Source organism: Cervus elaphus, chromosome 18 (assembly GCF_910594005.1).
Source record: "Cervus elaphus chromosome 18, mCerEla1.1, whole genome shotgun sequence".
In the NCBI taxonomy this organism is placed as follows: Eukaryota; Metazoa; Chordata; class Mammalia; order Artiodactyla; family Cervidae; genus Cervus; species Cervus elaphus.
The window spans coordinates 57,081,326-57,142,273 of NC_057832.1; the positions used below are offsets into that span (position 1 = coordinate 57,081,326).

Sequence of the window (60,948 nt, forward strand, 5' to 3'; positions counted from 1 at the left end):
AGACAAAATACTGAGGAGATAGGATAGATTCCTACTCCCCACTCTCACCCTTCTAGTCTTGATTCTTGTTTACTTCTGTGTATTCCCCCCTTCACAGTTCAGACCAATGAGAAGAAAGATACAAGAACCAAAGGGTCAGTCAAGTAAAAAAGGGGGCCACCTGGGCACTTGATTTTGATTGTGAAGTGAAACACACATAAGCACAGAAAAGTTCGTATCTAAGCTTTATGAATAAATTACTGAACTGTCTATAACCACCACTCACTGGGCACTTCCAAAGAAAGACCTTCCAGAAATCCAAAGCCTTATTAAATGCAAAACTGGCCACTGCTCCTTTCCTCCTCCCCACTTGATTTGAGAGCTGTGTGCCAGATCGTGGAGCTTCCGGATTCATACAGCCTAGGAGTCAAGGCCAGCGCTCCTCGCAGTCACTGACCTCTTCTTCCACGCTGGGCTCTGGTCTCTTGTAACAAGCTCTCCAGGGCCTGCTCCGCCCCTGGCCTCGAGGCCCACGTTAGTAATTGAGGGGCGGTGGATTTGGGTGGCCCTTGGGTGAGAGCCAGTAAGATTCTCAGCCTTCCTGTTTCGGGAAAGGGAAAGAATTAGGGAGGGGTAGATTTTTTTTTTTTTTTTTTTCCTGGTAGGATAGGTGGGGAAAGACCGCTGCCTGTGTGTCCCTTTTTTGGACTAAGGTGTCTCTGTTGCTCCGTAAATAAAACGTCTCACTGCCTTCTGAGAGCGCTATAAAGGCTGCGGAACGGCTGTCCCGGGGGCATTCCAGGCTGATCGTGAGTCGAAGCAGGTGAGATCGTCGCTGAAGATGCAACGCACGCCACGCCGCCCTGCCTTAACTCCTGGGGAGGCATCGCTGGTTGGGGATGGGACTAGTGGAGGTGGCGGGGGGGAGGCGGGGTGCGGGGAGGAGGACATGCTACGGAGCTGCCCGGCAGGGGACAGTACAGTCTTTCTGAGAAGCTGAGAGCAAGAAGGAAGCTAGGAAACAGGCCGAGGTGTGAGACTTACTCCATTCCCCAAAGTTCTGTCTCCGGGAGAGCGCGCCCGGCTGCTGGAATTTTCCTGCAGCGTGCGCGCAGCCTTGGGACCCGGGGAACTTGGCCTGAAGGCCCCACGTCCGGCGCGGGGGCTGGCCTTCTCTCCCAGGGCTCTCGTGACTCTGCGCGCTGCTTCGGGTTTAGGGAGATGGGGACGATCACAGGGGCCCTTTCCTGCCCTCCGCGCGCGCGTCGCGGGCCCCAGCCCGGGTTTGGGGAGATTTCAGGACGCGGACAGCGCCCTGGCTGCTCATCCAAGGGGACTGGGTCTGGCTCCGGCAGCCCCCCAGCGCAGGACTCACTCACGTAAGAGTCTGGGAATCCCGGGCAGCAGAAGTAGGCTCGAGACCCGAGGTCCTCAGGGCCTCTTGCAGGCTGGAGATGCGCGCCCAGCCGAGGCGGGCCTGGGCGGAGAGTGTGGCAGAGCGCGGACCCCTCTCTCGGGGATCGACTGCAGCAGGTGGGGCCGGGAGGCAGCTAACTAGCTGTCTTCACCTCCTTTTCTCCTCCCTCACCCCATCTCCTCCCTGCTCGTCGCCCTCCGCCTCGCAGGTCATGGCAGCCCCGGGCGACAGATTGGAGCCGCCGCCGCTCCCCGAGTACAGCTGCAGCTATGTGGTGTCGCGGCCGGTCTACAACGAGCTCTCCTTCCAGCAGCAGTACGAGCAGCGCCCGAAAGAGCGCAAGACGCTGAGAGAGAACCTGGCCCAGGGCTGCAGGTAGCGCCCGCGGCGGACGGGGCGAGGGGCGCAGTGAATCCGGGAATGTGGGCGCGCAGACCCGCCGGCATGCCCAGCGGCGGAGAGTGGGATGCCGCGCCCGCCCTGCAAGGGACGGCTTCGGTCAGGTCACGGACTCTGGCCTCCCTGGTGGGAAGGTCGCTCCATCACTCTCGGCCCGAATCGACCCTAGTCTCGGAAACTCAACTTTGGAGAGGGTGTGTTCGGGGAGCGCCGTCTCTTTGTGCTGCTCGCTTGAGGGCACCTGGAGTGCGCCTTGGGGTACAGCGGGTCCCTACGGTCTTCTTGTGAAGGCTAGGCTGAGGAGAGTGGGAGAACAAGGGACTTTATTACAAAGAGGTAGTGGGTAACTCGTCACCTGAGCAAGAGGCCTTGAACGCCCTAAGCTCATCCGGGAAGAATGGCACTCAGAGGCACGGAATGAAGGCGAGAGCGCAGGAGAGCACGGCGTGCTCCGAGGTGTCCACTGTCCAGGAAGTAGGGCTCTCCAAGAAGAACCTCCATCAGTCTAAACCCACTCGGGCCACCCGTAAGTAGATATCGCAAGCAGAAGGAATTGTCAGCTGCTGCTAGATTTTTTTTTTTTTCTTTTCTTAAAACATTTCAAACCGTTTAAAAAACATTTCAAATACATTCAAAAGCAGGCACAGTAGTGCAATGAACCCTCTCCCATGTTTTTACCCATCACATGGCTTCAAGGATGATTAACTCAAAGTTAATCTTGTCTTACCACATACTTGCCCCACTCCACTTTTCTTTTTGAAGCAAATTCCATATAGTGGTTTTTTTTTCCTTTGGACTGTATTTATTTCAGTATTTATCTTTAGGGACTCTTTAAAAAATGCAACCCACAATTCCATTATCACACACAAAAATGAAGCAATTCTTTAATATTAAAAAATTAAGTCAACAAAATTTCAAATTGTCTCGTAAATATAATTTTTAAAATAATTTATTTGAATCGAGTCAAATAGTGTTTGAAAAACTGAAAATGTTAATCGCTCTGTCATGTCCAGCTGTTTGCGACTCCATGGACTGTAGCCCTCCAGGCTCCCTCCTCTGTCCTTGGAATTCTCCAGGCAAGAATACTGGGGTAGCCATTCCCTTCTCCAAGGGATCTTCCCTACTCAGAGACCAAACCTGGGTCTCCTGCATTGCAGGCAGATTGTCTAGCATCTGAACAACCAGGGAAGCCCCAAATATGTTTTTTCTCTTACCTATAGGTTGTTGAATTTTAAAAACTAGGTAGTAAGGTACAAGATATGTATTCATCATGTTAAGAGTTTTGTAAAAACTGGCTCCAAGCTCCTATTGCCAGAATATACAGAGTTTGTTTCTTGAAAGAAAAAGAAGACGCCTAGGTTAGAAGGCCAAGTGTAATCTCCATTTAAAGACTCCACATTGATCAATCTGTGGCTGAACCAGAAAATGGGTTCTTGTTTGGGGGTATATTCTTAGAGGATTAAGGGTGGGGGGGGGGTTGGTTAACACTTAATCCCGTGTTTTCTAGTACAGTGCATTTAAAAGGGTAAATAGAGTTCTTGGCAAAGACATGGGAAGCCCTTCACTGTTAGTATTTTTTTCATGCAATTCCTATGCTTTTTTCTAAATAGTTAGAGACATTAGCAGACTTCGGTTCAAAACTGTGATTTGCAGTGGGTTGTGACCAAGATTGGATTGGAAGTCTCCTTTTCTCGCCTTTTGACAGTTGTTCAAGAAAGAGAACCCTTCGCATAGTGAAGACTCTCCTGCCCATCTTGGACTGGCTTCCCAAATACCGGATCAAGGAATGGCTACTTAGTGATATCATTTCAGGAGTTAGTACTGGTCTAGTGGGAACACTTCAAGGTAAGATGATGGTGGTCCCCGAAGTGATGGAGAATCACAGCCTCCAGCAGCCATTCCTAACTCCACCCTCCCTCCCATGGGTCTGCACCAAAGGCTTGCTCACCCATCATAGCCTGCATCTTTCCTCCAGAGCCTGCCCCTTAGTGGTGAGATTCTCTTCTTCCTCATCTTCCTTACACTTCTCTTCTTAGGAAACCCTGTTGCTTCTCTATCTGCTTGGCTCCAACTAGATCCCTGTCACCTAAGCAGCTGCTTCCCAGTTTTCATTGGTCACAGCTCACAGTAAGAAATCTCTATGACATCATGATATGTACAAATGCATCCCAAGTTTTGTGAAATAATACTTATTCTCACTACAAGTAATACTCTCTAATATTTTCTATTCTGTCCTATTCTATTCTGCTTAGATTTTTAAAATGATGATTGCAGTTCATTAAATTATTTTACATTTCATACATGGTCTTGACATGCCATTTGAAACTCTCTTAAAGGAAAGGGAAGGAAGTATGTTAGCCTAGACTACATGCAAATGGTTTTTTCTGCTCTTGCCTCTCCCTCCCCATTTTAAATCCATCCCTGTATTTTAATCTTCTGGCAGAATGTCGCAACACAGGACATTTTTTAAACTGCCTTTAAGCCTTATTTCCATGAACATCTTGGAACTCCATTGCAGAGCTGGTGAATAGCGTTATGGGCATTTTCCTTTGTACCCTATCCTCATCATCTTGCTTTTGCCCTCACCTCAACTTCACAAAACCTCTGGACTATGAAAACAAAAATCTAGTTTACTTATTATTTTTTCATGGCATATCTAGTAGGTGCCAGGCTCTAGGTATTCTCACATGAGTAAGATGCACCACTTGCTTTTAAGGAACTCATAGTCCAATGAAGAAATAGAAAACAATTCAATGGAAGGACCGACTGTAGGGGCAGGGGTAATACTGCTTGGGAAGGGAGTGCACACAGGGGCTCTCAACCTGGCCTTAGGGAACTGGGAATGGCTTCCTGGAGGAAGAGGCGTCAGAGCTGTTTCCCTGAAGGTTAAGTCTCACATTGCGATGTGACGGGAATTACGATGGGGTAGGAATGTGGGTAGAAAGATGACTTGAAATGGACTATTTGAGAAGTTAGTAACAGTGGTTGAGCAATGTCCTGAGCCAAAATTTGCCTATAGAACTCTCAGGATTACTCAGAGCAAGCCAGGGAGAGTCCCACAGAGAAGGAGGATGTCCTGTGGCCCCGTGTGGAGCAGCACCTGTGTTCTCACTCACAGAAGTGGATGGGAGAGCTGGACAGGATGGTACGGTTCATACAGTAAGTGGTGCCACGTGTACACAGGAGACTCTCAAGAACTGTGGCATGGCAACCTCCTCCGGCTTCTGGGGGATGGGAACTGTCTAATTCATGTTTAGCCAGTGTTGGAGAAGACTCTTGAGAGTCCCTTGGACTGCAAGGAGATCCAACCAGTCCATCTTAAAGGAGATCAGTCCTGGGTGGTCACTGGAAGGACTGACGCTAAAGCTGAAACTCCAATACTTTGGCCACCTCATGTGAAGAGTTGACTCATTGGAAAAGACCCTGATGCTGGGAGGGATTGGGGGCAGGAGGAGAAAGGGACGACAGAGGATGAGATGGCTGGATGGCATCACCGACTCGATGGCCGTGAGTTTGAGTAAGCTCTGGGAGTTAGTGATGGACAGGGAGGCCTGGCATGCTGCAATTCATAGGGTCGCAAAGCGTCAGACACGACTGAGCGACTGAACTGAACTGAACTGAGCATGATTCTGGCACCAAGTAGGTGGCCCGCTAAACATTTAGTGAAGAGGACTGAATGATGAATCATCCTTATATATGAAAAATGGTATTTCAAGCTGTGTCCTGCAAGTGTTCCTAGACAAGTATCTTATACAAATTAATTTTACCTTTAGTTTTGTTTAAGACAAATGTCAGACACTATGCTAAGGGCTTTGGCAAGTTATCTCCTTAATCCTCACAACAACTCTTAATAGCTCTTTTTCCAATAGTCAAAAAATCTATTAAATTCTGCTCAAGATCATGGAGCTGGTAAATGGTGGAGCTGGGATTTGAACCCAGAATCTAATTCCTAGGGTCTTAATTTATAAAGGACCCAGTTCCTCACTTTATGAGTGATAACGTTTTCCAGAAGCATGATCTCTAAGAAGTTATCTTTGTATGGTGAATATCTGGGAGGTTAATGTGGTCCATTCATAAATCCATTCATCTAATATTTGTAGGCTGGGCTTTCCTCATGGTTCAGTAGGTAAAGAATCTGCCTGTGATACAGGAGACCTGGGTTCGATTCCTGTGTTGGGAAGATCCCCTGGAGAAGAAAATGGCAACCCACTTCAGTATTCTTGGCTGGAGAACCCCATGGACAGAGGAGCCTGGCGAGCTACAGTCCATGGGGTTGCAAGAGTTGGATACGACTTAGCAACTAAACCACCACCGATATTTATAGGCCAGCCATGGGGATTCAGTGGTTTACTAACAGGCATGGATACTGAGCTCATGGTACTCATTTCAAGCGGGAGACTTCAGGAATTAAATAAGCAGGTAAATAGGAAAATAATTACAGATTGTGATATCTATTATGGTTGATCAAATAGGCTTTGAGTGAGTGAAGTCACTCAGTCATGTCTGACTCTTTGCGACCCTGTGGACTGTAGCCTAACCAGGCTTCCCTCTCCATGGGATTCTCCAGGCAAGAATACTGGAGTGGGTTGCCATTTAATAGGGGTTAATTTGGGGAGGGAGTGTTTGCCTTAGATAGAATGGTCAAAGAAGGCCTTTCTGAGGGGGTGAAATTAAATCAGGGTTGGGAGGATGGGAAGGAGATAGCCATGTAAGAAACAGAAAGCAGGGTGTACCAGGCAAAGATGCAAAGTCCCTGAGGTCAAATAGAGCATAGTATTTTCAAGGGAGGAAGAATTCCAGTATGGGTGGAGGAGAGAGCAGTTTAGGGGAGTGAACAGGAGGAGAAAGGTTTAGGCAGGGCCAGGATTAAAATTAGGTAAGTGAGTCCTCCAGGGACCTTCTAAATAATCGCCCCAGGCACCTCACTTGCCTCTCCCTAGTCCCGGCCCTGAGGACAGACATTTCAGCTTGAAGCTAATCAAGTAAGAGGTAGAGTTTCACAAGTCTGAAATATATTTTGGAGCAGGAATCACAGGTAACATACTGATGGATAGGGACTGGCTAACAAGCAGAATTGGGATGGAAAACCAAGTGTTTCCTTTTGCACGTGCCACATTTGAGATGCCAGATATGGAGTTGGAGCTACTAGAAGCAGGAAGGTCATTGGAGAGGTTTGGACTAGACATAAGTCAGGAAAGCATCACTCTAGAGATGATGTTCAAAGGAGTGGGAATCCCTGAGACTACCTAGGCAGAAAGGTAGATGGGGAGAAGAACCTGGTTGGAGTACTTAAAGTCAGGGGGGAGAAGGAGGGGCCACAAAGAAACATGATCTTGGGCTCAGGAAGATAGAGAAGAAGAACAATCTGAAGGATGTGGGTTCCAAAACCAAGAGAGGAATTGTTTTCTGCTCTATTTTAAAGGATGGGGTGAAAGTGGGGTGTCTGCAGTGTGGAATACTCTTGGTGATGGAACACAGGCAATACTTTTAAGAAGGTTTGCCATGAAGCAGAGTAGAGAAACGGCTCCAGAGGCATAAAAGACAATGGTAAAGTGATGGGAGGATTTATTTTTCTTATAATATAGGAGGTACTAGAACATAGATGTAACCCAGTGGGAATGACCTAGCTGATAGAAAAATCTGTGGTCCACAAGGAGGAGAAGCAACTTCTCCTGATAGAAAAATCTGGGGTCCAAAAGGAAGAGAAGTGACAAGAAGGGACAAGCATAGGTGGGTACAAGGACAGAAGTGAGGAGGCTACTCCTTAAAGATACATGGGATATTTCCTCCATTTCCAAAGGAGAAAAGACAGACAAGCACTGCATTGTAAAAAAAAAAAAAACAATGGGCGTCGCATAGATTCCAGGTTTTGGATGAAGTCTAAGGTCATCTCTGAACCACGTCTGAGAAGGGGGATGGAGAGTTTGAGGAAAGGAGGGGAAGTCTGGGTAGCTGTCTTGAGGAGAGGAAAAGCACACTTGCTGGGGAAATGTAATTGGATGGCCATCCATCCAATGGATGTGTGGCAGTGTGGCATTCCATCTGGGGCTTGCGATCATGAAATTTGCATGAAATTAGCCAGCCCAAATGTAGAGGTCTTTAGTTCAGTTATTCAGCTGTTTGAATGCTGGCATGGAAAAGGGTGATGCTTGAGTTTGGCCAGACTGGAGATTTACCAGAGGAGACAGGAGAAAAAGAGAAAGAATGAAGCAAAGAAATTCAGAATATTTGAGAAAATTCCAGGGACCGGGAGGCAAATGAAGATGGGAGGGTGCTAAGGATAGTGGCTCAGTTCATGGGTTAGAAGCCTCGTGAGGAGAAAGAAATTGTTGCACTAAGGATTCTGGATAGGTGAGCGGAAAGGCTACATGGCTGTAGGTGGAGAAAAGGAGGCTCAATGTTGAGATTTCAGAGCTGCAGTTTCTAGGGATGGCAAAGGCCGTGATATATCCAGTGGCTGGGCAGCTAAGGGGTAGGGAAAAAAACTCATCAATAATGTTACTGAGAAGCCAGAAATGATAAGGATCATGGGTTTTGTTTTGCTTTTTTCTAAGAAGTGGATTTATTTAGAGAGAAACACACTCCACAGATGGAGTGTGGTCCATCTCAGAAGGTATGTGCTGCCATGGGATCTTTTTCACTTTTATTATTAACAAAAAATTCCCTCCAGGCAGCAAGAAATCAACGCAGCACTTTCATTGCTATTTTTTGTTCATAGATACGGGGGACCTGCTCTCTTACTTCCTACTTATGCCTTCTAGATGCTTCTGAATGTTTGTTAGCACCACTTTTATCAATACATGCCACCATCCTACATAGGAGGAGCACAAACACAGAGATTCCATAGTTTAAATCAATGACAAATTTCTTTACAAATTATGTATAATTTCAAAATTGTTCTACCAAATTCCCTTACAATATGATTACAGTATACTTGAGTAGCAGTTGTCCTGAAATAGGATATTATGTGAAAACTGAAAAAGCCCCCATTCTCCAGGCCTGTGAGGACTGCAGAGCCAGGTTTAGGGAAGTGGAAATTTGAGAAGGACTTGGAAAATGTACATAGGAAATAGGCTGTTCTCATTCCTTGCTCCTTCTTTTCTTTTCTAATATTTTTTAATTTGGATTTTTTTTTTTTTTGCTTTTGTTTTTGCTCCTTCTTTTCTTGTCTTCCCTTTGTGACCTCACCTTTCTACTCTATGTCCGTGGGATGATTGCTTGTTGTAATTTTATATGAAAATAATTGCATCAGTAATACAGACTTTTCTAGAATGCACACTCTCTAAGGGCAGAGACTTTGTTTTGTCTACTCCCATATTCCCCCAAGCCTAGAACAGTGCCTGACACATGAAGGGTACATAATCAACAGTTGTTGAATGAATGAATGCTTATTGTGGGAAACTAGAAAACACATTATAGGGAACATGAAAAATACCTCTTCAGAAGTCTCCTTTGATTCTGCCATGTAGATAGTCCACTAAACCTAAATTTTAATAAATATCCTACCAGACACATAAATAAGTATCTATTTAAAAGTATAAAAAAATGTCTGAGAATGATAAACACTAGATTCAAAAGGGTGTTGCCTCCTGAGGGTGGAGGGAGGAAAAGGGATGTGATTGAGAAAGAGTACATAGAAAGTTTCAGCTATACGGCAATGGTCTAGTTCTTAAACTAGATGTTGGATACTTGGGTGTTTATTATATTATGCTTTTAACATATCTAAATTGTATGAAATCTTCCCACATTTTTAAATTCAGACAACAAACATGTTTACTTTAACAAAAGTGGAGGCATGCATACTGATTACTGTTTTGTGTTGTTGTTTTTTTGGCCATGTTGCTTGGCCTGTGGGATCTCAGTTCCCTGATCAGGGGTTGAATCTGGACCATAGCAGTGAAAGCACTGAATCCTAGCCACTGGACTTCCAGGGCACTCCCTGATCACTATTTTGAATTCTGCCTTTTCTCACTTATTTCCTATATGTCCTATATTGTTCTGGAGAGAGGTAGATTACTATTAGTAGTAAATTATTTCTATACAGCACATCAATTTCATTTCATAGATTACAGTATATGAAATATAGTGTAGTTAACCACTTCCCTGATTTGAGATAGGGATAAATACATCATTTGGGGCACCAATTTAAGTTGCTGCCACCTTTTTTAAAAAAAATCTATTTTTAATTGGAGGATACTTGCTTTACAATGTTGTGTTGGTTTTTGTCATACAACAGTGTGAATCACCCATAAGTATACATATATCTCCTCCCTCTCAAACCTTCGTCTTATCCTACCAGCACCCCCAACCCACCCCTCTGGGTTGCCACAGAGGATGGGGATGAACTCTTTGTGTTATATACCAACTTCCTGCTAGCTATCTATTTTACAAATGGCAATGTATATGTTTCAGTGCTACTGTCTCAGTTTGTCCCACCCTCTCCTTCCCCTGCCGTGTGCACAAATCTCTGCCTGCATCTCTATTCCTGCCCTGCAAATAGATTATCAGCACTGTTTTTCTAGATTCCATATATATGCATTAATATACAATATTTTTCTCCCTCTGACTTACTTTACCTTGTATATCCACCTAGGTTCATCCACCTCAATTCAACTGACTCAAATTCATTCCTTTTTGTGGCTGAATAATATTCTATGGCATATATATACCACAACTTTTTTACTCATTCATCTGTTGATGGACATCTAAGCTGCTTCCATCACTTTTTTTCAAACTGTTATACATATAACCCTTTATTAATGACCCAAAGGTCAAAGAACTTGATGTTCTGTCATTGTGAGTGAGTGAAATGTGGGGAGATAGAAGATGTGCTGACTCCCTATGAAGTATTTAAAAAAACAATCCACAGGAGAAGGAAAGTACTATGGACTGAACGTTGCATCCCTCCAAAATTTATCTCTTGAAGACTTAATCCCCAGTATGATAGTATTTGGATGGCAGAGCCTTTGGGAGGTAGGGCTTCACATGCGGCTCAGTGGTAAAAGAATCCGCCTGCAATGCAGGAGACTCTAGTTCAATCCTTGTGTCAGAAAGATACCCTGGAGAAGGAAATGGCAACCCATTCCAGTATCCTTGCCTGGGAAGTCCCATGGACAGAGGAGCCTGGCAGGCTACATTCCATGGGGTTGCGAAGAGTTGGGCACTACTTTAGCAACTAAGAGCACAGACACGCCTTTGGAAGGCAGTCAGGTAGAGTCTTCATGGTGGGCTTAGCGACCTTAGGAAACCTGTGCCTTGTGAGGTTACAGCAAGAAAGCAGCCATTTGCAAACCAGAAAAGGGTGCTCACCGGACACTGAATCTACTGGTACTTTGATCTTGAACTTCTTAGCTTTCAGAACTCTAAGAAATAAATGTTCATTGCTTAAGGCCCAAAACAAAACTCCCAACCCCCAACACATTGTTGCCTTCCAACCGCCATGTACAAGGGAAGGCTGAGATTCTCCATACAGTGTGACATTCATGGACCTAGAAACCACTTGGGGAAGCCTAGCGAAGGTGTTGATCTCCTAGTGCTATGTACAAAGGTCAGATTATTTTTCTTTGTTTGGATCTAACTTTTGTTCCCCAACAAGAAAGGAGAAAGTACATATGTTCCTCATGACGCAGAGAAACACTGAATTCAGACAAAGCCAGGCTAAACCTTTGAACAGAATTGATCAAGTTTTTAATCAACAGCTTTCCCGCCCACTCACCCGAGTAGATGGTTGAATTACTGATCAATTGTGTCAGTTCTTTTGAGTAGGTGATCTGAATCACGTTCTGCATCCTAGCATAGCCACAGACCATGTGCAAAATAAGATCACTCAAGATGAGCTGCAAATGAAAGAGACTTATGAAAAGGCTTTTCTCTGTACAGTAGACACGAAGCATAGCTTTTGTTTCTGAACGTGATTGTTTTGGATGTATTTCCAGGCATGGCGTATGCTCTACTAGCTGCTGTTCCTGTCGGATATGGTCTCTACTCTGCTTTTTTCCCTATCCTGACGTACTTTATTTTTGGAACGTCAAGACACATCTCAGTTGGTAATTATAAGCATATACAATTCTGTTTGTTCACATTGAACGTGTTTGGGCTATATTATGTGTGTTCTGCTTCCATATCTTTGTTACTGTTTTCTAGCAAGATAGGGCTTTTCCTATTCAGTGATGCAAAGGTTTCTTCTTAGCTTTCAAAATACTATGCTGTCAGATAGCTTTATACCTAACGTTTTTTGTAATGAAGAGGAGAAAATTGAAAGATGGTTAAAAAAGTATAGACTACCTTCAAATCTTAGCATGTTTGGCTTTTCAAAAATGTTAATACATTTGACTCTACTTAGAAAGTGTTCTAAAATGAAACATGATAAGGGAAAATAATCTTCAAGAGGTCTTTGAATCTGTTTTACTAGATTAAATTAGTTTTACTAAATTATGTTCATCAAATACATATTCATTGTCTTATTAAAGAACGTAGTTATTTTAAGTCACTAATATTTGAAGACTGGGAAAATTGTGCCAAAACAATTTAGAAACTAAGCTTGGCTTTCCTTCTTGATATAGCTCCAAATAGATTTATTTCCTGATGTTCCTAAAATTTGAATTTTCTTCTGCTAGAATGTTCTAGTAAATGAATGTTTTAATGCTATTTTGCAACGTTGACATTTATACTTGAGATAAGTTTTCGCCTACATCCATCTGCTGGCTAGACATGTCTACCTGGGCAATCCTCTTAAAACAAATAGAGCCATCTACTGCTCTATCTCCAACCCTTATCCTTATCCTTAGTTGTATAATATTTCGCCCAGTGTCTGGAGTATTTCCTTGTCTATAAAGAGAGATCAGGAGGAGATTATTGATTAAAGAACTTCCTTACCTGGGAGAGTTTATTAGTACAAAATGCATGACAAGGTAAGGAACATGGGAGTTGATTTTTTTTCTCTCTGGTATTCTATACATTTATACACTTCAGGTTATTGGATTTTGGTACTGAGTCCTTCTAACTGGTAAAGCCTTCCATGATCAAAGGGTAGGATCCTCATCATCACAGATAAAAATATCAGTAGTGATAGAGCAGCTGCTGAAAGAAAAGTACTTTTGAAACATAGACTCTACTATAGAGTGATATTTGATATGAAAAAATAATTTGTTTTGGAAAAAGAAAAAGAGAAACTCTACACTACCTTTGCTATTTTTTTAATTTGTTTTTTACTTTAGCTATTTCTTTAACCAAATTTTGGCCTTGTGATATTGATCAAGGTCCTCAGCTCCACAGAGATCAGGACACTGGATGCTCTAGGAAATGAACTTACATGGAATAAAAATAAGATGGAACAAGTAAGGATTCAGCTAATATGACATTTCTGCCAAGAAGCCTTTCTTGACAACTCCCCCTTCCATCCCCCTGTTCCCACCCATACACAAGAAGATCATACACAGTTTAGACAGCCTTCCTGTGTACTTATAAAGTGCCTGAAAACTGTGTTATAGTGACCCACCTGCACATCTCTCTCGCTCATTACTGGGTCATGAATGCCTTGAAACAACTGCTTTTTAGCTTCTTTTGTGAACAAACAGTATTTTTCCAATCACAGCTAATTACTTCAGATGGATCTTTGTGTAGACATGTTGAACCTAAACATTTGCAATTAATAATAATTATTATTTTTTAGTTTTTTTATGGAAGTATAAAGTTTTTTATGGAAGTGCTTAATAATTATTAATTGATAATGGCTTTTTCCCCCAGGACCTTTCCCAGTGGTCAGTTTAATGGTGGGCTCTGTTGTTCTGAGCATGGCCCCCGATGAACACTTTCTCGTATCCAGCAGTAACGGAACTGCACTGAATACCACCGTGATAGACTTTGCAGCTAGAGATGCAGCAAGAGTATTGATTGCGAGCACCCTTACTCTTTTGGTTGGAATCATACAGGTAATGGGCTTACAAGCGATATACAGGTTGACAGAATTTGTATCTGAAAGAACTGTTAAGCATGTGGACTTAAAGATTCATTTAAAAGCAAAACAAATCACTTTAAGACTCTCAAAGCTTATTTTTTAAGTTATACTGTTTTAGGTCAGATGCTAAAATAGTCAGTAAGCCGCCACTTATTAAAGCTCACTTAATCATCAAAGTCAGAGACAGAAAAAACAAGACAGAGGAACATGTGTGATTAGAATGAGAATAGGAAAAGGGAGTTGTGCCAGAACCCATAAAGAGACAAAAAATATTCTGGTCACTGGAGCCATGAAACCTAAAGTTACAGGAAAAAACCTACATGAATTTTTCTTATTATATATCTAGAAATACTTTAAGGTTCATACTACACATGATTTTCAAATTTTAGAATGGTGGATGGGAGAGATAGGGCCAGCATTTTAGTTGGTATTAAGTTTAATTCATTAATAGTTCAAAAGTGTTGGTCCTTCTCCCAGGCAAGCGTTTAATTTTCCCTTCTTTCTTGTTCTAGTTGATATTTGGAGGTTTGCAGGTTGGATTCATAGTGAGGTATCTGGCAGATCCTTTGGTTGGTGGATTCACAACAGCTGCTGCCTTCCAAGTGTTGGTCTCACAGCTAAAGATCGTCCTCAATGTTTCAACCAAAAACTATAACGGAATTCTCTCCATCGTCTATGTAAGTGTTGCTTCTCTGCAGGGATGGCTCACTTTTCCTACTGAACCTGAGTCTGGAGAGTATAAGCTCCTCCATGCCATGCTTTGGGAGCCATTGAAAACATTCTTCTCTGAAAGAAGCAGTAGCATCAGGAGTTACATTGAAGAAGGCAGAGTTTGCAAATCATTGTTTTCAGTGGGTCAGTATGGTTTCAGAAGTGTCATCAATCTTCAAAATATTAATAAAAGCAAAGTTTTATACTGAAGACTGGTTTGGGAGGCAGCACACTTGAGCTGCATTCTCAACCTTGCCTCTCACAAGCTAAGTGACCTTGGACACAGGGTGTAGGATAGTGGCTGAAAACTCAGTTTGGATGACCAAGATTAACATATACCCTGACTCTATTATTTATTATTTGCTCTATTGCATGAGCAAATTGCTATGCCTCAACTTCCTTCCCTGCAAAATGGAGTTGGTAATAATATATACAAATTAAATTAAATAAGGCTGTATGAGAAGCCCATGGTCTAGGGGCTGGCAAATAACAAAGTACTCAAAAAAAGAGTGTTACTTTGAGGGGCTTTCCTGGTGGTCCGTAGGTTAAGACTCTGTGCCTATACTGCAGGGGAGGTGGGTACAATCTCTGGTTGGGGAACTAAGCTGAAATTATTTATTATTTCACATCTCAGGACTTCTTTTCTTTTTTATTTATAAAGTGAAATGATTGGAGATGTATCTCTAAAGCCTTTTTTAACTCTGAGAGTCCATAAAATGCATAATGTAAATGTCCCAGCAATTATAGATGAAAAGGAATGTTAGATTCGGAGATGATTCAACATGCAAAAGAGATGCAAAAGAAGGATGTATTCCACACTAATTAGATTTGAAAAAGTTCTTGGATCTAAATATGTGTTCTATATAGAGCATATTATCGATGCTTGAAAAATGGTGATAATAGTAACATGATGTCACCCTAGCTTAGGGAGAATGATACCAAATACAATGTGCTAGCATTAAGAATGGAGTCCTTTAATGACCCGTCTATTCTAATGACCTTTAATTTCTTTAATAATCCATGTAGCTTTTAAAATGAGGTAAGGCTGTGCATACCTATCTTAAAATTAGTGAGGTGGTCAAGGGTTTGCTGAAGCTTGCAGCATTGCCGTAGTTCCATTCAACATTAGCATTACTTTATCCATTCAACAAATGTTACCTAGTGTCTATTATGAGCCAGATATCATGCTGAGCAGTGGGACTAGATGCATACTTGCTCAATAGCTCAGTTATCCCTGACTCTTTGCAACCCTTTGAACTGTAGCTTACCAGGCTCCTCAGTTCATGGGATTTCCTAGGCAAGAATACTGCAGTGGGTTGCCATTTCCTCCTCCAGAGGATTGTCCCAATCCAGGGATCAAGCCTGCATCTCCTGTGTCTCCTGCATTGCAGGTGGATTCTTTACCTGCTGAGCCACTGGAGAAGCCCGAGGTAGAGGCTAGGCTACCTAGCCCTAGGACTAGGTAGAGGAGGCAGTTTAACATAGTGATTAAGACTATGGACTTTGGAGTCTTGGTTCTACCACTTATGATCCTATGATTAAATATGATGTGATTCTGGGCATGTCATATTTGACTTCTTTTTCCCTGCCAAGTCCTAGGTTTGCTTTGAGATCATCTGACTGCCTTTTTCTGACAGGTTATCTCACTTTTGCAGTCTCTATGCGCTGTGGTTTTTGTTGTTATTGTTTGTTTTTTGCTTTCTTACTTTCTCTGTCAACTGTTTGTTCATTTATCCCTTATTGTCATCCATTCATCTTTTCAATAAGTATTTATTGAAACCTACCATGTGCCAGGGACTTTTCAGTCCTTGTACAAACTCACTGACTCCTGAATCCACCAAGACACCCCTGACTGAGTGTGCTCACCTCCTTGTTTGAACATTGCTAGGCCTGCGTCCTCACAGATTACAGGAGGCCTAGTCTGATAGGTAATCTGGGTCCTTGGTCACTGTTGGACTTCTGAAGATGGGGGAAATGAAATTTCACAGTTTTTCTGGTCTCTTAGGACATGTTTAAGATAAAGCTTGCTGCAAATAACCCCACTTTCAACAGAGACCAAAGTAAACTGGGAAACACTAGATAGAACAAGGTCAAAAGTAGTTATTAAACTATTATGTGCCTTATGTTGTGTTGAACATTATTCTTGAAGCTTCACGTTAGAATGTGTTAGAGAATTCTGCAAGCCATTCCTTCCAGGTCAGCCAAGTTGGATAAAGATACTTCAATCATCCTTGTGTGAGGGTGAATATAAGCTTGCTTTTCTGAAAAAAGAAGAAACAGCAGGTCTGGAAATAATTGCTAAAGGATTGAATGAGCCTCTCAGTACCTGAACAGAGAATTCTGCTTATGATATTACTGGTTGTGACTATTCATGAAAGAATCCTTCAACAAATGCAGGGCATTTGTGGATTCCTCCAGGAAAGACTGTAAGATTGTTGTAAGATGGATTTCCCTGGAATGGAGTTAACATCCCTTTTGTTGTAAACTTATGCTTTGGATCATCTGCCTGCTCCTCTCTCAAAAAAAAAAAGAAAAAGGAAATAATGAATATAAATAATTGGAGAAGGACATAATGGAAAAGAAAGAAAAACAGAAACTTCAGTTTACAAATGCCAGAGATGCTGGGTATAGGATGCAGAAGGGAGGGGCTTCCCTAGTGGTCCAGTGGTTAAGATTCCATGTCCCCAGTTCAGAGGGCACAGGTTCTATCCCTGGTTGGGAAACTAAGATCCCACATGCTGTGTGGCCAAAAAAAAAAAAGAGAGAGGCTACAAAAGGAAAATTACAAGGTGCTGGCAGAATTCAGAATTAGTAATACTCAAGCTACTGTGTAGCTACTCAATTATGTAAGTAAATCATGCAGTCCATTTCAAAGTGGTTATGTTTTCCTACCATTCACTCTGAATGGTTTGTCTTGATAGACAAGGGAAGTCTTTCTGCTTGCTGACTAAATTGGCTCTGTGTCCCCATTTCTTCCCTAACGAGAAGGAAGACCACATTGAAAAGTTCTGCCCAGATGGTGAGAGTTTTGAAAGCTACCCCTAAGCTTGATCAGATTCGTTATTTAGAACCTATTTCCGTATGTAAAAATGAAGCCATTATAAAACAAAAGTAACACTTTAAGGGTTGATCTTATATATGCACAGAAGTTCTGGTGGGAGGAAATTCCTGACAGCAAGGGGTTTGTTATATTGGTAGAGACAAGATGAATTAAAATAAATTTGGCACCAAAAGTTAACTAATGATTTTCCTCATATGTAATACAGGTATAATTTTTAACTTATGGCTTCATATACCCAGTAGGAAGAAATTCTTTAAATGAAATGGTTCTAAAATTCTCCAAGCATAGTAGGAAATATAATAAAATATCCATTTCCGAAAAGTTTTATTATCTTGATTTGCCTGGTCAGAATACTAGGCTGAAATATGGAATTGTAAGTGTATCCATATTTTAAACATATTTTAGTTAGTATTTTAATTTATTAAAATATTAATAAGTTAGAGTTACTTTTCAGTGCTTTCTTGTCTCATTTCTGTATCTTGGAGTATTAATACAATCTGACTACTTCAGTTTATATGGGTTGGTTTTATTTCCACATATATTAAGCTTTCTTTTGTATAACTTTTCATAAGAGATTCTGAATAAATATTCAATATAGGCAACTGATATATTCATAAGCTTGTTTGATGTTATTGTGTAATGTAAACTGATCTTGGCTTTTGCAACTCACATTACATTTATTTTATTTTTTTCATATTACATTTTTAATACAGTCACAGATGCTTTTTATTCAAAGGTCTAAGTGAGTCTCATAGATTACATGAGAATCCTATAGTGATCATTTTTGTAAGGTGAAAATTTTTAGGATTGGGATAGTTGTTCATATTGTTCTTAAGTTTGAATTTTTCCATCTTGTGTTGAAAGTAAACCTTTATTGTGTAGACAGTTAATTGAAGTATTATGTTTAGCTCATGAATTAATGAGGGTCATCATCAGGAAATTTGATTATATAAAGAACTGGATAGCAATACCTTGAAGACTATGTTATTTAGGGCTGTGTACTACTATGGTGTGCACACGTGTGCTAAGTTGCTTTAGTCGTGTCTGACTCTTTTTGACCTGATGGACGATAGCTGGCCAGGCTCCTCTGACCATGGGATTCTCCAGGCAAGAATACTGGAGTGGGTGGCCATTTCCTCCTCCAGTGGATCTTCCTGACCAGGGAACTGAACCCATGTCTCTTATTCTCCTGCATTGGCAGGAGGGTTCTTTACTACTAGCACCACCTGGGAAGCCTGTGCTGCTCTGGTAGATGCCTTAAATTCTTGAGTTGTTGTGTCTGCTTGTATAGTTTCTGATTTATTTTCTTTTTCACCTTGCTATCACTGGCTTCATCTTGTTACTATCAATGTATCTGCCTCTAGCAATTTTTACTGACTCTGGAAAGTGTTCAAAGTAAACATGCTAGTATTGGGTTTAAAGCAAGGACAAAAATACTCTGAAAATCCAGGAGGCTTCCCACAAATCAGATTCTTGAACTCTAGTTCAAGCACTTGGTGGAATGTATTTTGCTTACACAATGGCTTGTTCTCTGATTCCCTTACTCTTGAACGTTTCCCAAAGAATGAGGTTGCTGGCAAGATGACTCCTACGTTAGCTGTTGATCACTATACATAATTGTTACCAGATTGTTGTTATAATTATTTGAAGTAATATTTTATCTTCATTTAAAATATATATCTATCAAAGGACTCATTCAAAGGAAAGTAACCTTCACTGGGAGATTACTTGTCTGGAAGAACCTTCTAAAGTCATGCCTTCTATGGAAGTTCCTATAACAAAGGTATTAGTGTTCTCCCTTGAGATTCTTCCTTGCTAATCTCCTTTGATTCCCAGAAACCACCTATTTACAAAACAAAGCTATTTTTTCTTGAGCTGGATTGTATGTCCACTTGGAAAGAGTTCAGTTCAGTTCAGTTCAGTTGCTCAGTCGTGTCCGACTCTTTGCAACCCCATGGACTGCAGCACACCAGGCTTCCCTGTCCATCACCAACTCCCGGAGCTTACCCAAACTCATGTCCATTGAGTCAGTGATGCCATCCAACCATCTCATCCTCTGTTGTCCCCTTCTCCTCCTACCTTCAATCTTTCCCAGCATCAGGATCTTTTCCAATGAGTCAGTTCTTTGCATCAGGTGGCCAAAGTATTGGAGTTTCAGCTTCAACATCAGTCCTTCCAATGAACACCCAGGACTGATCTCCTTTAGGATAGACTGGTTGGATCTCCTTGCAGTCCAAGGGACTCTCAAGAGTCTTCTCCAACACCACAGTTCAAAAGCATGAATTCTTTGGTGCTCAGCTTTCTTTATAGTCCAACTCTCACATCCATACATGACTATTGGAGAAACCATAGCCTTGACTAGACAGGCCTTTGTTGACAAAGTAATGTCTCTGCTTTTTAATATGCTCTCTAGTTTGGTGATAACTTTCCTTCCAAGGAGCAAGCCTCTTTCAATTTCATGGCTGCAATCACCATCTGCAGTGATTTTGAAGGTCCAAAAAATGAAGTCAGCCACTGTTTCCACTGTTTCCCCATCTATTTGCCATGAAGTGATGGGACTGGATGCCATGATCTTAGTTTTCTGAATGTTGAGCTTTAAGTCAACTTTTTCACTCTCCTTTTTCACTTTCATCAAGAGGCTCTTTAGTTCTTCTTCACTTTCTGCCATGAGGTGGTGTCATCTGCACATCTGAGGTTATTGATATTTCTCCCGGCAATCTTGATTCCAGCTTGAGCTTCTTCCAGCCCAGTGTTTCTCAAGATGTACTCTGCATATAAGTTAAATAAGCAGGGTGACAATATACACAGCCTTGACATACTCCTTTTCCTATTTGGAACCAGTCTGTTGTTCCATGTCCAGTTCTAACTGTTGCTTCCTGACCTGTATACAGGTTTCTCAAGAGTCAGGTCAGGTGGTCTGGTATTCCCATCTCTTGAAGAATTTTCCACAGCAGTTTATTGTGATCCACCACAGTCAAAGGCTTTGGCATAGTCAATAAAGCAGAAATAGATGTTTTTCTGGAACTCTCTTGCTTTTTTTTTTTTGAAAGAGTTAGTTTTATTTAAATGATCATAGTTCAAGTTTGAACTAAGTACCAAATTAATTTCCAAAAATTTCTATTTGACCTATATATCAATTCAATAGCTTTTCTTTGTCATAAAGAATGGACGAGTCCATATGTATCTACATATGAAGAATTTTAGGAATTTTTATTAACATCTGTATCATTCATGTTTAGTGAAGAGTTTTACCTAAAATATTGATTAACCAGGACTTTTGATTTCGGTTTTTAATTTCAGTAATACATATCAACATGATGAAAATTAGGTAACTTAGAAGCACCTGTAAAGCTACTTAAGGTATAAACTTTTAAAGCTTTTCTGCAAGCAAAAGACAGTATATAATGATATATTTTCTTTTAAAAGATCTCATTTTTATTGTAAAAAATACAGATAAGCTAAAATAAGAAAGCAGAAATCACCCATACTTTTGCCACTCCAAGTTAACCATCATTAGTAACTTGGTATTTATATTACAAGGGTTAGACATTAATGGTGTCTGTATTAACAAACACAAATTAAAATTTTTTTAATTTTACATGAAATTCTTAAGTGCTCTTTGATGATGATATGATTTTTCATACAGGAGGTATATGAAATTATTTTTTTTACAGACACTGGTTGAGATTTTTCAAAATATTGGTAACACTAATCTTGCTGATTTCATTGCTGGCTTACTCACCATTATCATCTGTATGGCGGTTAAGGAATTAAATGATCGATTTAAACACAAAATCCCAGTCCCTATTCCTATAGAAGTGATTGTGGTAAGTAGAATGTGTAATTAGAAAATTCAGCATTAATTAGCTTTGTAAGAAAGGAACTGTTCAAACAAATGAACTCTTTTAAAACCTCTTTTGTTTTATTTCAGACAATAGCAGCTACTGCCATTTCGTATGGAGTTGACCTGCAAAAAAATTATAATGCTGGCATTGTTAAATCCATCCCAAGTGGGTGAGTATGGAGTTCCTCTTAGGCATTAATAATAAATTGTCAGTACCTCCTTTTTAAATGAAACAAGCTTCATTTCACTGGTGGTCCTTCAATAGTCTCATGTGTGTTATCTTAAAGAAATATCCCATTTGTGCAAACTATCAGCTAAAGATCAAGTCATTTGTTTAAAAGCAGTGCTATATGCTCTGTCTTTTTCTTTACACTCTTAAAACATGGCAGGACATGCACAGTTAACTCCAGACTCCTGATTTAAACTCATATATACAATTACAGTATAAGCAGAATCATGGTGTGTAACGCTTATTGTACTGAGAACAATCTGCTTAAAGAAAAAGGGAGATCTGGCCTAAATTCTCTTCCATATAATCAGCTTAAGATAATAATTATATCATTTGTTCCTATAAATAAAATGGATGATCTTTAAGGAAGGTTTGATATTTTGGTAGTTTGGTGAATTAAGAGAGTAAGGAACTAAGAGTCTTTGTCCATCTAGTTCTGTGGCGCTAGGGTGGAGGGGGGTTCTCCTATAGTGTAAGTATTAGCTGTTCAGTTGTGTCTGACTCTTTGTGACCCCGTGATTGTAGTCCACCAGGCTTCTCTGTCCATAGAGGTCTCCAGGCAAGAATACTGGAGTGGGTTGCCATTCCCTTCTCCAGGGGATCTTCCTGATCTGGGGATCAAACCCAGGTCTCCTGCATTGCAGGCTGATTCTTTATCATGTGAGCCAGCAACACAAAGATGGTGACAAACCACTGAAATCTCAACCTCAGCTTCTTGTAAAACACCAGTGAGATCCCTCATAAAGTGCAGAGTGAACCAAGGGCCCTACAGCATAATTTGATCCTATGACAGTGAAAAAGAAACACAAATGTTTATTAGATTTGTAACATTAACTTACAGCATTCATGACTAGACTTGCTATTAGATGACAAGTGAGTACTGGTTTCCCTTCCATTAAGTACTAGCTGAGGGACCTGTAACAACACTCTGTGTTTTTCATGCCCTTAATAGAAATTCCTCAGGCCAGGCCAGCCCCCGGGCTTATTCCACAGGGAACTGCTGCCTTGACATTAGATTAATTGTATGATTTCTTCTAATCTATTTAAAAAAAGGAAAGAAAAGTTACAACTGGCTACATGGGGCTTAATTTATGTATCATCCATTCCAGTGTTTCACAAACTCACTTTTTTCTAAGAATTACATAAGGCCTTAACACAAATTCCTTCCTGGTTCTCATCCTAAACCTAATTAATATTTTTCAAAGGGGCTTCACATGATTCTAATGATTAGTAAGTTTGGGAAACTTTACATTAGAGGATCAACATTTTGATAGTGAATCCTAATGCTGGTATAAATATAGTAATAAAAAGATGCAGTGTGGCTACTTGAGTTACAGTGTTTTCACCCTAACAACTAGATTATTTGAGTAGTTTCAAATAGCTACATTAAAAATATATTTTATAGATCCACGTTGTTAGGTTTCCTAGGTGTAACTCTTAGAGGAGGTCCATGGCAAATGCCCTGTCCCCGAAGTCCTTGTTCTATTACTAGATTTTGGGCACTCCCTTTTGCTGCCACAAGTGATTCTTTCTGGCCCTATCAAGAGATTTCCTGGATGCTCTCCTGCTGAAAATGGATCTCTAGCCTCTTGCTGTTGGGTTAGTCAAGTTGAATGCTCTGACAGACCGCTTGTTGTGATTGGTCAGTCTGCCTCACCTGCCTGGCCCCTGGGATATATGTAAGCTCTTCCCCAAGGGTAGTGATCTCACTTGTCTTGTTCAGCTTTTTGATACCCCAGAAATAAGTATAATAACATTAACAAACACTGGAAAAGAAAGCATGATATGGAGATTGGAAAAGGGCAAGGAAAGGAGCGTGGGATGAGTAGGATGAAATGAAGAGGAACAAAAGAATGATTGTGGAACTTCCCTGACAGTCCAATGGTTAAGACCCCTCACTTTCAATGCAGGGGGCGTGGGTTCTATGCCTGGTCAGGAAACTAAGATGCCACATGCTGTGTGGCGCAGCCGAAACAAAACAAAAAAAATATAGATTGTGCCTGCCCACTTCTTCATCTCCTCTCCATGTCAATCCCCCAATAAGGGAGTAAAAGCACAGCCATTACTGGCAGTTTTCCTTAATCCCGTTGAGAGTCAGTGCCATATGTCAGTATTGCTCAGTGTCCAAGGACACCGTCCCCCAAACCATAACCACTTGCCCTATTCCCCTACTGCCTTTCTTGGTCAAATATACAATTTCTCCAAGTGTGGTCAACTTCTGAGCATCTCACTGGGATTCACCCAAACCAGGGCCCCCTATTCTCTCACTAACTCTTTTTCTTAACCAGCAGGCTCTAAGAGGGCAAATCAGATCTGTCTACTTAGGAAATGTCTAACATTCACACTCGGACCCACTAAATACTTCACTTTTCTGGGTCTCAGTTCCCTAATCAACAAAAAGAGAAAGGTAGATTCAACAATTTCAAGGATATTAGATTTAGGATAATACTTTGGATAATATTAAGATATTAGCAGGTTCTAGATTTCTATGGCTTTCTATAAGAACCTTATTTCTACATTACCACTTCCAGTGGTAGTTTCCTATGAAAGGAGCTTCAGGCATGAGGTAGGTCAGGGATTTTTTTTTTTTTTTTTTGCCAGAGAACTGGCCATACGGATAATCATCAAGATGCAGGCACAAGAAAGGAATCCTTTCTGATGTTCATACTTGGGGATGATTGCATACTTATAAACTTGTAGATTTATTTCTTTATATGGTTGGTGAGTAGCTTTGGTTTTGTCAAATAGTAACTGCTTGATCCCACAACTATAGTGACTGTGGAGCATTCTGATAACCATATACATTTAATCTTTTGTGGGTACTCAAGAAGATTTTAAGTATCATGGCTCTTCGATAAGGATTTTCCACTTCACTGTTTCAGCATCTTACATTCTTTGTCTCTGTAACTGACCTGACCACTTCTTGTACAGGGTAAATCTCATTTAATGGCTAGGATATCTTTTAAAGTTATCCTAGATATCAAAGACCTTTGATATTAAAGATATCAAAGACCTCTGAGATGAAATTGTAAGGAGAAACACTTATGAGATGGTGCAGCATAGAATTATGTGGTATTAAAAAATCAGTAATGACAGGTTTCTTCTTGTCAGAGTGTAGATAAGGCAGCATCCATAATCTCTCAAATAGGCGACAAAGGAATCAGCCAGTGAGATAGCACCAGCTTCTGACTGAAAATTGTAAAAGCAGGTGCTACTACTTATCCATCTTATGTACCTCTTGTTCTCTTGGATTAAATTCTTTCATGTCTGACTGTGGCTGGGTTGATGTAGCATTTGGTGAGGTGGGGGAAGAGCATTGTAGTCAAATTGTCACAACATTTTTCATTTAAAAACTAGGTTTTTGCCTCCAGCAATGCCATCTGTGAGTCTGTTTTCTGAGATGCTGACTGCATCATTTTCCATCTCTGTGGTCGCTTATGCCATTGCAGTGTCTGTAGGAAAAGTATACGCCATCAAGCATGATTACACCATCGATGGGAATCAGGTATGGTCACCATTTTGCTGAACTGGTTTCTAGGACTGAAACTAAGAAGAAAATATGGGAAAGACTTTGTTGTCTGTTAAAGAAGGGATTGGTTTCTCCCATCCATCTTTACTGAGTTGGTTTCTCTCCTGCATGTGCTAATTTGAAGTTATTTTCAAATATGCTTGCTGTATCACTTCATTTAAAAAATATATTGTTGTTTATATATCCATATTTTATTAAATATCTGAAAGATAAGAATGTAAAAAAAAATAAGCATGATATACCATTATATTTTTAAAAATACTAGCTATAATTCCATAATATCATCTAATATCAAGTCAGTTTTTAGGTAGATAACCACAATATCATTATCACAACTAAAAAGATGAATAATAATTCTTTAATAACATTAACTATCTAGTCAGTTTTTAGGTTGTCTTAAGTTTTTTGAACAGTTGATTTGTTTGGCTAAATATCCAAAAAAGCTCCACGTGTTATATTAGCTAGATATATCTCTTTTTTATTTTACATTTTTCAAAGATTTATTTTTTTAATTGAGGTATAGTTGATGTACTATATTATATAAGTTTCAGGTATGCAACATAGCAATTCACAAGCTTTAAAGGTTATACTCCATTTATGGTTCTTAGAAAATAATTGGCTATATTCCCTGTGCTGTATGCATCACTTTACCTTTTAAGAAAAAAGTCAAAGTAATCCTAATTTTTAAAAAGTTAATTCAGTTAGATCATAAATAACATTTAAGCTTAACATATTAGGAGCAAGTTGGAAAACGAATTCTTCATGTAATCTAGTATCTCCTGGTAATTAAAAACAATTTTTTTCTTGGTAATTTTTTTTAAAGGCAGCTATAATATGGCAAAAGATTACCACAAACATCAATGATAATAGTTGTGACCACTTTAAACTGAGGTAGTTCATTGTGCAATTAATTGCAGGTTTCCCCCATATCCAAAAGTAGAGAGTTCCTATGAAAATCTTCTTAAGCTGAAATGGCAGTAAAGTGAAGAAGCAGTTACCTTAAGACACATCTTGCAAACAGATGCACAAAATACACTGAGATGAACAGGTGCTCACAAACACAGTTCAGAGCAATGACGGCTCCATGCTGAGATGCTGAGATGCTGAGACGCTGAGATGCTGAGATGCTGAGTGTAGTTTCCCAGGAAGGAGCGTGGTGCTGCCACTCTCTCTGCTTGGGGAGCATGCTGCCTCTATTAGGGGTTGCTGCAAAAACAAACATTTTTCGCCCTTTTTCATAATAGCAAAAATTCTCTTGAGATTTCTTTGAGTTAGCAAAAACAGGTAACTAACTTAGATGGGTCTTTTATAAAAGCCAAGTGGTGTAAAGCAAACTTTTGAAAAGCAGGGGATACCAGTAACAGATACAAGATGGGTTTTGTAGCATCTGATCCATTACCACGCTGATTTTCCACTGCTTGCAAATCTGCAAGTCTGGTTTGTGTCTCTAAACACAGCATAGCAATTACAGTAATTAAATGATTAGCCATCAGAATAATCATTCTCCAAGTCATAATATACTTCCTAGCAAATATCCAACCTCAGAAAAAATATTTTATGTGAGAGTTACAGATAGGCCACTCACCAGGAAGTAAGATAAAGCATTTCAGCAAAAGATAAGTCAATCTTCAGAACAGTTGAGAGCAGTGAAGCCTCTCTTAGGCTTTATGGAGCCCAGATTCCATGTGTGTTTCAAGGTCTCCAAGCACCTTTAATGGTAAGAATTAAACTGGGACTCCCAGGCAGGCTGGGCTTGGGAGTTTGCTTTCTTAATGCTCTTTGCTTGACCAGAGTCTTCCAAAGATTTGATTTGTGGCATCACTACCATTCATTCTCTCTCTCTCTTAGGAATTCATCGCCTTTGGAATCAGCAACATCTTCTCTGGATTATTCTCTTGCTTTGTGGCTACCACTGCCCTGTCCCGCACCGCTGTCCAGGAGAGTACTGGGGGAAAGACACAGGTATGGGGTGGCGGTGTGGTCATATCCATCTAGAATGATGTAAAGAATGAATCAGGGGAATGGTGGCTCAGAAAGGCTTGCACAAGAACTCAGTACGATTAGCCTTTGAGAAAAGTAAAACTTGCACATCCCATTCTGATTCCATCTGGGACCTCTCCATCCCTGTGACTATGATCTACTCCCTCCCTGTAAACCTCTCTTTATAGTTTTATGATGCAGTGAGTCTCAAACATTTTTGTGTCATTGCCCAGCTGGCAGATAGTGCCACTTACTTGCTTTTGCAGGGATGATAACAGCTGATAATGAAGGTGCTGATTTTTTTCTATTTGTTATATGGGAATAGAGAAGGCCTAGTAAGATCTCTTTGTGGCTTAGTGAGTTATTCTGTTTTCAGGAAAATGAAAAGCTGTCCATTTACATTTCCTTTACCAAGGATCAGGAGCTTCCTCCAGAGGCCTTGCGTCCGACAGAACCACAGTTTGCTAGCTAAGCATATTTCTGTTAAACACTTTGTCATTTCTTCCTGAGAAAGACTTTTGTTCTTGAAGTTCTGAATGTGGGTTTGATCTTGCCTTTAGCTGTGATTTTAAGTTGTGGCCTTCCCCCAAACCAGCATCCCAGTTAATCTCTGGAAAACTCCTCCTTCACTAGGCCAGGTCGCTCAGGATCTGTACTCAGGCCATCCTTTTCAGCAGGACATGAGTCAGCTATGCCAAACCAAATGGATGGGGGTGAGGGGCAGGCCCAGGGATTGTGTTTCTGTTATGCCTGGGGAGTTTTCTCCTCCCAACACAGAAAGAACTATTATTTAAGAGTAAATAGTATTTTGAGACTATAAGGAGCAACAATTCAAAGTAAATAGTTTAACACGCACAGTCTTCAAACAGGATTTTTTTCCAGGTGGAGATGCAAATAAATATAAAAAAGAGAGTAACTGAGAAAATGAATGACTCCAACGGTGAGTGGCTGAGGGCGTTTGAATTGTCTCCCAGATGCTCATGATGCTCCTTTCCCATTCATAACAGATCTTTGTGACAGTCAGAGGGCTTGGCCTTCTCCAATTTCTTGGCTCCCGATGAACAAACATTTACTTTTAATTTTCAGAATTACTCTATTTAAGACTGAGTTTCCTTCTCCATTTTTCTGAAAACATTTCTAGCTCTGAGAGAGCAAATAAAACAATACAGCCTCAAGCAGGAAGCATAACCGGAGATCTGTGGTAAGGGGAAGAGGTTGGAGGTGATTGCCAAAGCTGCTCCTGTGTTCAGGGGCAGCTGTTAGCAGTGAAGTTTTCTGCAGCTTCCACTGGACATGGAGACTTGACAAGCTCCCCAAGGCACATGGCTATAAGTGGGTGCAGGCAGATCCCCAAGAGCTGATGTTCACTGTCTGCTAACTCCAGGCTCAAATGGGGACAGCCCTCTCCCCTCTCCCTTCCCCCCAAGAATGCCCATGCAAAGTGATCCCTTGGCAGAAGGTTTGGGGATAATGGTGTTCTGGTAAGCTAATACCCCCTGCCACACACTGGCATGTATTATATTTAGGAATGAAGGATGCCAGGATTTTAGTACTGAAGAATGAAACAAGCACAGAAGTCACTTGGTATTTAATTACTGAAATGTATACTAAGTTCTGGGGTTAAAAGTCTAAGTGTCTGGACTAAAATCCAGGAACTAATGACCAACTAAACTGGCAAGTCTTTGCTTGTTGTTTGACTTTTCCTGGATTTTTGATGTTGGAGCCTCAGTTTCAGAATCTATGCAATGGGGGGTAATCATTGTATCCACCTCACAGGGACACCATATAGATTAAATAAGCAAATGTTTGTAAAATTCTGGCACATATATGTTGACTGTTGATTGTTCCGGTCATTAAGTTCTCAAGGTAAGAATAATGCCTTAGTACCTATGACACATACATTGTACCTGACACATAAGAAACATATATTTGCTGAATGAATGGATGGAATCATGAGTGTCAGTGGATACTATCAACTGTTTTCAGCACATCTATAGATGCTCAACATTGGCAACCTGTCCTTTCTCTCATCCCCATCTGGCTCCTAATGATTCATGAAAAAGTAATTCTGATGACAAACTATTCTCTAGCCTGGTTATCCTCTCAGTTAACAGAAGAATTGTCTAGCAACTGAATCTGCTCATAGATACAAAATATATAGCATTTCCTGCCAAATAAGTAATTTTCCCTTATAAATTAAGTACAGGTAGTGGGCCCCCCTGCAGATTTCAAAAATAGTAACCAAAATTAGTCTTGGTCCCCATAATTGAGGGCTAATTATTCCCTATCCTTGGTGAGTAGGTGGCCACCCTCCTGGCATGAGTTGGGCAGCTGGCTTTGGTCCCTGTTCCCAAATCTCCATCTCTTTCTCCAATCCACAGAGCCCGACATCCACAGTGAAATGCAAGCGGCTCATGATAGACAATAAATATTGGTTAAGTAATTCCACAGAACGAAAGGAAGGAAAGAAAGGAGGGAAGGATGAAGGAAGGATACCGGATTCTCTGCTTAGATAGAAGAGGGGGGAAATCTCACTAAGATACTGGGAACCTGGATGTGTGGTGTTGCAAGATACAGATTACCTAGAAGTGGGGATCTGGATGGACAGAACAGACTTTTCAGTATATCATATACATAATATGGCCTCAGGCGAGCCTAGCTATCCTCTGATCAATTTGCCAGATGGAGTGGATGAGTGTGGCTAATGCATTTCCTTACATTTTTGGATTTTTGTTTGTATTGGCTTTATGTGTCTCCTTGAATGCAAACATCTTGCATTAGGCAGTACCAGGGCCCAATGCAACCTTCTCTACTGCTTCCTCTCTGCTCGTTTGGCTTCTGGCTCCCTCTCTCCTCTCCTTCGTTTTAGTTTCTAGGCTTCACCTTGGCCAGGCCCCAGCTGTCTCAGCAGAGAATCCATTGGTCATCTAATCACACCACAGCATAGTCCCCACACCCTCAGCTTCTGTCCTAGCTATTTGTGAATCCTGGGAGAGCTTTTCTGCCAGTGAAGGTAAAGCTTTTGAAGCTTCCGTTACTCCTGCTACTGGCCCCGTCACACGGGCTGCTGTAGGAGGATGCTGGAGACGTGGTCCTACCTCTCAACAGGCTCCTGTGGTGCTTTTTAATCTGCAGGACTGGTCAATTTATTTTCTCAGAGATTATCATGGCAACCGTGCCTGCAAAGTGTTATTAGAGTCGTTATCAGGTTGCCAATTCCATAATGCAGAAGAATCAATTATGTGCTATAAGAAGTTATTTCCCAAGAATGCTTCAAGGATCTGTTGTCCAGGAACAAGGATGGGCTGGGTCTCCTGGAATGACAAATGACTGGAAGATTGACCTCTTAAATTGACACCAGAAAAATAGAGGTCTGTCATGTATCCAAGTGCAATCAAGCCAAACTGGCTGTACTCTAGCAGACCTCGCCCCCACATTTTCTTTTAGTTTCTCTGTCATAGCTACTAAATGTATTTAGTAGAGTAAATAATTCTTGTTTCTCTCAACAGGGCTGAGCAGGAGGAGGGAGGTGGGGAGTGTTGTGTGCCCGTGAACAGGCTCTTGCACACATGCATGCAGCAAGCACACATTCAGAGTGGGAAGCACAGGCCCTGACGATGGGAGATGTGTGTGTCTTTCAGGTTGCCGGCATCGTCTCGGCTGGGGTCGTGATGATCGCCATCGTCGCCCTGGGGAAGCTGCTGGAACCCCTGCAGAAGGTATAATCTTGCTTCTTGTCACACCGATTGCTTACTTTCCCTTCACTGCTCTGCTACCCAAGAAATAGCAGGGGATTTAAAAGTCATCACATGGCAAACCATTCCCCTGAATAACCCAGACTTCTCCATCTCTCCTGGCAGTCAGTCTTGGCAGCTGTTGTAATTGCCAACCTGAAGGGGATGTTTATGCAGGTGTGTGACGTTCCTCGTCTGTGGAGGCAGAATAAGACTGATGCTGTAAGTTGCTTGCCATCCTTTTTTTTTTTTTTTTCTGAAATAGGAATTACTTATGTGCTTCTTGCCATATTATTATGTCCCCTTATCTCCTGAGTCTTACTTGCATTTTGGAAAGCAGAGCAGAAATTAGAATTTTGTGGATAAGCCAAAACTGTGAAGTCTTCCACATGAGCTACAATTTGTGAAGGTCCTAAATCTCTGGGAAGATCCATTTTGTACAAGAATCCTGTATGAGCGCCTTCATATACCACTGGCCTTCTAAAGCCAAAGAACAAATTTTAAAAAAACAAAACCCTCTAATCTAGAAGGACAAATAAAACAAAACACAAAGCAGAAACAAAATGCAAAACCCCATGTCAATTATAATTTTGATTAAAGTAGTCTTTACAACTCTTCTGAGGGACTGTAAAAACAAAGAAGAAGAAGAAGAAGCTAAACCCTTCAGAGTTCTGCTGTAATTTAAACCAGAACAGATAAAAAGAATGGGAAAAAATTCCCTATATATCTGCATGGAAAGATCTCCAAGACAAACTGTTAAGTAAAAAGAGACTGGTGCAAAAGGGAAGAGTGTGTATAACACACTAAAAGAAGGGAAAATAATCTATGTTTTGCAGTGGTATTTGCCAAAAAAAAAAAAAAAAAAATTGCTGGTGAAAAATGTGCACCTGTGTACACACACACACAGAAATAAAGGAGGATGTAAGAAAGAAAAGAGGGTGGGAATGAATGGAGAAAGGAGAAGGTTGCAACCAAGATTTTTCACTGCACACTTTTTTGGTCACACCATGTTGCTTGCCAGATCTTAGTTCCCCGACCAGAATTCAAACCTGAAAGCCCCGCAGTGGGTATGTGGAGTCTTAACCACTGGACCTCCAGGGAAGTGCCTCTGCATACCTTTTTAATACCAATTTTATTTTAAACTATGTTAATACATATCAGGGCTTCCCTGGTGGCTCAGTGGTAGAGAATATGCCTGCCAATGCAGGAAACGAGGGTTTGATCCCTGGGTGGTGAAGATCCCCTGGAGGAGGAAATGGCAACCCACTCTAGTATTCATTCCTGGGGAATTCCATGGACAGAGGAACCTGGCAGGCTACAGTCTGTGGGGTCGCAAAGAGTTGGACATGACTCAGTGACTAAACAATAATATATCACCTATTCAAAAATTAAATCTAAAAATATTTTAATGGGACAGTTGGCCTGTATTGGGAAGGCCAATTTCCACTTAAAATATGTAAAGACATCAGAATATTTTACAAAGCTGTAATTTGTTCATGGACAATTATCTTATTATTTTTACAGGTAGTCACTCACCTCATGGTACCCGATGAATTAGCATTTTTCATTTTCATGTTTTCCTAGGTTATCTGGGTATTTACGTGCATAGCATCCATCATTCTGGGACTGGACCTCGGTTTACTAGCCGGCCTTGTGTTTGGATTTCTCACTGTGGTCCTGAGAGTTCAATTGTGAGTAACGTAAGATCCAAGTTATCTATAAACAGGACAACACACCCTGAAATTTCTTATACAATTTTGATAAGTATAATAAAACTACTCCCTTTCACAGTAGTTACTATTTATTAGTGCTTCTACAAATTAAACATTATCATAATTAGTCATCAAAAAAATCCTGTGAATATGTTTTATTATTCTCATTTGATAGGTAAGATAATTGAAACTCAGTAGGTTAAGAACCTTACCTAAGATTACACAGCTAGTATGTTGCAGAGCCAGCATTTCAACCCAGATGTATCCCACCCCAAAATCTATGTACTTACTCACAGGCTCTACTGCCATGTTCACCTCCAAGTCATGGTAAGACTAAAAGATACATGATCAGCAAAAGACTGAGGTTGCTGTGTAGTTTCTTTTTAAAATGAGATGAAGTCTAAGAGACATTAAGGACCCAAGTCTTGGGCCCAGATAGCTGCTAAATATATTATGGCTCATTTTCTTTTGAAGCTAGTAACCCAGAAGTTATGTAATAACCCAGAATAGGAAGCTTTAAGACAGTTGATTGTAGCCAAAATTCATTCAAATCTGCCAAATAAGGTATGTACCTAACAAGCCATACCAATAATGTAAAATAGATACAATCAGGTCATCTAGAGAGTGAAAGCAGCAGAGACACAGTTCAAAGTAATGGAAAACAATCTGTGAGGCAGCTTGGAGGTGTGTTTGTTTTGTTTGGACTCTTGAGAGGCCTTCGGTAGGTACCTTTCTATGTCTCTGGCATTTTCTGAACAGAGAGTCAAAGAGAGCTTCTCTCGAAGCCTCTGCTATCTTCCCAGACTTCTGGCTCCTTCTTGGCCTGCACTTGGGCCATGAAGGAATGAAAAACCTGGGTAAACCTAACACACACAGATGTCTACAGCTCAGCCTAGGTCCACCTTTTCCATTCCACCAAGCAATTCTCCTTCCCTTCCCTGGCATGCTGGAGCCTACCCAAAGGCTTGTGTTTACCGTTCCAGCACCCTTAAGTGGTTGCCCAGGGACCTGAAAGACTTCTCAAGCTCCCAAAACACCCAGTTTTCTTCTGGGAAACACCCCAGAAACTCTCCTTGGAAGATGATGTCTTCTGTGCTCTGGTTGCCTCTGTATTTACTGTGACTTGTGTGTGATTGAGGGGGAGAAGGGTTTTTAGAGAAAGACTACACAGTTTCTGAGCTTTAAGTTAAAAATCAGCATGGCACAGTAAGCCAAGGAGAAATGGGTGAAACCCTTTACCTGCAGATTTGGTAATGAGGCTTTGAGCCAACCAAAAGCAGTATCCTCCCCAGGATTTAATTTCCAATAATTATAAGCCTGGTCCAGAGAGCACGTTGCTGAGAGCACCCCAAACAGACATTCTTTCTTCAGGCATAGTATTTAGCATATGTTCCTAGTCACAGTTGAGGAATCCTGGCATTTATGTGATTGCATCAGGAACAGGAAATCAACAATCTGGTCCTCCCAGGCTCCTATTTCTATGAAATGAGACTAATTGGATCACTGCAGACTTTCCATACTTCAGAAAGTTGCTATAACTCACAAGGTAGTTCTAGGCATTGTGCCAGGCCATGAAGACCCACAGGTTAAAGATAGAGGCTGTGCTTCTCTTCCCTCCAGAGCCTTTTTGAACTTCTCTAAACCTCAGTTTACTTACCCTTAAAAATGAAGATAATACTGTTGATCATTCAGGGCTCAAATAAGATTTAACATGTGTGAAAGCTCTTTGCTTATCCTATAAAGTGCTACACAGATGAAAGTACGATGCTCATTACTTCTTGCAGGCATTGGAAAAGAGGCACACTTCCTTTTTTACCCCCAGGCTTGCACAAATACCAGCTGTTCACTTCAGGGTTAGCTATCAGAAAATGTCATCTGCAATAAAGACAGAGTCCCAAGACATCCAAATTATGGGCTCTTTAGAATCTGTCATTTCTTCTAACGTTTTATTCCAAAATATGCCTGTTCCAAAAAATCCTGACCTCAATTTTTCTTCTTTTAGTCCGTCTTGGAACAGTCTTGGAAGTATCCCTAGCACAGACATCTACAAAAGCACCAAGAATTACAAAAATGTAAGTGCCCTTGGGAGACACTGGCTGGACTTGGGTTTGCTAAGCTGGATTTTCAGAGGTTGCATATTTCTCTTCTAGTGTGTTAGGAATAAGGTAGCCCAAAAGGGAGGCTACTTCTGTTGGGAAAGCCCATAAGTATACTGGGCGTGTTAGGAAAACTTCTGTTCCAGTATGCCCTCTGATATCCTGTGTGTCCTTGGTTGCTCAGCTGTGTCCAACCCTTTGTGACACCATGGACTGTAGCCTGCTAGGCTCCTCTGTCCATGGGGATTCTCCAGGTAAGAACACTGGAGTGGGTTGCCATGCCCTCCTCCAGGGGATCTTCCCAACCCAGGGGCTGAACCCAGGTCTCCCTCTTTGCAGGCAGATTCCTTAGTGTCTGAGCCACCAGTGAAGTCCTCTGAGCCTCCAGGGAAGCTCTCTGATGTGTTTGTTCATGCTAGTTAAGATGTCATTTTAATGTCAAACCACTGTAAGAGGTATTTTTTTTTAAAAACAGGCAATTCAATTACTCCCAAAAGTTGAATCAAAATTCTATTTCTCTGAGTGAATGGGGTCAAAAGACACAAAGTTCCAGGTATAAAATAAGCCATGGGGATGTAATATACAGTATGGCAACCAAAGTTAATAATAGCATGTCTCAAAGTGGCTAAGAGAGTAGATCTTAAAAAGTCCTTATCACACAAAAAATTTTGTAACTACATATTGTGACAGATGTTAACTAGACTTATAGTGGTGATCATTTTGCAATATATACAAATATCAGGTTGTACATATTATGTACAATGTGAACATATGAAACTAATATGTCAGTTATAACTTTAAAAAGACAGAGCCTCAGAGACTTCTAGAACAAAATAAAATATATCAACATATGAGTAATAGCAGTCCCAAAAAAGGAGAAGAGAAAAAAACACATAAAATATTTGAATAAGTATCAAAATGTTCCCAAATTAGAAGAAAAATATGTACAAATCCAGAATGCCCACTGAACCCAGTTAATGTACACATAAAAATCCATACCTAGAAACATTACAGTGATAGGGCTGAAAGCCATGACATAAAAAAATTTTTTTAAGCAGCAAGAAGAAAAAGATTTCTATTTCTCTATGTTATCATTATCCTCTATGAAATTGTCTGAAATCCCTGTGAAATCATGTTCTCTGTCACAAAGAACCTTATTTGACATCTTTATTCTTGGCATTGGAAGAAATAATACATAATATAGAAAATAAAAAATGAAGAAAATGAACATTTCATTGATGGGCTTATATTCCCTGCAAAAAAAAAAAAAAAAAGATTGCTTAGTGACCAGAGGGAACAAAGGTGAAAAAGCAGAGAAAGAAAATTCAAAGGGGTAGTCCAAGATGGATTCCGGAGCAGGAAGATTCTTAACTCCCCTCCCACTAAGGACACACCCAACCTACAGCTACTTACTAGCAACAAGAAAACGTATAAAAGTAAAAAACTCACTGGTAAAGGCAAATATAGTAAAGGTAGATTAACCAGGTATATATTTAGAAACAAAAGCCCAACAAATAACTGTAAAATTTCTATGGACTCACAAAAGACCCTCAGTAGCCAAAGCAATCTCAACAAAGAACTAAGCAACAGACATAATACTCCCTGATTTCAAGCTCTGCTATAAAGCTATTGTCATATACTCTGGTTTCATTCAGATCATATAAATATTTCACCTTTCTACTCCAAAGTTATTATAATCAAAACAGTATGCTATTAGCATCAAAATACATATAGATCAACGGAATATAATAAATAGAGAGCCCAGAAATAAATTCACATATGCATAGACAGCTTATAATAAGAATATACAATGGAAAAAAGATAGTCTCTTCAATCAGTGATGTTCAATCCAGTCAGTTCAGTTGCTCAGTCATGTCTGACTCTTTGCGACCCCATGGACTGCAGCTCACCAGGCCTCCCTGTCCATCACCAACTCCCGGAGTTTACTCAAACTCATGTCTATTGAGTCGGTGATGCCATCCAATTATCTCATCCTCTGTTGTCCCCTTCTCCTCCTGCCTTCAATCTTTCTCAGCATCAGGGTCTTTTCAAATGAGTCAGCTCTTCTCATCAGGTGGCCAAAGTATTGGAGTTTCAACTTCAACATCAGTCCTTCCAATGAATATTCAGGACTGATTTCTTTAGGATGGACTGGTTGGATCTCCTTGCAGGCCAAGGGACCCTCAGGAGTCTGCTCCAACACCACAGTTCAAAAGCATCAATTCTTCGGTGCTCAGCTTTCTTCACAGTCCAACTCTCACATTCATACATGACTACTGGAAAAACCATAGCTTTGACTAGATGGACCTTTGTTGGCAAAGTAATATCTCTGCTTTTTTAATATGTTGTCTAGGTTGGTCATAACTTTCCTTCCAAGGAGCAAGTGTCTTTTAATTCTATGGCTGGAATCACCATCTGCAGTGATTTTGGAGCCCCCCAAAATAAAGTCTTACCCTGTTTCCACTATTTCCCCATCTATTTGCCATGAAGTGATGGGACCAGATGCCATGATCTTAGTTTTCTGAATGCTGAGCTTTAAGCCAACTTGTTCACTCTCCTCTTTCACTTTCGTCAAGAGGCTTTTTAGTTCCTTTTCACTTTCTGCCATAAGGGTGGTGTCATCTGCATATCTGAGGTTACTGATATTTCTCCCAGCAATCTTGATTCCAGCTTGTGTTTCTTCCAGCCCAGCATTTCTCATGATGTACTCTGCATATAAGTTAAATAAGCAGGGTGACAATATACAGCCTTGACGTACTCCTTTCCCTATTTGGAACCAGTCTGTTGTTCCATGTCCAGTTCTAACTGTTGCTTCCTGACCTGCATATGGATTTCTCAAGAGGCAGGTTAGGTGGTCCGATATTCCCATCTCTTTAAGAATTTTCCAGAGTTTGTTGTGGTCCACACAGTCAAAGACTTTGTCATAGTCAATAAAGCAGAAGTCAGTGATGTTAGGGATACTGAACAGCCATATGCAAAGGAATGAAACTGGACCACTATCTTGTATAATATACAAAAATGAACTCAAAATGGATTAAAGACTTGAATATAAGACATGAAACCATAAAACTAGAAGAAAACTACATCAGTCTTGGTGTTAAATTTTTGGATCTGAATCCAAAAGCAAAGGCAGCAAAAGTGGGACTACATCATACTAATGCTAATAGCTAAAAGCTATTTTTAAATAGCTTTTCTGTGCAAAGGAAACTATCAACAAAATGAAAAGGCAACAAACTGAATAGAAGGAAATAACTGAAAATATGTATATTATAATGGGTTAATATCCAAAATATATGAAGAACTCAAACAACTCAATAGCAGAAAACCCCAAACAGTTCAATTAAAAATAGGCAGAGGCTCTAATAAGACATTTTCCCAAAGAAGGTATACTGATGGCCAACAGGCACATGAAAAAATGTTCAGTGTCACTAATTATCAGAGAAATGCAAATCAAAGCCACAATGAGATTTTCCTTCACACCTGTCAGATGGCTATTAACAAAAAACAAGAAATAAGAAGTGTCGGAAAGAGTATGGAGAAAACTGAACCCTCACACACTGTTGGTGGGAATGTAAATTAGTGTAGGCATTAGGGAAAACAATATGGAGATTCCTCAAAACATTAAAAATAGAATTATCACCTATTCCACCAGAGGAAAATGAAAACACTAACTCAGAAAGATGTATGCACTCCTATGATCACTGCAGCATTATTTACAATAGCCAAGATATGAAAAGAACTTAAGTGTCCAGTGATAGATGAATGGATAAAGAAATGAGCATGCATATGCTCGTGGGCACACACACACATGAATACTAATCAGCGATAAAAAAGAAAATCTTACCATTTGTAACCACATGGATAGATCTTAAGGTTATTATGAAAAATGAAATAAGACAGAGAAAGACAAATACCATTAGAGGTGTAGATTCTAAAAAACAACACAAATGAATAAAAACAAAATGAAACAAAAATCACAGGTACAAAGGACAGATTGGTGATTACCAGAGGGGAAGGGGGTTGGAGGTTTGGTAAAATGGATGAAGGGGGTGAAGAGGGTATTTATTGTGGTGATCATTTTGTGGTGTGTATGAATATTGAATTATTATGTTGCATATACAGAACTAATATAGTGTTACATACCAGTTTTATCTCAATTAAAAGAATTCCTCATGGTGGAAAGTAGATCTGCCATGAAAGAAAATAAAGAAAGAAACAACAAAATAATGAAAACATGGATTTTAGCAACAAAGTTTCTAAAAGCAAAGAAAAAAATTTTTTTAGATATTAGATACTGACTCTAAAATTCAAGTAGCTGCTACTTCATTTATTTTCACAATCTTTGGCAGTTGTGTTGAGCCAGGTGATTCTCCGATGCTCTGAGGCAGGGAACCCTTGGTGAGTTGGGGGTTCTGAGTTCTAGGCTCTAACTTGTGGAGGCCTTGCCCAAGTCAGTCAGCCTCGTGGGGCCTCAGTTTCCTCATCTGAAGGGGCTGGATGAAAACTGCTATGATTCCTAAAGGGTAGAAAGGTCCATGATTCTGTGAGGTTCACTTTTCGTCTGGCAAGCCAATGACATAATAGACTTCAGTTCCTGCAAGTCCCTTAGATTTTTCTCCCTTTTTTTCCCTCACTATTTTAAAATAGTTGGAGATGGGGAGAGGGCCAGTCATATGAACTTGAGGCAATTCACATGAGGATTTGGAGCCTGTTTCTTTTTTTTTAACTTTTTATTTTGTACTGGGACATAGCCGCTTGACAAACAATGTGATAGTTTCAGGTGAACAGCAGAGAGACTCAGCCACACACATACACTTATATATTCTCCTCCAAACACCTCTCCTATCCAGGCTGCCATGTAACGTTGAGCAGAGGTCCATGGGCTATGGAATTCCGGTTATCCATTTAAAATATAGCAGTGTGTACATGCCCATCCCAAACTCCCTAACTATCCCTGCCCCCTCCATTCTTCCCCCACACCAACAACCATAAGCTCATTCTCAAAGTCTGTGATTCTGTTTCTGTTTTGTAAGTTCATTTGTATCACTTCTGTTTAGATTCCACATATAAGGGATGTCATAGGATATTTCTCCTTCTCTGACCTGACTGACTTCACTCAATGTAACACTCTTTAAGTCCATCCATGTTGCTACAAATGGCATTATCTCAATCTTTTTATGCCTGAGTAATATATCATTGTATATATGTGCTACATCTTCTTTGTCGATGGACGTTCTCTGTCGATGGACATTTAGGTTGCCTCCATGTTTTGACTGTTGTAAACAGCGCTGCAATGAATATTGGGGTGCATGTCCCTTTTTGGATCATGTTTTTCTCTGGATCCGTGCCCAGGAGTGGGATTACAGGGACATACAATATCTGTGTTTTGGAGTCTCAGTTTCTTCATCTAGAAATTAGAGGGCTGAATAATTGCTTTCTAAGACATTTTCTTTTCTGACCTTCTCTGGAACTGTGGAAGTTCAGGAATTTGTGTAACTCTGTCTCCCAACTGCAATCTAGGCCCTATTCAAGGAAAGTTGAGTGCCACTGCCTAGCTCCTTGGAGCAATTCTAACTCAGCTCCTAGCTGAATAGCCAAAAGCTTAATTGAGTATTTAAATGATTTAAACTCAGACAATTTTTTTTTTTTTTTTGCCTCGACATATATGGATTATTTTATTTATTTTTTTTTTATTTCAACTACAGAGGGCAGGTCTTTATTCCCAATCCCGATCCCCCCTCCCACCTCCCTCTCCACCCGATTCCTCTGGGTCTTCCCAGTGCACCAGGCCGGAGCACTTGTCTCATGCATCCCACCTGGGCTGGTGATCTGTTTCACCATAGATAGTATACATGCTGTTCTTTTGAAATATCCCACCCTCACATTCTCCCACAAAGTTCAAAAGTCTGTTCTGTATTTCTGTGTCTCTTTTTCTGTTTTGCATATAGGGTTATCGTTATCACCTTTCTAAATTCCATATATATGTGTTAGTATGCTGTAATGTTCTTTATCTTTCTGGCTTACTTCACTCTGTATAATGGGCTCCAGCTTCATCCATCTCATTAGGACTGGTTCAAATGAATTCTTTTTAACGGCTGAGTAATATTCCATGGTGTATATGTACCACAGCTTCCTTATCCATTCATCTGCTGATGGGCATCTAGGTTGTTTCCATGTCCTGGCTATTATAAACAGTGCTGCGATGAACATTGGGGTGCACGTGTCTCTTTCAGATCTGGTTTCCTCAGTGTGTATGCCCAGAAGTGGGATTGCTGGGTCATATGGCAGTTCTATTTCCAGTTTTTTAAGGAATCTCCACACTGTTTTCCATAGCGGCTGTACTAGTTTGCATTCCCACCAACAGTGTAAGAGGGTTCCCTTTTCTCCACACCCTCTCCAGCATTTATTGCTTGTAGACTTTTGGATAGCAGCCATCCTGACTGGCGTGTAATGGTACCTCATTGTGGTTTTGATTTGCATTTCTCTGATAATGAGTGATGTTGAGCATCTTTTCATGTGTTTGTTAGCCATCTGTATGTCTTCTTTAGAGAAATGTCTGTTTAGTTCTTTGGCCCATTTTTTGATTGGGTCATTTATTTTTCTGGAATTGAGCTGCAGGAGTTGCTTGTATATTTTGGAGATTAATCCTTTGTCTGTTGCTTCATTTGCTATTATTTTCTCCCAATCTGAGGGCTGTCTTTTCACCTTGCTTATAGTTTCCTTTGTAGTGCAAAAGCTTTTAAGTTTCATTAGGTCCCATTTGTTTAGTTTTGCTTTTATTTCCAATATTCTGGGAGGTGGGTCATAGAGGATCTTGCTGTGATTTATGTCGGAGAGTGTTTTGCCTATGTTCTCCTCTAGGAGTTTTATAGTTTCTGGTCTTACATTTAGATCTTTAATCCATTTTGAGTTTATTTTTGTGTATGGTGTTAGAAAGTGTTCTAGTTTCATTCTTTTACAAGTGGTTGACCAGTTTTCCCAGCACCACTTGTTAAAGAGGTTGTCTTTTTTCCATTGTATATCCTTGCCTCCTTTGTCAAAGATAAGGTGTCCATAGGTTCGTGGATTTATCTCTGGGCTTTCTATTCTGTTCCATTGATCTATATTTCTGTCTTTGTGCCAGTACCATACTGTCTTGATGACTGTGGCTTTGTAGTAGAGTCTGAAGTCAGGCAGGTTGATTCCTCCCGTTCCATTCTTCTTTCTCAAGATTATTTTGGCTATTCGAGGTTTTTTGTATTTCCATACAAATTGTGAAATTCTTTGGTCTAGTTCTGTGAAAAATACCGTTGGTAGCTTGATAGGGATTGCACTGAATCTATAGACTGCTTTGGGTAGAATAGCCATTTTGACAATATTGATTCTTCCAATCCAGGAACACGGTATGTTTCTCCATCTGTTTGTGTCCTCTTTGATTTCTTTCATCAGTGTTTTATAGTTTTCTATGTATAGGTCCTTTGTTTCTTTAGGTAGATATACTCCTAAGTATTTTATTCTTTTTGTTGCAATGGTGAATGGTATTGTTTCCTTAATTTCTCTTAAACTCAGACAATTTTTTTTTTAAATGCTAGATTGAAGAACTTGAAGGTGTGAAGATTCTGAGATTTTCTAGTCCTATTTTTTACGGCAACGTCGATGGTTTAAAAAAATGTATCAAGTCCACAGTAAGTATTTTATCCCTAGAAATTTGGTTTCTAATCACCTTTGAGACTTCATTCATTTTACAGGTATTTATTTGGCCCTATGCCCCGTTTCCTTTGTACAGGGCATTAATAATTATAACACTCTTGCCCTCAAATAACTTTTAATCTATTAATATTTGGGAACAGGAAAAAAACAATAATAATATATATGTTAAAATTCAGATAGCAATAATTGTGCTGGACAAAACCACAAGAGATGTCTCCAGGCAGAATCTGAGTAAGTTCCAAATAAGAAGTGTAGACAGTAAGTGTTAAGATTTCACTGAAGGGAGCAATCCATGTCAGGTGGACTGATCAGACTTTGCATGGCAGTTGGGCAGAAGGAAGGAGATTAATGCAGGGGCTTGGGAACTATGTGAGCTGAGAGGAAAATGTGGGAATGTATAATGGGTAAGGGGTGGGGGGCAGTTGGAATAAAGGGTAAAAAGTCTAAGTGGGTTATGTAAGCAGGGAATTCTGGTCTTGAATTCTATGCTATGCTTTGAAGGTGGAATTTACCTCTAGATCAGTGTTTTCCTAAGGTTCAAAGGAATGTTCCTAAATTTTGCAACAAGAGGGCTTTGTTATGTTAAGGAAATTTGTTAAGGCTTAAAGCTAAAAAGGTTATTCTTTGCTGGTTTTGTTTTTGTTTTTGTTTTTGTTTTTACAGTCTTAGAGTCTTCAATATGCTACCACCTTTCCTGAGTCTCTGGAGAAGGAAATGGCAACCCACTCCAGTACTCTTGCCTTGAAAATCCCATGGACGGAGGAGCCTGGTAGGCTACAGTCCATGGGGTCCCAAAGAGTCGGACATGACTGAGTGACTTCACTTTCACTTTCCCTGAGTCTCTGGGTAGGTGGATTAGGGTGGCCTGGTAGTGGAAACCTCCATCAGATCTCAGAATTTCTTTTTTGGCAGGATATAGAAGGGAGTAATACTGCTTGAGAAATAGCCTTTCCAGATAAAAACAGTCATTAATGAGCATTAGAAACCAAATGTTCTAACTAACTTAACATTTATTTCCAAAGGTTGGATTTGATGCCATTAGAGTATATAATAAGAGGCTGAAAGCACTGAGAAAAATACAAAAGCTCATCAAGAAAGGGCAGTTAAGAGCAACAGAGGTAAGGCAACGTCATCCTTTCCACTCCCCCTCTGAAATTCTCTCATTTCTCAGATGACATTAAAGCAGTTAGATTGTCTAAAATTAAATGTACCCTCTTTGGTACCCAGATGTGTACAGGCAGATGACACATGTATGTCAGAGTACAGCTGAGTTGTTCTTTTAGGCAAGAGAGAAAGGGAAAGAATAAAATGACATCAACAGAGCTCCTTGGAAACACAGGGCATGATTTATCTTCCTCTTTCATGAAATAAACCTTATTTTTACTGAAAGGAACAAAACAAGTGCTAATTCAATACCAGAAAATTATTCACAGTAGAAGACAGTTACAGGTTCATAGACTTTTAGAGCTATATTACCTTTTATTCAAACTTTCCTGCCAACTTATCTCTTGCCTAAGTTCCACCATCTTCCAGAAATCAAGCATTTCCTGGCTCCACTGCTCTTCTATTTCTCTTCCTAGAGAACATCAAAATTTGGGCTGAGGTAAATCTTATTCCATAAGAGTTCATCCTCTTGATGTTTTGCTTACCAAGGAACATTTTGTAGGACTGTTAAGTCATTTTAGATTAATTGTTGAAAGACATCCCAGCTAACTGGTAATTAAGTTGGCAATGCTTTCTTTGTTTAGAATGGCATTATAAGTGGTGCTGGTTCATCAAATAATGCTTTTGAGCCTGATGAAGACATTGAAAATCCAGAAGAACCTGATATCCCAACCAAGGAAATAGAGATCCAAGTGGATTGGAACTCTGAGCTTCCAGTCAAAGTGAATGTTCCTAAAGTGCCAATCCATAGCCTCATACTTGACTGTGGAGCCGTCTCTTTCTTGGATGTTGTTGGAGTGAGATCATTGCATGTGGTAAGGTTCTGGTATTTCGAATTAGAGATTTGGAGCTTTGGTAATAGTAAAACGATGTGGGTTTCCTGGTCTTGCAGAAGGGTAACTGATTGCACGGGTTCTGTAATTTTTCTAGGGGAATGCTTTTGCAATGGAATGTTTTATTAAAGCATGGATTGCAAAGCTGAACTCCCTGGGCTTGAATTCTGGCTCTACCACTTATTAGAGGTGTGACTGTGAGCAAATCGCTTAAAATGTCTGTATCTCAGTTTCTCCATCTGAATGCGGGGATAGTGATGGTACCTCTTTCATAGGCTTGTTATGAGGATTAAGTGAGAAAAATGAAGAGTGTCTGGTACATGGTCACCCATCAGCAAGTATTACTGTTTGTTATGTTTTCTTTTCCTGAGAATATATATGACATGGAATAAGAAAAGAAAAATGGGCAAAATTTTAAGTGTGTTTTTATCTGTTATGTGAACAGCAGCAGAATGAGAAACATGGTAAGACTGGAAAAGCCAGGCATTATCAGGGTTAGATCTGCAAGAAGTAGGCCAGACATCTAGGCAGTCAAAGAGTTGAATGAAGAGCATGTGGGACAGAAATGTTCTTATCAGAAAGCAGGTATGCAAGCTCAAGTTCAGTATTCCTTTAACAAATAGATGTGCAATGCCTCAGGTGTGCCAAGCACTTGGCTGGGGACCAGAAACTATTAATAATTATGAAGTAGCCATAGTTCCTACCCTCCTGGGACTAAGCGATCTAGGGGGCAAGGCAAATGTTAAATAATCTTTTAAATAACAATTGTATTAAGTGCTCAAAACAGACTAATTGGATGTCAACTTGACCAGCGGGGTGGGGGGGGTGGGGGGTGATGGTGTCAAGTTTAAGTGAAGTCTCATGTAGGTATCAAGAGGATTGGGCAGAAAAGCAGGCAGGTTCAAGGCACCGACAATCAGGTTTATGTAATAATGTCAAACTACCCTCAACTGACGTTTAACTTAGCTGGGGCTTCTTGTTGCTTTCAAATGCTAAAGTGACAATTTTGAAAACTCCAAACTTTATACTTGCATAGGGGTCTTGATCTTCTTTCCCCAGAAAATTTAAGCTCTGTTTTATTATTGTCCATGGGTCTTTTGTTTTGTCCATAGGTCTTCTGTCTTAATTCTTTTAATTAAACTTTTTATTTTGAGATAACTGTAGATCCCCATAAAACTATAAGAAATAATATAGAGAGATCCTCAGCACCACTTACCCAGTTTCTGTCAGTGGTAACATCTTGCAAAACTAGAGTGTAAGAGCACAATCACTATACTGACACTGCTACAGTCAAAATACAGAGGCCCTGGTTTTTAGGTCAGTGTTTACACTTGGTGTCTGGTGGTCGCATATCCACAGCCATTATCTCTTCCACTCAGAGGCATAAACTCATACTCTTCTTTCCAACCAGCAGAGGTTGCATTAGGAAGCCTCCTGTACTCCCTTCTTTTCTTCCTTCCACAAATATTTACAAAGCACTTGTGTGCTATCCAGTGCTGGGCTATTGATCACTGGATGTTGCCACCTCTTGAGACACGGTCTTTTCATCCTAAGCGTCATCACTGTATGTTGGAACTTCTGTGGTTTTCCAATTTCCAACAATGAACTTTCTTCAAACTCCTGATTCACCATGAAATTGTTCGAAGTTTCTCCTGAGCAAGTAGTTGAATGCTACTGAGTTATAGGCAGGTAAAGTTACTCATTGTTACAAATTCTCCTTTTTAAATTTTTAGATTGTCAAAGAATTCCAAAGAATTGATGTAAATGTGTACTTTGCATCACTTCAAGGTAATTGCATATATACATATCTATCTATAAGACTTTTCCTTAAGCCTTTTCTCCTACTTTGGAATGTGAGTACATAATGTCCAAAGGCCTTTTTTTCCGAAAACTATTTTTATTGTGGTAAAAGAGATATAAGACTCATGCTTTTAGTCGAGAATACAACTAATTCAGTGGCATTAAATACATTCACCGTGTTGTACAATTAATCACAACTATCCTTTCTTGCTTTCTTTCCTTTTTTTTTCTTTTGGTCAATATGACATTTATTACTGAGATATTTTGCACTATTTGCTTCTGTTTACATCTTTGAGATCCAGTGTGTATTTTACATTTACTGCACATTTTTTGTTGTTGCTGTTGTTACTTTTTTTTTTTATTGAAGTTTAGTTGGTTTATAATATTATATTAGTTCCAGGTATATAGCATAGTGATTTAGTATTTTTTCAGATTATAATTCATTATAGGTTATTGCAAGATAATGGCTATAATCCCCTGTGCTATACAGGATTTCCTTGTTGATTATCCATTTTATACTTAGTAGTTTGTATCAATTAGTCTCCTACACCTAATTTGTCCTTCTACCTCCCTTTTGGTGACCAGGAGTTTGTTTTCTTGCTTTTGTTTTTGTTTTTTGATGTGGACCATTTTAAACAGTCTTCATTAATTTGTTACAATATTGCTTCAGTTGTTTCATGTTCTGGGTTTTTGGCCATGAAGCATTTGGGATCTTAGCTCTCTGACCAGGAATTGAACCTGAACCCCCTGCATTGGAAGGTGAAGTCCTAACCACCGGACTACCAGGGAAGTCCCATAAGTTTGTTTTTTATATCTGTGGATCTGTTTCTGTTTTGCACACACATTCATTTGTATTTTTTTTAAGATTTCACATATAAGTGATATCATAAAGCATTTGTCATTCTCTGTCTGACTTATTTCACTAAACATAGTATTCCTTAGGTCCATCCACATTACTGCAAGTGGCAGAATTTCATTCTTTTTTTATAGCTGAATAATATTCCATTTCATTTATGCCACATCTTTTAATCTAATCATCTGTTGACAGGCACTTAGATTGTTTCCATGCTACTGTAAATAAAACAAGACCTAATTAAACCTAAAAATTTTTGCATAGCAAAGGAAACCATCAACAAAATGAAAAGACAACCTTCTAAGTGGGAGAAAATACTTGCAAATACTTGCATATTATGTGATTAACAAGGAGTTAATATCCAAAGCATATAGACAGCTACAAAGAACAAATGCTGGAAAGGCTGTGGAGAAAAGGGAATGTTCATAGACTGTTGGTGGGAATGTAAGTTGGTGCAACCACTATGGAAAAACAGAATGGAGGTTCCTCAAAAAACTAAAAACAGAGTTGCCATATGATCTAGTAATCCCACTCCTGGGCAAAACTATAATTCAAAAACATACACGCAGCGGTATGTTCATAGTAGCACTATTCACAATAGCTGAGACATGGAAGCAAACTAAATGTCCATCAACAGATGAATGGATAAAGAAGATGTGGTATTAATACATAGCTACAATGGAATACTATGCAGCCATAAAAAGAATGAAAAATGCTATTTGCAGCAACATGGATGGACTTAGAGATTATCCTACTAATTGAAGTAAGTCATAGAAAGAGAAGTACCATATGGTATCACTTGTGCAGAATCTAAAATATGACACAAATGAAACTATCTACAAAACAGAACAGATTTACAGACATAGAGAACAGATTTGTGGTTGCCAAGGGAATGAGGGGTGGAGAAGAAATGGGTTGGGAGTCGGGGTTAGCAGATGCAAACTACTGTGTATAGAATAGATAAACAATAAGGTCTTACTGTATAGCACAGGGAACTATATTCAATATTCTGTGATATATATATATATATATATAAACTGAATCACTTTGTTGTACAGTGGAAATTAACAACATTGTAAATCAACTATACTTCAATAAAAAATACTTCGAAAAATGCAGACAGCTCATACAACTCAATATCAAAAAACCAAATAATCCAACCAAAAAAATGAGCAGAAGACCTGAACAGGCATTTTTCTAAAGAAACATACAGATGGCTAGCAGGCACATGAAAAGATGCTCAACAATGCTAATTGTTAGAGAAATGCAAATCAAAACAACAATCAGATATCATTTCATACCTGTCAGAATTTCTGTCATTATGAAGTCTACAGTTAAAAATGTTGGTATGGATGTAGAGGAAAAGGGCACCCTGGTACATTGTTGGTGGGAATGTAAATTGGTACCACCACTGTGGTAAACAATTTGGAGGTTTCTCAAAAAACTGAAAATAGAAGAACCACTGCATCCAACAATTCCACTCCTCGGTATATATCTGGAAAAAAACAAAAACACTAATTCAAAAAGATTTGTGTGTCCCAAAGATCACCACAACTATCTATTTTCAAAAATATCATTGCCACAAACACAAACTTACCCATTAAACAGTTACTCTGAAGGCCTTTTTGAATCTAGAAAGATTGCTTCCAATTTGTGTCATAGAGCTGGTAACACCTGGAAACCTATGTCCTCTTAGCAGTGGAGTATCAGTGGGGAAAAAACTGTCCTGGGGAGAGCAGAGCTGGAAATGACTCAAAGCCCTGAGAACTAGAGGAACTTGCAGGGCACAAATCTGTGTCTGTCGATGTACAAGTGGTATATAGGAATATAGTAGTGGTTAGACTGAGTTCTCTAGGAGCAGAGCCTGAGATAAGGATTCTAGCGCAAGTGATTTATTAAGGCAGTACACTGGAAAATTCATCAAGAACTGAGGGGAGCAGGATAGGGCAGGAGGAGAAGACAAAGAGACGGCTTCAGAATCTACTTAGCTTGGTTTCACAGGGAGAATACCTCAAGAAGAGCACCAGATGTTTTCTTGAGGCAAGGGGGCTGGCCCTTTTACCTCCAGATCAGTCCAGCTGTGGCTGCGGGCCACCCAAGGGAAGGGGTGAAACCTCCTAGGCCTTCTTCAGGTGAGACAGTTCCCATTGGCCAAAGAATGTTCTCCAGGGACGGGTATAGCTGTGAACTGTTAGCAGCCAGACTCACAGAAGCAGGAGAATGGGTTCCCTGGAAAAAGAGATATGGCTGGGAAACAAGACCATCTATTAATACCACAACCAGTTATGGTGTCACCATTCCATGTGCTACTGGAAAAGAAACTGACAGAGCAGGATCACATTCTGGAAATGAGAAAGAAAAAAAAAAAAAAAAAGATTTAAAAGGAGGAGGTTCCAAAACTTAGCATTGTTTGATGTTATAAGAATATCTTTTCCTAGAGACTAACTAAGCATCTTATCTTTTTCTTTTGAAGATCATTTGATAGAAATGCTGGAGAAATGTGGCTTCTTTAATGATAACATCAGGAAGGACATATTTTTTATGACTGTCCATGATGCTGTCCTCCATCTCCAGAACCAGGTGAAATCACAAAAGGTTCAAGATTCCATTTTAGAAACGGTAAACATTGAAACTTTCTACATACATAGCTTTCTTAAACTACCATGATTTCTGTAAATGGCAGAAAATTCCACAAACCTAAATTTGAATCCCAGTCCAGTGACATTTTAAAGCCACCTGCTTAACTTTTCAGAGCCTGTTTTCTCATCAGTAAAATGGGAGTAAAACATTCCCCTTGCTGGGTAGATATGAAGACTAAATGGGATAGTTTACAGGAAAGCACCTGGTAGAAACTAGTACATTATTAGTTCCACAATGTGGGGGTTTACTAATATAAGCAGGCAGTAGCTGTAATGACTTTTAAGAAAGAAGGCACCAAATCTTGGATCTTCTGTGATTTGTATGTAAATACAATTTAAATTCTCAGCAATCTGTAAACTCTTATCAGTTTTTTTTTGCCTTTGGCCGCACTGTGTGACTGTGAGATCTTAGTTCCCTGACCAGGGATTGAACCTGTGCCCCCTGCTTTGGAAGTGTGGAGTCCTAACTACTGGACTGCCAGGAACTTTCCTATCAATGTTTTTAAATAGGATTCATTAGGTCATAAATGATCTATGAAAAAAGAAAAAAAAAAATTGAAAACCACAAATCATCCTAGAGTTTATTCTCCAAAAAACAGGATAGACCCTGACTTCCCACAGGCCTCCTTATTTTATCATTTTTCCTATAAAATACCCAGGACAGTTGAGGATTCTGATGGGTGTCATTGGGCTGGGCCTACTGCTTAATACAAGAATGTCATCTCTCATGGACCGTCTCACCATGAATCTGGGAAACTAAAACAAATGTCTATAAAGATGACAACAATAATAATTATTCTGATAATACAGTCCACGATATTTTAAATTGCTTCTCTTTTTTCTAAAAGTAGGATAAGTAGATTCTTAGTGTAGATTGAAAGTTACTGTTTGAAGTGAAACTAATTTAGAAAACAATAGTACATTATTCAATTCACCTATTGTTAGTAGAAAGATTGTTCTTCTTAATGCTGTTGGAGAAAATACTACTTCTAAACACCAAGATGTGGATCTTAAATCCAAAAAAAGGTGCTACACTCAAGATGCTCAGCTTTGAAAACCTGTAAACATTTTTTAAAAAGTCTAAGGACTTCCCAGGTGTCTAGAGGTTGGGAAAGTGAAGTGAGGTCACTCAGTCGTGTCTGACTCTTTGCGACCCTATGGACTGCAGCCTCCCAGGCTCCTCTGTCCATGGGATTTTCCAGGCGAGAATACTGAAGTGGGTTGCTATCCACCTTCTAATGCAGGGGATATGGGTTTGATCCCTGGTCGGGGAACTAAGCTCCTGCATGCTGCGAGGCATCTGAGCCCTTGTGCTGCAACTAGAGAGAAGCAGGCAAGCCACAATTAAGACCCAATGTAGCCAAATAAATAAATTAATGAAAAAAAATTTTTTAATATAACTGAAAATTGACTTATTGTTTTCCCTGTAGGTAACAACAACAAAGCAGGATAGTGTAAAGAGAATTGAGTTATTTATTTGTGAGATTAAAAGTAGCTAAAATGAAATGTTACTCTTACTTTGATATACATTTAGAGTTGCTTTGGGAACATGCTTTATGGGTAAGACAAAGTCCAGATTGTTACTGGTTTCCTCTGTGTGTAGATTAAATTACACATTATGGCTAAAAAGCATAATTTTCCTGAATAACCTACTTGGTCCATAGATGTTGGTTTCTATTTCCAATAAAATTAATTCCCATTCAATTCAACTTGAGATTGTTTATTGTCATCAGTCAGGAGCCCTTCACTTTGAGTTCCCTGAATGCTCAATGCTTTACTAAGTGCCCTTAGCTTGGTTATTGAAAGAAAATGACCATTGACTGCAGAATCATTTAGGCCGACTGGATGACTTGCTAAGTGTACACTTCAGAGGTTGGGGAAGTGAGCTACGAAGGAGGTTAGACAATGAACTATACTAGTTCATCTTGAATGTGAAAAAAATGGTGGAGGGGGAATTCTAAGTGGGAAATATGAAAGAACAAGAAAGTTGAAAAGGATTTTGAAGTATATAGATTTTAGATGAGAGGCACCAGCAAAGCTGCAAATCATTTTCAGTGAAGAACCAGGTAGGTTGATGCTATTAGGCCTCTAATAAATAGTCTCTGTGTTCTCTTTGTCAAGATCGCCCTCATCCAAGACTGTAAAGATCCTCTTGAATTAATGGAAGCAGAAATGATTGAAGAAGAACTTGATGTCCAAGATGAGGTATGATCATTACTTTTGTTCAAAGAAAAGAATTTGAGTTAAACAGAATAATACTTGTAGTATTAAAAATATTTGATAAAAACTATCCAGGGAAAATAATTTTAAGAAAATACCAAGAGGGTAAAATGGAAAACAAGGATTCTCCATTGAAGACATTAAGAACTGGGGGATGGGGAGGTGCCTTTTGCCCCAAGCCTACAGATGTGATCAGCAACTGGAAGCAGCCAACACATTTGTCTTGATTTTATACCTAAACTTCTGCACACTTTCTCTTTCAGAGACCTAAGGCCAGTGGGATAGGAGAAAGGTGAATGGAGGGAATTTTTAAGCCAGGAGTTTCATAAGCCTCAGAAATATTGAGTTGGCCAAAAAGTTCATTTGAGTTTGCCAGACAAAACCAAAAGAACTTTTTGGCCAACTTAATTGTATATGAAGAGTAGGAACCTCTTCCTCTGATGATGGCTTTAGAGACTGATTCAAGTTGACAGATGTTTCAAAATCAAGTAGCCCCACATCCTCAGCTCTGCAGATATCCTTCCTACCCCATCTCTAAAGATGTTCTCTCAGCTTTTGTGTGAATGTTTCTAGACATTGGCAACTAGTAGCTTTTCAAGGGGGTTTGCTACATAGCTGGAAGTCTTCAGGTCTCAGCCGTGCTTACAAACTAGATTCACACTTTCTCTAAGAATCATCCAGTGGACTGAGATCATTCTGGTTGCCTTCTCTGAATAGTCCTTAAATATTTGAGAGCAGATTTCATGTTTATAAGAGACTCTACCCTGGGTGAGACTCCTTCTGTTCCCTTTACTGTTCCTCACAGATAAGAAATTTGTTAGTTCTTCCCTGAACAAGAAGGGGATACAAAATCCCAGACACGGTCAACTATGATGTCCCTTGGTCTCATCAAGATATTTACATTACTGTGACTTAAGAATGGGTTTATTTTCATCACAGTTACATCAAATTTTTTGCTTCTATTGAGCAGGGGTCCACTAAAGACTTGAGCATTTTCACATGAACTGTGGTCTAGGTGGGCGCCCCATTTACAGTTATAGAATTGGTTTAGACCTTAATGCAGAACTATGTATTTTCTGCTAGATTACAGGCAGAGAAGATTTTTAGGGAAGAAATCACTAAGTAGAGTGAAAATCAGGGGTTCTGCATTTTAGCCCATCAGCTTAATGAGCCCAGGAATGTCATTACAAAGCTGTGAAGTCCTTCCAGCTTACTAGTTTATGATTAAGGCTATGGGGACAACTTAGTGGAATGAAAACTCATATATCACAATTGGAACTTAAGAAGTTGCCACGCTATAGAAGTATTTTTGATGCCACATATAAGCATCATTCAGGTAGGGCTCCTGTAGCTAAGGAAACTGTAAAGCAGAATGGTTTTAAGGGGCTGAACTTTAGACCAACAGACTTGAGTGCTGGCCCTGATTCTGCAACTTACCATCTGAGTAGCCTGGGACAATTTACTTATCCTGACTTCATTTTAGTTTCTTCATGTAAAACAGAAATAATACATTACAGAGTTGTGACCATTAATGCGTACATGTAAAGGAATAAAACAGTCTTGTACATAGTAAGTGCTCAGGAAATAGTAATGATTGCTTTTAAACTACATCCAATTAGCGTATAATGAGGTACAAAATTAAGTTTTTACCCTACTTTTATTGTGGTACTAAACACCTGAGTAAATGTAAGCAACAAACACTACAAAGACATATTTGCAAAAAAGATAAGGTAGACTTAAGGAGAATTCTGTTGCATCAACACTGTTTCCCCCTTGCTTTCACAGGCTATTCGAAGACTTGCTTCCTGAAATTGAGCTCAGGAGGTCACTCTAAGCAAAGACTGACTGCATGGCAGAATTTCCCCACCGTGTAATTCTATGCAAATATTTTCTGCATTGACTATTTTCTTTGAACTTGAAATACTCATTCTTTTTCCAGTAGACTTTAAAAAATCTTCTTTTTTAACCTCTTAACCACTGAAAGAGAAGCACAAAGATTGTTTCTAGGCTTTATTTATAAAATGAGTAGTTTACTTCTAAAATGTGCAACGTGGTCAAGAGAGTTTAGCAGTTTGCAGGATCTGAGGGAACCATGCTGCTGCTCCTACAACAGATTTGCTAGGAGTGTTCATGTGGGTACATGTGTACTTCTGTGCAGCTGGGGAAAGGGTCACCCAACAGTCTCTGTGGGCAGGTAAGTCAGTAACGGTTATCCTGTAAATGTATTTCTGATTGACCTTGATACCTATGAGCTGCTCTGATCACAGTGTAAGGTCACAGTGAGTAAAGGCTGAATTATTAGTGTACTTATCAGTAAAGGTCTTTAGAAATCCCTTTTGGTAAATGCATCCAAAAAATTTTAAAAATACAAACTTGGTTAATGAAGTATTACTATATGTGACCAGATATGTAGCTAGAATAAAGGAAATGTTTATTTAAATGCTATAGAATTGACTCAGAGAAGTGAAGTGATAAGATTATTGTGGTTTATTAATATCATTTTTCAATATAATAAGCAAAACTCCCAAATAAGATCCAGTAAAAATACATGATACACTATCTATAGTTGAAAAATGCAGTTTTAATTTACCTTAGTTTATAGAAATGAGCATTGTGTAGAGTATATTTAAGTATGGTCTATTTAAAATCTAACAGAAAAATTGTGTTATTTTGAACAAAAATCAATTTTAATATGTTCATAAGACCATGATGACTAAAACAAGTTTATATTTTTTGTTAAAATGTTAGCAAGTATGTGAAGCGATCTGTAACTAAATTCTAAACACCTTTCAAAAAATCTAAAAAGTGAACTGCTTATGTGTATATATATGTGCATATTGATTAAGACAAAGCATTCTAAATGAGCTTAGTATCAAAGGAAAAAAGTTGGTTTGGAATATACACATTGAAAATATATGTTTTTAAAAATCCATATGTTAAGCCAAAAAATATTTTTTACTTAACCTTTTCTGAGGGCCAACAATTTTCTAGGCATTGTGTATAATATATTGGCTTTGGTCCTGTGGACTGGTTGCATGTATTTTACACTGGACTGAATGAAGTTGTACTTCATTTCTAGAGAAAAATACTCAGGTTTTCAACTGAGATAATGTCTTAACTTGACTGAGAATGGTATTGTATTTCTGGCACAGATGTGTGGAGTTCCTAAAGGCATTTGGCTATCCAAAGGCAGCATATCTTATCTCTGGTTTTCTTAAATATAATCAGAAATAAGGTCTCTACTTCTGAAGAAATGTCATTAGTGATCAGATCAAATTGGCTGACTAAAAAGCATCCTTCTCTTCCTTCTACCCCCACTACATATTAGAATTTCAGTGAGTTATAGTGGCCTGTGATGTTACAATAGTCTTTGATGCTCATGAGTTATACTGTCTTTAATTGATAGGGAACAGATTTCTCACTTAGTTGGATACAACATAACCAGGATTGTCATGTTATCTCATTATTACAGTAATACTTTTCTATAATGGCAACAAGTTATAGCTCTAAAGACTGAATGTAATAGTCTTGCAGAAAATGGATGAATACCTCTGTTCAATAGAGGAAATATGCACTGCTCTCTCTCTTTTTTTTTTTAAGTCAAAGGAAATACCAAAGTTACATTTTAAAGGCTAGAGTTTTGTAAGATCTTGGGTCCATTTGTGGCTATATAAGACCACAGTCTATTTGACTTGTTTCCCAAGCACACTCTAGTAATTTCGTCTCTTTATGCATCTTGTGAATAGTAAACATAATTTTAATTCTATATTTTCAGTAGAAATTTTACTTGAAATTAAAGCTTTTGTTATGTTTTTAACCTATAGGATAAAATTCTACTATTGTATATGAATTTCAACAAGTGAAAAAGTCAAATCATGTACATATGGAAATATTTGCACATATTTTTTATGAAAAATAATGTTACCTTTTAAACTACTCTGATGTGTCCCTTCTGGACAAAACTATTAAATATAATAAAAATGCTAAATTTTAAGTGTGCCAGTACTTTTTTTTTAATTGGGATATAGTTGACTTACAATGTTATATTAGTTTCAGGTATACCATATACTGGTTCAAAATTTTTATAGAATACACTCCATTTAAAGTTATTATAAAATATTGGCTATATTTCCTGTGCTGTGCAATATATCCTTGCAGCTTATATATTTTATACATAGTAGTTTTTACCTCAGAAGTCCCCACCACTATCTTGCCTACCTTTCTACTCTCCCCACTGGTAACCCCTAATTTTTTGTCTTTATCTGAGTCTGCTTCTATTTCATTATATTCATTAGTTTGCTTTATTTTTTAGATTCCACATATAAGTGATAACATGCAGTTTTTGTCTTTGACTTTATTTCACTGAGAACAATACCTAACAGGTCTATCCATGTTGCTCCAGGGGCATTTTTGCATTCTTTTTTTTACAGCTGAGTAATATTCCATTATATATATATATATATATATATATATATATATATATATATATCTCATGTCTTCTTTATCTATTCTTGGACATTTAGGTTGCTCCTACATGTTGGTTATTACAAATAATGCTCCTGTGAACACTGAGGTGCATGTTCAAGTTAGTATTTTCATTTTCTTCAGATAAATACCCAGCAGTGGAATTTCTGAGTCATATAGTAGTTCTAATTTTAATTTTGTGAGGAGCCTCCATAATGCTTTCTACAGTGGCTGCACTTATCTACATTCCAACCAGCAGTGTAAAAATGCTCTCTTTTTTCCACAACCTCACCAACATTTGTTATTTATGGTCTTTTTCACGATAGTCATTCTGACAGGTATGAGGTGATAGCTCACTGTAGTTTTGATTTGCGTTTCTCTGATGAAAATGATGCTGAGCATCTTTCCATGTACCTACTGATCATATGTATATTTTCATTAGACAAAATGTCTATTTGGGTCTTCTACACATTTTTAAAAATATTTACCTTTCAGGCCCCAGTTTCTTTCCTTTCTCTTTCTTCCTTCCTTCCCGCCTTTATTTTTGGCTGCAGTGGGTCTTTACTGCTGTGCATGGACTTTCTCTAGTTGCGACGAGTGGGGCTACTCTTCAGCTGTGGTGCACATACTTCTCACTGCGGTGGCTTCTCTTGATGCAGAGCACAGGCTCTAAGGCGTGTGGGCTTCAGTCATTGTGATACGTGGGTTCGGTAGCTGTGGCCCGTGGGCTTAGTTGCCCTATGGCATGTGGGATCTTCCTGGACCAGGGATCAAACCCATGTACCCTGTAACTGCAGACAGATTCATAACTTCTGGACCACCAGAGAAGCCCTTCTGCCCATTTGTTTTGATTGGGTTGTTTGTTTTTTTGATATTGAGTTGTATGAACTGTCTATATATTTTTAATAATAACTCCACTGGATCATATAATTTGCAAGTATATTTTGTCAATGGTTTCTTGTGCTGTGCAGTGGTTCAGTATTCTTATCAGTCATCATTTTGATGTATTCTTCATAGCTCTACTTCCATTTGTTTTGGGTGTAATTTCTTTTTGTAAAAGACTTACTGATGCAATAAACAATGTCACATAAATATCTCGGTTCAATCTTATAATTCTTACCCAAATATTTCCAGCTTGTTCTGTGCAATGATTTTCATTATTTTAAGCAAACATTTCTTTCTGGTACAAATACACATCAAAATGATGCAACGCCTAGTGTACTGCATGAATTTTCACAAAATAAGCACACCAGTGCAGCCAGCACCCAGATCAAGGATCAGGAAATAGCCAGCTCCCCAGATGCCCTCTCATGCTCTCTCCCAGTAGTTGCCTCAATGGATAATTGCTGTCCTGACTTCTAACACTTGTTCTTTGAATTTCATATAAATGGAATCAAAAAGGACAGATTTCTATCAAAATCATAAAATTGTTTCCCTTTCTCTTGTGGCTGTCTTCTTGCACTCAGTATTACAAATATAAGATTCATCCATGTCATTGTTTATAACAATCTTCATTCATTCTCATTGTTAAACGGTATTCTTTTGTCTGGGATTCCCTGGTGGCTCAGATGGTAAAGAATCTGCCGGCAATGCAAGGGACCTGGGTTTGATCCCTGGGTTGGGAAGATCACCTGGAGGAGGGCATGGCAACCCTCTCCAGTATTCTTGCCTAGAGAATCCCCGTGGAGAGGAGCCTGGAGGGCTACAGTCCATGGGGTCGCAAAGAGTTGGACACGACTGAGAGATCAAGCACAGTACAGTACTTTCCATTATATAAATTTACCACCACTTATTTATCTGTTCTACTGTTTGTGAATAGTTGGGTTGTTTCCAGTTTTTAGCTTTCATGAATAGCGCTGCTGAGAACATTGTTAAATTTTTTTTGTAAACATATGCAGACTATTCTATGAAGTTTATACCTAGGAGCAGAGTTGCTGTGTCATAGAGTTACGTTCAGGGCTTCCCTGGTGGCTCAGTGATAAAGAACCCGCCTGCCAGTGCAGGAGATGCAGGTTCGATCCCTGGGTTGGGAAGGTCTCCTAGAGAAAGGGCAACCCACTCCAATATTCTTGCCTGGGAAATCCCAGGGACAGAGGAGCTAGCAGGGCTGCAGTCCATGGGGTTGCAAAAGAGTTGGCCACGACTCAGTGACTAAACTACAACAACAACAACACATATGTTCTACTTCAGTAGACACTGCAGTAGGTATCTACGGCAGACTATTTTCCAAAGTGATTGCACCGACTCACACCTGTATCAGCTATGAGAGTTTCAGTTGCTACACGTTTTTCTCTACACTTGGTTTGTGTGTCTTTTTCATCTAAGCTATTCTTGTGGCTGTGTATTAGGATCATATCGTGTTTTTAATTTGCATTTGTCTGATGACTAAAGAAATTGAACACCTCAGATGTTTATTATCATTTAATACTCGAGGGAGTCATTGACCCAACTCATTTGTGTATTTTTCTTTTTGGACTAACTTCCTTTTTTTCTTTTCTTTTTTTTGGCTGCACTACATGGCACTTGGGATCTTGGTTCCCCAACTAGGGATCAGCTTGTGTCCCCTGCATTGAAAGCAGAGTCTTAACCACTGAACCACCAGGGAAGTCCTGGGCTTTCTGGTCTGTTCCTGTGGTCTACACAACTCACCTGCCTGTCTGCCTGCTCTCCCTACAGGTCTTCAGAAAAGCAGCTGGGGATTCACTAGTATTCTTACAGAGCTCCAAGAAGCTGAGGACCTATCTAGACTTTATACTAATTTTAAATCTGCTAAGGTAGCCCACTTCATCCCTTTCTTCAGGAACATCTTTAGGCCTAGACACAGAGGAAATATTTTTGCACAAGATCCAACCCACTTCACTGCTTTAGACCAAGTGCTCCAGTATTCTGAATCCCTCCCCATTACATTTAAAAAAAAATAGACCCTTTTATTTTGAAATGATTAAGATTTGCAGGAATTTGCAAAGACATGTACAGCAAGGTTCCTTTGCACCCTTCACCCAGCCTCTCCCAATGTTAACATCTTGCACAATTACAGTATAATACAGAACCCAGGAAATTGACATTGGTACAAACCATAGAGCTTATCACATGCCACTGTGTGTGTGTGTGTGTGTGTAGCTCTATGCAATTTTATCCCAAGTATAATTTCATGTGGGGCTTCCCAGGTGGTGCTAGTGGTAGAGAACCTGCCTGTCAATGCAGGACCTGCAGGAGATGTGGGTTTGATCCCTATGTAGGGAAGATCCTCTGGAGGAGGGTATGGCAACCCACTCTAGTACTGTTGCCTGGAGAATCCCATGGACAGAGGAGCCTCATGGGCTAAAGTCCATGGGGTTGCAGAGTGGGACACGACTGAAGTGACTGAGTACGCATGGACACACATAGCTCTGCGTACACACCATTGCAATCAAGATGCACAGCTGTATCACAAACACACAATTCCTTCTCAAGGGCCTTTAAAAAAAGTACAGATACACCTCTCCACATCCCACCACTCCAGACCGAGCAAGGACACCCTGAGTTGGAGGAGTGCCTCTGATATTACACTTTCTGTGGCCAGGATACATTGACCACCAAATATTCCACTTTAGAATGTGCTTGAAGTTTTCTCCATGTTAACTCATGACTATCCCAGCATGGAGGAGCTCTGGGCCATACAGGAGGAGCATGTAAAAGTCACCCTTTGGATGTAAAAGAAGGATACAAGTCCTTGACCAACCAGTACTACAAGTTGGCAGAGACCCTTCAGGATGGAGAATAGGTATGGTTCTTGTCCTAGTCAGTTCAGGCTACTATAACAGATTACCATAGATGGAGTGGCTCAAACAACAAATGTTTTTTCTATTTCTCACAGTTCTGGAAGCTAGAAGTCTGAGATCTTGTGCCAGCATGGTCAGTGAATGCCCTCTTCCTGGTTTACAGAGGACACTCAGGGGGTTGTCTTCTTGCTGTGTCCTCACATAGCTAGCTCCCTACTTGGAATTACATCACGAGGGCTCCACTCTCCTGACCTAACTACCCCCCAAGGGTCCCACCTCCAAATACCATCATTCTGGTACACTTTCAACATCTGAATTTGGGAGAGGGACACATTCAGTTCATTGCAGCTCTCTTCAAGAGACCTGTGAGCTCGGTGGCATTGCTACACTCCTGAGGATGGGTCCTGATCCCTGTATGCTGATCAGAGTAGTCAGCCCGACCCCGTCCAGGTGAATTCACTTCTGCGCTCATCAACTCCTGGTGAGTATAGCACTTCAGGATCCTTTAACCCACTCCCCCAAGCTTACACCATATACAAAAGGAAGCCTGGGTCTCCTTTGATTCCCTGGCACAGAAGTATTCGGGTGACTAGGAGTGGTCTGGACCAGTAGAACAATTACTGTGCCCATGCCCTTTTCCAGTAAGCTCCCAGTTAAGTGGGAAGGAAGGAAGTGGTGAGAAATAAGGCTGAGAGGTGGGCTGGGGCCAGATTACGAGGGACCTCGTATGCCACATTAAGAAGCTTGGGTTTTATCTATCCTCAACTCTGGTAAGAGATAAAAGCAAAATGGCTGGGTTAAATTACCTAGCTAATCCAATCAGCTGACCTGGATACCTAGAAATAAATTCAGAAGGTGAAATTAAAGTAGAGATGAAT

General features: G+C 39.8%; 1 protein-coding gene and 1 long non-coding RNA gene across 3 annotated transcripts; one reads left to right on the forward strand and one right to left on the reverse strand.

Moving 5' to 3' along the window:
- The first annotated feature begins 1,561 nt into the window (after window positions 1–1,561).
- On the forward strand, window positions 1,562–55,833 carry SLC26A4 (solute carrier family 26 member 4). Its single transcript, XM_043872260.1, has 20 exons — window positions 1,562–1,771; window positions 3,501–3,640; window positions 11,731–11,841; window positions 13,541–13,725; window positions 14,264–14,428; window positions 21,198–21,350; window positions 21,455–21,537; window positions 24,954–25,101; window positions 26,974–27,087; window positions 30,747–30,824; window positions 30,966–31,061; window positions 32,424–32,530; window positions 34,554–34,623; window positions 42,219–42,311; window positions 43,359–43,454; window positions 44,085–44,315; window positions 46,067–46,121; window positions 49,460–49,605; window positions 51,747–51,830; window positions 53,631–55,833. Exons 1-20 carry the CDS (start codon window positions 1,608–1,610, stop codon window positions 53,652–53,654), a joined length of 2,343 nt encoding a protein of 780 aa, XP_043728195.1. The 5' UTR covers window positions 1,562–1,607; the 3' UTR covers window positions 53,655–55,833.
- LOC122674149 lies at window positions 26,112–39,157 on the reverse strand. 2 transcript variants are annotated; one of them, XR_006334917.1, is made up of 4 exons: window positions 38,947–39,157; window positions 38,791–38,835; window positions 32,376–32,516; window positions 26,112–26,331 (listed from the first exon to the last, which is right to left on the reverse strand). It is a non-coding gene; the product is annotated as an uncharacterized LOC122674149 (long non-coding RNA). The 2 variants fall into 2 exon arrangements; XR_006334916.1 differs by having other exon boundaries at window positions 32,376–32,555.
- Window positions 55,834–60,948: the final 5,115 nt, after the last annotated feature.

Coding starts and splice junctions, on each gene's coding strand:
- SLC26A4 (XM_043872260.1), top strand. CDS start 1,608: ATGGCAGCCCCGGGCGACAGATTGGAGCCGCCGCCGCTCCCCGAGTAC. Junction 42,312..43,358: donor AAAAATGTATCAAGTCCACA/GTAAGTATTTTA, acceptor TTATTTCCAAAG/GTTGGATTTGATGCCATTAG. Junction 46,122..49,459: donor GTACTTTGCATCACTTCAAG/GTAATTGCATAT, acceptor TTTCTTTTGAAG/ATCATTTGATAGAAATGCTG.